Source organism: Scatophagus argus, chromosome 3 (genome assembly GCF_020382885.2).
Source record: "Scatophagus argus isolate fScaArg1 chromosome 3, fScaArg1.pri, whole genome shotgun sequence".
Classification (NCBI taxonomy): domain Eukaryota; kingdom Metazoa; phylum Chordata; class Actinopteri; family Scatophagidae; genus Scatophagus; species Scatophagus argus.
The window spans coordinates 7421414-7493502 of NC_058495.1; the positions used below are offsets into that span (position 1 = coordinate 7421414).

At 40.1% G+C, this 72089-nt stretch overlaps 3 protein-coding genes across 8 annotated transcripts; 2 read left to right on the forward strand and 1 right to left on the reverse strand.

Annotated features, from left to right (window-relative positions):
- Nucleotides 1-4660: 4660 nt before the first annotated feature.
- Nucleotides 4661-20403, forward strand: rtf2 (replication termination factor 2). Its single transcript, XM_046383172.1, has 9 exons — nucleotides 4661-4839; nucleotides 5278-5372; nucleotides 5570-5663; nucleotides 5758-5894; nucleotides 6874-6952; nucleotides 16059-16169; nucleotides 16389-16443; nucleotides 17587-17655; nucleotides 18258-20403. Exons 1-9 carry the CDS (start codon nucleotides 4771-4773, stop codon nucleotides 18449-18451), a joined length of 903 nt encoding a protein of 300 aa, XP_046239128.1. The 5' UTR covers nucleotides 4661-4770; the 3' UTR covers nucleotides 18452-20403.
- Nucleotides 7508-14662, reverse strand: gcnt7 (glucosaminyl (N-acetyl) transferase family member 7). Of its 3 annotated transcripts, none has more exons than XM_046383169.1 (5): nucleotides 13781-14662; nucleotides 12515-12764; nucleotides 11548-12289; nucleotides 9632-9724; nucleotides 7508-9075 (listed from the first exon to the last, which is right to left on the reverse strand). In XM_046383169.1, the coding sequence occupies exons 2-5, from the start codon at nucleotides 12713-12715 to the stop codon at nucleotides 8834-8836; spliced, it is 1278 nt and encodes a 425-aa protein (XP_046239125.1). In that variant the 5' UTR covers nucleotides 12716-12764; nucleotides 13781-14662; the 3' UTR covers nucleotides 7508-8833. The 3 variants fall into 3 exon arrangements, with proteins under 3 accessions (XP_046239125.1, XP_046239127.1, XP_046239124.1); XM_046383171.1 differs by having other exon boundaries at nucleotides 9632-9727; nucleotides 12602-12764; nucleotides 13781-14661; XM_046383168.1 differs by having other exon boundaries at nucleotides 9632-9727; nucleotides 13781-14658.
- A 2520-nt stretch (nucleotides 20404-22923) lies between the features above and the next one.
- tfap2c (transcription factor AP-2 gamma (activating enhancer binding protein 2 gamma)) lies at nucleotides 22924-34274 on the forward strand. 4 transcript variants are annotated; one of them, XM_046383174.1, is made up of 8 exons: nucleotides 22924-23058; nucleotides 26696-27157; nucleotides 27614-27665; nucleotides 28931-29002; nucleotides 29555-29777; nucleotides 31123-31241; nucleotides 32464-32605; nucleotides 32743-34274. In XM_046383174.1, exons 1-8 carry the CDS (start codon nucleotides 23029-23031, stop codon nucleotides 33035-33037), a joined length of 1395 nt encoding a protein of 464 aa, XP_046239130.1. In that variant the 5' UTR covers nucleotides 22924-23028; the 3' UTR covers nucleotides 33038-34274. The 4 variants fall into 4 exon arrangements, with proteins under 4 accessions (XP_046239130.1, XP_046239132.1, XP_046239129.1 ...); XM_046383173.1 differs by lacking the exon at nucleotides 22924-23058 and adding an exon at nucleotides 25529-26006; XM_046383176.1 differs by lacking the exon at nucleotides 28931-29002 and having other exon boundaries at nucleotides 22936-23058.
- Nucleotides 34275-72089: the final 37815 nt, after the last annotated feature.

Sequence of the window (72089 nt, forward strand, 5' to 3'; positions counted from 1 at the left end):
ATTTTCACACCATGAGTTTTGCACAGATTAAACAAGCCATGAAGGGTCATTTAGTGTGCTTTACACAGGTATGTGATTGTTATCTTCTTGCAAGCTATTTCCCCATTGCCGGTCTTTATGCTAAGTCAGCTGGTTGTATACCGACTGGCCAGACAAGAGTGGCATCAATCTCAAACTGCTGAACTGTTCATTTACTGGCTAAGAAGTCAGGTTAATAAACTCAAAATAACAGCCCCTCTCCAAATGGATTTTTGGTTAACACTCAAAGTTAGCACTGAGCTCATCGTGGCGCAGCGTTACACAGAATCACCCACAGTTTCCCCTCACGTCTGTTTAATGCGAGTGTGTGTGTGGGCAGGAGAGAGTGAGAGAGGGCACGAGACGAGGTGAAAGTGAGAGTAAGAAAAAAAAGCAAAAAAAATGTGAGAGTGAGTTTTATTATTGCTGAAGACATGTCGGCTATGGTGAGGTGGCGGCTGGCGTGGACACCCAGAACCTTAGCTACCGTCGCTGCCAGGCCTCAGCTGTTACGTGTGCTTAGCCTTCACCACGTGCCCACAGAGTACACAAGGCAGCCACAGGTATGTTCCCATCACCCAGCGCCGCACCAATCATAGCCAGAAGCCTGTCAGAACCTTTTGGGCATCCCATCAAGCAAATGAGATGTGACTGAGTCTGTGCTGCCAGCTCACAAGCAATTGTTCCATTCTTATAGCCTCCAGTGATGTATGGAGACTTTCCTTCTCTAGTCACAGCTGTCAGGACGCACACAGGATCATATGTGTGTGAGCGTATGTCATATGGTTGTCTGCCTATACAGACTGTGAATGCGTGTGCGCCTGCATCCATCCATTTGTCTGTTAAGGGTTTGTGTCTGCGGGTGTTCAGAACTGGTTTGCCACAGTGGAAAAGATAATCATAAATGGGCTGATGTTAAAAATGTGTCCAGGTGGACTGCGTGTGTGTGTGTGCGCGTGTGTGTGTCCTGGTGCACGAGCCTGCGTCTTGGCTTGGCTGGTATCATTAAAGGTCCCACTGCCTCATGAAGTTTGTGGTAAATAAAATGTTGAGCTGTACACTTAAGTGCAGCTGATGGATTTAAACTGTCACACAGCAGACTGGTGCAACAAGGGAAAATGATCTGCAGTCATCCGCTGGAGGAATCATGGCAACATTGGACGTGTTTTTCTTTAACAGTCTCACCTTGGAAGCTGAGCTACAGACCTGGTTACCTAGCTGTTGACTTATGTTTAGTATTTCCAAATCTAATTTGAATCATCTAAAATAATCCCGAATCCTTAAGACATGGAATTTTACTCTGATCATGCAGTAAAAGTAAAACTCCAGTTCTGATACCCTGTCTATGACTTAGTACCAGCATGTGTGGCATATTTTACTGCACAAGCTATCAAAAATCTATATCAAAATGTGGTAAAAGCTCTAGTGGGTTAATAACACTTATACTGCTCAGACCAAGCGGATAGAAAAATTAGTTATGGGCAACGTTTCCAACTGACATAATTTAAGCTATGTGAGTTTCAACATAAACAGAAAAAGGAATGAGAAAATAATTGTGGTCGACTGGTGTGTGTGGTAACTCATTGCAATCCCCATGTTGGATGTACTGTGCTTTTTCCAGGGTTTTGGATTTCTCATTATATGTTAGGTACATGAACTTGCACATGGCTTGATACATGGTGTTAGAGCAAACTGAGCACATCATTGTTCCCTATTCAACTTAAAAGCACAAACAGAATATTCTTTCATAGCAGGCTTTTTATTGAGGGGAAATGTTGTGGTAACAGTAGAATTATTTAAATTAAATTCTTGACATGAGGCTGCTTGCACATGGTGTCACTCCATCCACTGTAGTTGTCATAACAACAGCTTTTATATTCTATTATCTCTTTTTCAGTTCAAAGATTTTTTTTAATTATAGTGCTTGACAATTCATGCAGTGTATTACTTAAATTCATTTATGATTCTAAATTATAAATATATATACTGGTAAATTACAAAGGATGCATTTGCAGGGTGTTTTTTCAGCTTCTAAAATGTGTGTATTTTCTTTTCTCTTAGATTAGATTAGATTAGATTTCTCTTAGAATTAGAAATTAAATATCTTTGGGTTCTGGACTGCCAGACTTAATAAAAAAACCCTGACAGATTAATTTACAATGAAAATATTTATTGCCTGCAAACCTGTTCGAGATAATAATGTGTCTGTCCTACAGACTAGATGTTCTCCTTTGTGGTTTTTATTGTGTCATTTTACAGGGAAAAAAAGGCCTTTGGGAGAAAAAAGTCATTCTATGCCCTCACAGCATCACTCTAGTTAACACTAAGCAAATTAGTACCCTACAGATTTAAGGTTAAATCTGACAGAAAAATAGATTCACCTTCTCAGCCTCCTCTTGATAAATCTGAGTAAATATTCCTTTACTCTGTTCCAAAAGATTTCCTGCCAGCTCTGTTGAGAGAGATTTCAGGGACTTGCCAGTTTGGTTTTTCTCATTCAGAAGGCTTTAACTCTGTTGGCTGGAGGGCTAAGGGTCCAACTCTATCAACTAACGCCAATATAAACACAGCAATTCCTTTCCAATTAGAAATGCTAAATGCATTGGACTCGGTGCACTACCAGGGTTGGTCCATGCAATTAATGCAGCCTTGGTCTCCACTGGCTGCTTCGGATGGCTGGGATGGTTAAGATGTATACGGTTTCAGTTCAAGGCCAGTCAGTGGAAGCCTGATTGGGCAGGCTGGACTCATCATGGAAGTATAAACATGAGGTTGGATTGGCTCTTGGTGGTTGGGGTTTTCTTTGGGTCAGCCGTCCTGGGTAGTACCATAGCCGGCCAGGAAGATATGTGTGGTATAGGGAGGTCAATTGGAGGGGGAGATTTGGGGAAGAGGAAGCTGTATTTCAGCTGTGCAAACTCTTCAGATTCAACTAACTGAAGAAGATACATACACACATACATAAATCTAATACATGTCAAAATAGTGTACATACTGTAATTAATTAAGTGTACTGGAAGCTTGATTATATAGCTTATAGCTTGATTAAAAAGAAATAATCTGCTCTCTTTTGTTTGTTCCACTTTTCACAAATAGAAATGTTATTTCTCACTTGCTAAAGCAAATGCCCTGCATTTTAAGGTAGCAATTTTAAGTTAGTACATGAAGCTGGTTACAGTTCCTAGATGTAGCTAATAAGTTCAGCTTCGTGTTATCAATCAAAAATGTGATGAGCTTTTGTTAGTCTGGCATATCTGGTTCTGGGAACTTCGCCTTTACTTGTTCACAGACAGAATGTACTTCCCCTTTGACATTTGTGCCCTCCTTTTATTGTAAATTCTGACGAAGTGCTGTGCTGTGTTTCTCGAGCTTTGTGGTGGTAGTTGTATTTTTAAGTAATAGGTTTAAATTGGAAACTGCCTTAAATTGGTGTTTGTAACCTGAAAGACTTAAGTCACTTTTCACTAAAGAGATCTCTGTAGGAGTGTATGGTTTTATGATTAGGCGCATCAGGTACAAGCTATCATGAATACACAAATCTATGATGGCATGTGGAAAACAGCTATCTGGTTCTGCAGTTTTGAAAACAGCAAAACATATGAGACCCGGATAGACAAGCATTGTTCTCTCCCCTTTGTCCAGTGGCCATTGTGCATTGTGTGTTCCTGAGGTGTTGGTTTGCACTATCAGCCTGGGGTGCTGCACGCTCTCAAAGATAGTTTGCTAACAGAGCTTTCACTCCATTGCCTCTAATGAAAATCCATACTAAACATTTAGCTCTGTGTGAGAAAGGGGGGAAATTCAATAAGACACATAACACAATTTATAAATTACAGGAAGAACCAATCGAACCAACAGCCAAAATGGAGATTTTTTTTAATTTTTTTGTTTATATTTGTTAATTTCCCACAATTTGGGAAACACAGTAGCAGCTGTCGACGTGCGGTAAGTGTAAAGAGGTTGAAATCTATTTTCTCGGCCAAAATGAAGTCCAGTGCTGTGTTTTTATTCAGTCTTCTTTTCTGCACAGATTATCTTTCATGCCGCCAGAGATCTCTCCACTGAGGTATTCCCCAAACTAATGGTCGCTCTTGGACAGCACCATCGATAGTAAACTAATCTGCAGCCTGTAAGGCACAGGAAACAGATCTCATTAGCAGTCACTGAACTATCTTCCAAGAAAACTTTCATCTTTAGACCACTCTGACAACGAGCCTGAAAGCCAGACTAATGTCACTTACTAGTTCTGGGTTTAATGGCTGCCTGAAAGATGTCTAATAGATGGATGGGCAGTAAAGTCATCAGTACAGTCATCTGTTTAATGTTTTTCATGTTTACATGCATAGCTACAGTAGTATAAACTGCTTTAGAAAACTAATATAGCTCTATAAAGCTCTGGTTAAAAAAAACAAAATATAAAGTAATTAATTACAGTTATCCTTAATAATTAGTTGGCTATGCCCATATTATGCTCATATTTTAAGGGTAAATACTGAATTTTCACTAGCTTCATATGCTGAATAGAAACTACTAAGCTGATATTTGTAGTGATGCTGCCACATTGTGGATAAAGCTACTAAATACACCGGAAAAGTTTGCAGCCACTAGAGGGCGGCATCAAATTGCTCACACATCCCGCGAGCTTTGCCAATATCTCGTTGTTTGTTTACAACCTTGGAACTTCCTGCCTGCTAGCCGCGTTGTATATTGTAAGCTACTTAGGTAATTAAACTTAAAAAATTAGCTTTCAAGATGGGATGTGATGGAGGAACGATTCCCAAAAGACATGAGTTGGTGAAAGGCCCCAAAAAAGTCGAAAAGGTGTGCTTATTTTGTCTTACTTTTCAAATGAATTACAACAGCGATGTTGCTGAAAGCTTGCTAACTGTTAGCCAGCTAACAGACTGACAAAGTATTATTATTGACGTTATGATAGATAGATAGAGAGATAGATAGATACTTTATTGATCCCGAGGGAAATGGCTGTTTGTCCTGGAAATTATTGACGACTCATTCAGTTATTTCAATATAGAAGAAATGGTCACTTGCGGTGTCGTCATTCGTTATGTACATACAGCATACACCTTGTCTAACTCAACAACTAAAGAGCCATTTATTCAACAACTCACTGGCTAACCTTTCTAGATTAGTCGTCACAGACTAAAGACGAAAATAATTACTGTTATACTGCTATTGTTACTACTGTTATATGTGTGTTTGCTGTGCTTTCATTTGACTCATATCTGCTCATGAATTTAGGTTGATAAAAATGCAGAGTTGGTTGCCAAATGGAAATACTGTGCCCTAAGCCAGGAGAAACTCAGACGCCCTATTGTCGCCTGTGAAATGGGAAGGTGAGAATTGACTTTTGTACGTCGTCAGTCAGCCAAAATTAGCTGCCCAAGTGTGTAATGGAGGCTTTGACGATGTGACATACTGACTGACCATATTGCATTCGTGTCACGGAACCATATCATATTACTCATATTTATAAATGTTTGCTTATTACAGCACAGTACATTCTTAAAGTCTGCTCTATGTTATGTTTCAGGCTCTATAACAAGGATGCTATCATTGAATACCTTTTGGATAAGTCTGCTGAGAGACCTAATGCTGAGGCTGTAGCTCACATCCGTGGGATCAAGGCATGTCAACACTGAAACTGTATACACTTGTGTGCATTTGTTTTTGATTTCATATATAATTGTTTGCATGTTTATCCATCTGTATCCTTTGCAGGATGTAAAGGAATTGAACTTGACTGATAACCCTGAGTGGGAGGGAGAGCAAAGAAATACTAAAGGAGACCGATATGAGGGTCACTGTGGCATGTTTATTTGCCCCGTTGTTGGCCTGGAGATGAATGGCAAGCACAGGTAACAATAATAAATGGTCCACAGGATGAATAATGAGGCTGGAGCTTCACTATGTCAAGTATAATGTGTTAATTATAATTAAAAAAACTCATCTATTTGGTTGAAAGATCTAGTTTACTGTAGTTTAATATCTGCTCATTAGATCAGACTCATTACAATTTTGGCAGATTCAGTATTGATCACATTGTGTTTGCTATTCCCAAACAGGGATTTAGGAAAAACAGAAGTAATTTTCACTTTCAGATCAGTCAAATTCCATTTTCAACCTATAAGTAACACAACTAGCCCAGTTGTACTGGGGAAGATACACTCAACTATACCCTCTAGTGTTCAGAAAAATAATAAACTGCCAAAAGTAGCTAGAAGAAGGTTAGTTGGGTCAAAACATAACATAATGGTTAGCTCTTTCACTGTGTAGAAGAGGGGTGCTCATTCTGGGTGATGCCCAAAATGGATTAATGTTAAAAATAATTAATCTGCCGTCCACAGAGATATCAGCTGTTACCACCAGTAGAAGGCCTGCTATTGTGGATACTTTTCCTGGTGGCAGCGACTGGGTTTCTTACACGACAAACCTGTTTGTGTGATGTTTTTTCTCATTTGAATGAACCTACTCTCACATTACAGGGGCTTTCTACTGTGTGGAAATTCGGTAAAGACTCAGACTATTTCAGATTCAAAGCAATGGAAATTTGAATGCAGCCTCTCGAGCACACATTCAACAGTGGTGGCTGTTTTACAGTTTCAAATGGATTGTGGAGGATGATGTGTTATTGAATTAAATGAATGTTGCAAAAACATTTCATTAGAAGGTTCTCATCACTGATGTTAAATCTCATCTAAATGTTTAGAATAAACAAGGTTAGAAAAATGCACCTCATATGTGTTACCAGTATTGATACTGTTCACTTGGCACAGGAAGTTTGGCAAAGGTTCAAGAAACAAATTATATTATATACTCCAATGTTTCCATTTTTAGATTCTGTTACCTGCAGACCTGTGGCTGCGTATTTTCTGACAGGGCGATGAAGGAGGTCAAGACAGAAATCTGCCACAAGGTGAGCAATATTTCATATTTTTCCCCAGTCCCTCTATTCCAGCTTTCTTTGGTGGACCAGTAGTTTGATAGCTATGAAGATATTTTGATTTTCCTCACAGATGTTTAATCTTTCCTTTCAACTATTCTCCTTTTCACACCACTCAGTGTTTGGCAGTGACTCGTTGTTTTGTTCACATGTTTGTTTAATAGGCAGACTTGTTATCGATGTAGATAACACACTGTGGCATTCTGGCAATGACATGGCTCCAGATGTACAGTCAATTAATCAGATGGAAGTAATGTGTGTAATGGTATAATCTCCCAAAACTGTTGAAAAAAGAAACAGATCGATTTTTAAGCGTTCATATCTGAGGAGACATTCTCACCACTATGGCAGACAATTAGCCTAACAGTCTTCTTTTAGGGGGTGTTTAATTGTTTTCAAAATTTCAGACTTAATAATACAACGCACAATACAATGTGGTTGAATGAATAGTAAACAGTTTTGTGTTGCTAGTTTTCATAGGTAATGCAAAACGACAGCTGCAAAGCAAATGAAAAAACTGAGGCAACATGTCTTTGGAAATATTATATTTATTTTATACATTATTACTTTTTATCTTGCATTACCCAAACTTATTCTTCGTAACTTATAGAACTTAGACAACAACAGTAGCAATGGCAATAACAAACATAGTACTAGTAACCAGAAATGTGCTTGGAATTATAATATAATTTTCCAGTGTCCAATTTTTGTATGTCATGGCATTCTTTTTGTCATCAGTGTTCGAAGTGGAAACTGTGGCCACAAAACCACCTAAGCCAAAGACATTACATATTCTTGACAATATTTCTTCAAATGTGTATAGCCTCCTGTGGATTTCACTGTTGCTCTCTCCCAAATGGAGTCGCATGGGAATCTGACAAAAACAGAAGCAGACCACTTTGGGTCCTGACCTGTTAGTTTTTTGTAACTTTAAAGCTATGGCTGTAATTTCTCATGCACAGGCTATTTTAAGGTAGAGACAGCAGATGATATCCAGTTGTTGCTGTTGTTTTTGTGGTTAAAAAATGTCTTGGCACAGATCAGTTGTTTGACTTTGCCAGAAATATGGCCTGAAATGGTAAAAAAAAGTTACAGTGCGTCTTAGAGTAAACTGACTGTCTGCAATATGGATGTGATGGATATGATTAGGTAGTGATGAGATCTTCACCCAAGATAATAAAAACAATACAGAATAGGAGCTTAGAAATGCTTCTTAGAATATCCACACTATTTCTTGGACAGTGTTTAACCATATAGATTATGTGCTCAATTTTGACTGTTGTTTGTTTTTTTACTTTCAGAGTATTTGCCTGGTCTAAGGAAATAAGTCATTAGGAGTATCTCTAGACTGCAGATAGATATGCTCAGATAGGCTTATTAGGCAAGACACAGTTTCCTAACTTGCTGACTCCTTATTGATTTCACGTACAACTGGCATGGTGTAGACAGTTGGTAAATATGATGAACATGTCATGTTTAAGTGGATTTATGTTGCATGTGTACGCCCCCTAATAATAATTAATAATAATAAATAATATAATAAAAGCAACGATATTAAACATTTAATTAAATTATATAGTTACTGCATATTAGGTACATTGTCTAATACTTTTTGTAGTGTAATATCTCAAAAAGTATCTGTTATTTACTTGGATAAAAGTGGATACATTGTACTTTAACTGCATCAGCTTACCGTAAAGATATTATATCAGTCATCTGATTATTAAAAAGAACGTCCATCTTACAGTTTCCTACATAAATAAATACACAGTAGCTGTGCTCCTGCGCAGCTTACTGTGTAAATAATCTGAGCTGTGTGCAGTACAAGTTTTGTTGAGGGCACCAACAGCCATTTCATGCTCCAGTACTGCTGTTGAAGTTTCTGCTCCTTGAGTTGATCTGTGTGGCCAACAGCCATGATGGCTCGATGGGAACAGCTGCTTGGTTCAGCACCTTGTTCCTGTGCCACTGCTCCAGACAGTCCAGTGCCTCTGGGAAAGTATTACTCTCAAACTTATTGGCAAACATGCTGTTCTTTTTGATGATCCATGGCAAGTCTTCCACTCCATAGATACAGATATCTCGTACGTAATACCCTGAAAAATGACAGGAAGAGGTTTGGTTTGTGCTTGCATATTAGATATTAGTTATTATTAGATATTATTAATGAGTCTGATTAGTCATAGAATTGTGAATGTCCGGGCTTTTATGATGCTGTGTGTGTTTTTAGCTAGATTTTTTGTTACTGCAGTGATTTTGGATTGTTATGTTTTGGTTACATAACAAAAAACACTACTGTTTAGCAACCTTTTAACCCATGAAAGGTCATTTAATTTCAAAGCTCTGTGTGTACCATTCATCTGATCTACTCTTGGAATGTATATTGCTCAGGATTTAAGGATGTGTGGTAATCGGTCTGTCCCTACCCAATGGAATAAGAGTTCAGTGGGCATTGCACTCATATAAAACAAAGACTAAACCTATTAGAGAGTATGTCATCTCAAATTAGTCTGCAGTGACATTTATATAGTATATATTTAGGTAGTATGTTGAACAAGACTAGTTTATGTTACACCAAAGATAAGCTTTGTCGTACAGTGATTAATCAATAAAATCGTATTTCATTATTATACATCCACTCCACTGCTATACCTTTGCAGCCATTGTGTGTCATTCCTTCTTGGTCCCTCCACTTGATTGCCCGGATGTCTCCTTCCCAGCCTCCATCTATGTGGCTGCCTGGAGCTTCTTCAAACACATAACAAGACAAAATTAATCATGATTATGTCTCCTAACTGAATTACAAGGATATAATCAGTTTGGTTTGCGACTGTCATATCCATTGTGTGGGGGACTGTTTTGGATGCTTCCCATAGAAGAGCTTATTAAAGTGACTGTGTCCTGGTCTTTATTACGTGAGGAAGTCAATCAGATGTGCCAAACCAGCCAGCCCTTATCTTTAAAGCCTGTTCTCCTGTAAAACTGAAACCTATTATATGTAAATCTCATCATGCAGCATGTCCAGTTAAGTTTCTTGTTTTTGTTTTTGTTTTTTTTTATTTTGTTTTTAGCGCAGCATCACCTCGTTCATACGTCTAGTTAACATTCAGACCTTCAATTAAGAGCAGTATACAGCCACTTCCTTAAGTTTTTCTATGGGAAGCATCCAACCTAGGGCTCATATTTACTTAACTTTAAACAGGTGTAATTTTCCATATATAAATTCGGCCCTATGAAGATCAAAACAAGCCAAAACAAAACAGTTGATAAGTCCTTAAGCATATGTATCTTTGCTTTATTTTGACAGGTGAAATCTTAAATAATGGCAAAATCTTAGTATTTAAAAGGTTTTAATACTAAAAAATATTAAAAATAATATTAAAAATATTTCTTATTGCCACCATGGAGCAGTTGTTGTCTAAGGGACAGTTTGTTAAACTTAATTAATGGGACTAATTTCAACTTCTTTGGTCAGTTCCCTGGACCAGAAAAACAGCAGTATTTCTTTATAGCTAACATGCCAGTCTTTTGGTGTAGAATGTGCGAAGCTGTCATTTCAGTATACGGTACTTCAGATTTGACCTTGGGACTTGCTGATACAGTATTGTTCCTTATTACTATAGCTATGAATCATCATTATTATGAAAACTATTTGTGATCCATAAGCTCATACGATGAACTATTTATCATTTTCCAATGCCTTTAAATGCTGTCATATGGCATTTTCCTTCGGTACCAGTGCTACAGTAGCTCTTAATACACATAGATTATGCAATACTGCCGCGGCGTTGCTCTGTCATTTCACCTGCCCCTCCCCCCCCCTTACACACACACACACACACACACACACAGAACCAAACAAAGGTAGGCCTTGTGTGTGAGTTTAGACAGCATGACTGTGTCCCGGAATGACTGTGTCCCGGAATGACTGTGTCCCGGAAGCAAAACAGGTACGATGTGTATTGCGCTGGCATCTAGTGTAATGTTTAACGTACTCGTTGGACATTGCTTTCTAATGAATAACATCATTTAACATCTCTGCCTCCAGGCCAAGGGACTGCCGACCCTCGTTGTCTCCTTCACAGACATTTTCAATTGCGGTTCTTGTAGTGGCTTTTTAAATCCCCCAGCGGTGGATTGCATGCATGTCACATTATTAACATTGACATTGATTAGGTGCTGTTACTACCTCTACTGCTTGCTTGGAGATGGAACTACAGTGCTCCCACATTCAGCCTTTTTTACCTTCAACAGACTGTATAAAAAGGGACACGTGTAATCGTTTCAGTAGTGCTGTGGTTCACTTTAAGACCAATCTAAGACTTTACATCCAACACAGTTTTAACGTTGGTAACATTGCTGCTGTTGCAACTTTTTCCACCTCTGACTCCAGTTGCAACAAAAATCAAAGAGTTTGTGTAAACTTGTAATCCTGACCTGTGCTGTTTGACCTTGGTGCATTGATTGTGCTTCTGTATCTCCTGTCTCCTTTTGATAAAACATCATAATCACACTTAAAACATATTGCGCAATCAACAGTAGAGGTCATTGCATGTCAGACGGTTTACCTTTGATGTGATTGAGTGTCACCCAATAGTGCTCATCTGGACTGAATGTGTCTTTGGACCATTCCAGCAGGTCGTGAGCTGTTTGGCTATTCAGGACAAAGTCTACAAAATCCCTTGTGAGAGCATAGTAGGCTGTTCCAAAATAAATTTGCAGGTTGTGTGGAGGAGGACCTTTCTTCAGTCCTGGCACTTTCACAGCTACATGTGACCCCATGACCTCCCTGTGCTGGAGCTGTGTCCTGTGCCTCATAGACACTGGCTGCTTGACCCCAGGCGTCATGTTTCTGTCCCTCCACTCTTTGCTCTGCATGTACTGCACCAGCTCCAGGTTGCTCTTGATAGGGAAATCCTGTCCACACAGATTCAGCACCTTCCTCCAGCCTATGTTAGAATTTGCTAGATCCTTCATGCAGTTCAAGTCTGCTTGCAGACGAGAAAACCCGCCGTAGGTCACTGTCTCGCTTTGGCTGGCAAGGAAGGCGTTTTTAAAGCAGCCGACTAGCTTCTGTACAGCCATGTGGTACTCCCGTGGGGCTTTGGCATCTACGTGAATGCAGTACACATTTTGTGGCATGTAAATGGCTCGAAAGAGGCGCACAAAGAGCTCCAGCTCTTTGTGAACAGTCAAAATGAATGCTAAAGGGTAGTCCTCTTCTTCACGGCTCAGAGGTCTTGTGATGAAGTGCAGGTTTCTGGTCAAGTTGGAACACTGCAGGTGATTATGCATGATATAGCTTTCCACCTGGAGACGGAAAATTTTGTTTGTTAGTTTTTACATTCGTTTTAGTATATTGCTAAACTGCAGAATCTTGTTTATGTGATTCCCATTCCTCAAACATAATGAAAAAATATGTGACTGAAGATTTTATCTAGAATTTTTTGGTGCATTTCATTACTCAAGAGTTTAACCTAGATTTCAGAAATGAAACAAGAAAGTACATATATATTTAGAGAATAAACAACATACCTGGCAGTCACGTTCGTACCACTCCATTCTCTCCTCCATGCTTGAAAGAAAAGCTTTACATTCAGTGGAAAAGGGCCTGCAGCTTACTGGCTCTTGGGGCTTTGGCTCTGTTGGTGTCCTCAAGTAAATAACTCCACAGATAACAATAGTGATCCCCAGGCAAAACAGGAAACTGCATTTCGCCCCTTCAAGCTGGCACATAATAGCTCTGCCTCACCGTATCCAGACAGCACCACCACAGATACAACTCCTGCAATAAAGACATCCAGATTGGTTATTTGCAGTAAGTCCCTGGGCCCCTGAGAGACATTAAATAGGGTTAAAAATGAGGTTGGCTTTGAAGTTTTCAGTTCAAGAATGTAGATTAGTGTACCAAATATAGTCTATTAATGACTGTTATCGGAAATGCGTTGCATAAATGGCAATATCACTGGCTCATCTTTTTGAAAGAAGCATTTCTGAAGTTTATAGGATTTTAATCGATCTCAGTTTAGTCTGATATTTATTGTGCCCCAGCCAAAATGCAAAATAAAACTGAAATTGTTCAGTTAAATATAGAGGCAGGCAGAAAGAGTAGAGAGAAATAATGGAGATTTTTGTGATGAATATTTTCATTCAGCATGGTGATCTGATACTAATGCTGAAATGATGAATTAGTTGGTTAGTAGAAAATGTATTAATTACAATTTTGATAATCAGTTGTCATTTAAAACAACTGTACAATTGCTTGTTAAGAGCTTGGTAAATAGATGAAAGTGATGCCGGGCAGCATATCTGCTTATCATTTAAATTATGTTTATATTTTAAACACATTGACCTAATATTCTTAAGGACCCTCTGAAGCTTCCAAGCTGCTTCTAGTATCGGCCATAAAGGCATTTTTGTATTGAAGAGCCTATCTCTTTGAAGGGAAGAATTTATTATAATAATTATTATTAATATTATCATCATTATTAACAAATATCCCACATCAGTAAGGCCCATAATCTTCAGTTGTGATTTCCTAAAACATGTACCATGTAAATAAGGAATAGCTTGCTGCTTGAATGCTCTTTTGTGTGTTTATTTAGGAGTATTTGTTTTGCTCGGACAAAGGTCTGTTGCTTTAGGCAGTAATAATTCTGCATTTCAAGCATTCATTTTGGGATTATATCTATCTTTTGTATTTACTGTCTAGATCACATATCTAAAACTTATGTCAATGCAACACATATAAACAGACATGTGGATACTGTATGCAAAGACAGTGCCAGGTGAGTGGGTTACCTTCAAGGCAGTTCAGTCTGTAGTCCTTATGATGAAGAAGTAAAACATCTGACATCAGAGCCTGTTCTGATCAAGGTAACTTAAGCGGCTTCTCCGTGCTTGTTAGTACACTCCATCCAGAGTCCAACAGAGAACACAAGTCATTTCCGTTGGCGCCATCATGAGCAGCAGCAGGGACACCAGCAGCAGGAGCAGTTTCTGTTATATATTTGAACTAATTTTGGTTATCAGTATTGTTTTGTTGTTGTTTCTGGAAGCAAGTGGCATGGGAGGCTGTGAGGCTGAGACCCTGTCAGTGAGACAGAATGCTTTTTTCTCTAGTTATATGCTTCGCTGATGAAGCCGCTCCCCCCACACCCCATGAGACAAGGTCCATCTCTGCCTGGTTACCAGCAGTAACACCCACGCACACACCTGACACACAGGAACACACTCTCTCTCCCTAAGGTTTTTTCCACTCCCCTCCTCCCCTCCACATACAATCTCCTACTCACTGGTGCGTTTGAATTTTTCTTTTTTTGTTTCTTGTTTTCTGCTTTTTCTCCTCTAAACCCCTTTACCTCAAGTTTCTTTCTTTTCTCTCTTAAATGGGTTTGTAATCCAGTTCATCTGTCCAGTTAAAGGCACATATATTGGATTATCCACAGAGCCTCCCCCATGGTCACTGTCCGTTTGTTCACATTCGTGTTGACTCGTGAAGTAGATGTTGTAATGCTGAAACAAGATTCCAGTTGACTTATTCACTGACCTGTTGATAAGGTGCCCAGCTCACCGGTGGCCAGTGTCATTTTGGGTAAAAACAGCAGCAGCAGAGTGGCCGACTTCCGAGCAGCAGCCGCAGAGTTTGTTTGCCGCTTGGTCAGCTCCTGAGATTATCTCTCTTGTGTTGAACAGAGCACATGGCCAGAGTTCACACCCACTGAGCCTGCATTACAGCAACACAATAGGTCCCCTGCTGGTTACTCAGGGGTTTTATATTTGTGTTTGTATATGGGTTGTGTTGCCCGCCTCCCATCGTGCTTTTTCTATATACAAAAGTATTATTTAGAGCTTTTTCGCCATCAGATGTTTAGTTTTTGGTTTTTCAGCAAGCTTGTTTCACTGTGGATATTACACAGAGGTATTTTGACCTTTTTTCATTATTTGTGTAAATAATTTCTGTTATGGATAAATCAAATAATAGCATTTCAGTGCACAAGCTGCATGCAAAGGAAAGACTCATCTGAATCATACACCATTGTTAAGTTAGCTCTGCAATAAACAGATTATTGTTTCATTCAGTGAAACAAAGCATACTGTAGCTGCCAATGTTTGTTTACATTACTGATTTCTGTTTATAATTCTGGGTGGACAAGTTTAAAAGACATTAAAACATGTGTGTGGATTAGTTCAGTCAGATATTCCGTTAGTAAGAAGTAAATTTAACAATACACAATTTTCTGTTTGGCAATTCAAAATAGTTACTGCATGTCTGTTTGCCTGACTGAATGAATGACTGAATTTGCCTGTTTCAGTCTTCTTCACTTTGTTTTCCTCACAGAGTAAACCAAGTGTGGCTTGCATGCAAATTCACAGCAAAGTGATGTGGCAAGGAGAGAATGAGATTTAAAAGTGTTCAGTGCTTCTTAAGTATTTGTGAAAAAACAAAGGGAAAAAAGAACAAACAAATGTATGCGGTTGGGTATGGAAATAGCTTGACTTATTTTACTATTTGCCATTACAGGAATCCAGTCCCTGCCATAAGTAACTCACAAGCAATTTTCAAGCTGTATGTACAAAGCATTGCTTTGCAAGTCAAAGTGCATGGCTTCACCTGTTGTGCACCTGAAATATATTAAAGCATAATCTCGTGCACTCTTAAAGAGGCTTACACATTTGAATGGTTTGTAGATGTGTCTGGATGATGCTTCTTTTAGGAACTGGCTTCAGTCAAATTGAGGCTCATTACAGTCACAGCGTGGATCAAATATGACATCCTCCAATTCAGCACAGGATTAGTATGCAAAGAGGGAACTGCACTGAATTACCCCCCACAATTCAGTTAGGTCTGCAACCAACAGTTTTGATGTTCATTGCAATCATTGTGTTCCATAGTTGTGCGTTACTTGAGACAACAACAACACAGACTTCTAAATTAATTTGCCGCAGGAAGAATTGCCTTGCTTTTCTTACCCGTCAAGTTATGTAGATATTTATGATGAGTCCGTACATTTTTGGCCAAGTTTTTCTGCTCTATCTGTCAGTATCTCTTACCTGTGCTGCTATGTTTGTGCTTTAGTGTGGTGACCCGTTTAAAGATGAGGATGTCATTGTGCTCAATGGCACTAAAGAGGAGGTGGAGAAGCTGAAGGAGAAGATGGAAGAGAGACGAACCAAAGCCAAAATTAAGGTGAGCTTAAATTTACACAGAACAGTTACGAAATAATAGATTCTTTCAAAGTATTTCCTTGAGTTCTTGAGAGTGATTTGCTTGCTTATCAATAATATTTTCCTCCAAAATGTGTACATTTTGGAAAATAGTGCATCCTGTCAGATACTTGCCTTGGAATAATTTTGATTTTAATGTTTTTCAAATTCTGTAATCAATACATTTCCCCTTCTGTGTTAGAAATCAAAGAAGAGCAAAGCAGCCGAAGCTGTGTCTACACCATCAGAATCAAAAGGTTTGTGTAAGCCTGGTTGAAGCATCATGTGCCTAACACAAATCTATTTAGCATTTACATAAACAAAACCAAACAGCGAACAAAAACATCTACTTTTTCATTTGGGTAGTGTTTTGAATGTGCTATAGAGGAGTTAGCTGGGTTATTCCATCATTCGACTCACGTGAAATCTCACGCAACACCGATGCATCAAATATTAAGGCAGAAAAATGCTATGCTGTGGTAAAATAACAGTGAAAAATGTGAAAAGCTAAATGACTTGTATCTATTTATATTGCAGCTATACTGACACTTTACTGTGAGCAGTTGATGATGTACAGTAGGTAAATGGTGGTGAGCCGCCTGGATCCTGACACATCTCATCTCATGGTCATTAGATGTGACCAACGTCTTCATAGCTTCATTTTAATGTGGTTCTGCAGTGATATGCCAGCACTGGTGTGTCATATTTTCTTGGCTCATTGTGTCACACTTGTTGTAGTAAACTGACATATTCAGCAAACATTTTAAGAAAACAATACATTGGATTATTCATATGTGCTCTCCATTTAATAATGGATGTTCTCAAATTAGTAATTCTTGCAGGGACTACTTGAGTTATACTCTAGAGTTAATTTTGTTTTTGGTGAGAGATGGCAGCTTAAAAGCTCTAGTTCTTGTTCTCTTGCTGCCCAAACAAAGCCATGTTGTTACGCAACATGGGATGTGCAAAGTATGGACTTACCGGCTAACTGATACGATGTGCTCATTACATTCAGGAAAGGTGTAAGCTGTGCGTATCAGTTGTGCAGAGTGCCAGATCCCTTTAGATCCTATTGGTAATAAACTGATTACTCTATGACTTGGTAGTAAAGACACATTATAGACCCCATGAAAGTTGTGTGTACCTCTGCCAACTAAAACCACACAAATTGTGGCTTTTGTCTCAGAGTTGGAGTGAAGTGGAAAGCCAATAGATGTTCCTTTGTGCATATACAGGTACAGTGTGTTTCTCATTAGGAGTGGCATTGTGAATTTGTTTGGATGGTGAGAGAGAATGAGGCGTAGATCAGAATTTTCCTTTGCGCTGTGACACCTCTGTCCTTAGTTTGAACATTGAATGAAGTTCTCTGCCTTAATCACACTGTTTGTTTCTTCTCTCAGATGACAGACAGCCTGCACAAGAATCCGAAAGGAGTTCACTACAAAATGGTGGTGAAAGCAGCCAGTCAGGTAGCTATTCACACGGCGCTCTGATACATACAAACAAAGAAAGAGCAAATCTGGACTCAGCCTCTCTAAATTTGAAAATTGCGTGTTGAGTGTGGTGTGTTTGCTAGAATCACTGTAAGGAAACCTCCCCACCTTCAAACAACATGGCAGTCAGTCTGATAGAGAACAGTTTTAAAAGCAGGTTTTGTGTGAAATGTCGCCAGTTAATTTAAAAAAGGATAATCCAATACTTCATATAATTAACGGGTATAAAGTCATGTCTGCGATGATGACGTTTAGGAGGAGTGTTTTAAAAAGCTTTGGCTGGACGTGAGATCAAATGTAAAATTTTGGCAAACTATGATTTCTCTTCCAACGTGAGTTTGAATACTGAATTGACTCAAGTACCTGCAGTTGGCCTCTCTTGTCTCACATGAATTTTCCAGTAATGTATTCAGTGACCATATACCACTCATTTCATTGTGTGATCATTTGTTTGTTGTTAAACAAAAGGAACAAATAATTATTAAACTATCAGAACAAAAGCAGTCAACAAAACCTCTTCACTTTTTAAAGATTTTCTCATTCTTTTTCTTGTTTTTCTCTGCCATTTTTCCACCTAGCTGTGGCCGGACCTTCGGGATCCTCCAGTTCCTCTAAAGGCACCAAGTCTTCGACCACCACTACCAAGAGGTCCATCCAGAACATGGAGGAGAAGTCAGAGGCCTTCAAATCCCTGTTCACTAGCCACAGCTCTGCCAAGCGCACCAAAGAGCAGACATCCAACTGGGTCACCCACACCCCGTATCACTTCTAGTAACTACCGCTCAGAGCAGAGATCGACATTTTTAGATTGCTCTAGAAACTGTGACCCATTAAAGACTGATAAACCTAGCTCTACATGGCCTTCCCCATACACACACACACACATACATATTACCCACATGACCCCTAATAATGTCACCAATTTGTGGATCCCCAACTTATCCCTTCAGTCCCCAGTAGCTTAGTGTTTACATGCCGTTTAATAGCTCCCCAAGCTGTTCACACAGTTTGTTTTGTAACCTAATTCCTCCCTCATGTATTCAACAACATCTTTGTGATCTCACTGGTGCTTTGAGAATTGATGCTAAGGTGACATTATTATGTCTGTCACTCTGCTGTCTCCTAGTGGACAACATTTAAAGTAATCTCTAACGGTGGTTTCGGATCACATATAGGCTTGTTTTCACTCTCTTCAGTTAAGGTAAAAAAAAAACAAACAAAAAAAAAACCCGAAAAAGTGCAAAAGCTTTACATCTCTAAAGCAGATCCTGCTGTGTCATTTCTGTCATAAGTATTGAACATATGTAGATCATTAATTCCTCCCCCCTCCCTTGTAAGCTCTGTCAGTATGTGCTCGACACACGTCTTCTTTGTAGAAAATATTTCGGCTGTTTTATCAGAGGACTTTATTAAGTAATTTGTGTTTGTTGCAAAAATGGGATAACAACATAAAAACAGTTTAAAGCAACATTATGTCAGAACTGATCATTTTTGCAGTTTAGTGCCCTTTAAGATTGCATTAAGATTGCAATTCACTTACGTACCACTGTCTTAAATGCATGTGTATTTGCTATAATCTCCTTATAATAAAAACTAAGCAAGTCAAGAGCTTTGTTAGCCAAAATAGATAGCCAAACATCAAGCAAGCACAGTAAAACTCCAGCTAGTATTTCTTCCCAGCCGTAAGAAGACCAGCCCCAAAGCTCTCGTCAGCTAAAAGCCAGTCCAGGATTTACTGTTCTGTGGCCTCATGCTCATTCACTCTGTTTTTTTCTCTTCTTACTTCCTTCATCAGTGTCCTCTTTGGTCTCTTTGTCTCTGTCATGATAGATGTCTGGGGTAGGTAGATGTCTGGGGTACTTACGGTAGTGCCGGTTTTTGCCCGTTTTGGCACCTCTGTAACCTGCTCTGGGCCTGAAAACCTCCTCTGCCGGCAGTCCAAAGCTCCTGTGCTAGGAGCGTCAGCTAGCTGCATGGCTGAATTAGCTGACTAACCAATAGCAGCAACAGTTAGCAGTTACTTTAGCAACAAGTAAGGCTATCTCTCCTTCCGAAAACTCTGAGAGTTGATGCAGGACAGCCAGGGGACATCAGGGGGAAAGCCAGAACACATTTTCTCCATAAAATATGATCTAGTTTGACCAACTTAGTCGGGGTGTGTGTGTGTGTGTGGGGAGTTACAAAGTTACATTGTGCAGGAACAGGATTTCAGGACACAATGACAGAGCTACCATTTTCCTTGTTACAAGTCAGTGTATCATCAGAATGATTATGAAGCTGTTTATTATAGGTAAGGTAGTTACATAATGCTTGCATTGCATTGCAAACAAGGTGTCTCTAACTGTCTATTTTTCCCTTTTTGGAACATCTTTGGGCTGAGATTAAGTCCAAATTTTGTGAAATTATATCATCATGTTTGCTACGCATTCTTCTCCAGACAGTCTTTAAAGGAGATCAAAATTGAGTTTTTCCTTGTCGCAATGGGACAGTCATTTTCTTTTCTTTATTACTTTTTTGCGTGTATCAAGCAAATGTCAAATAACTTTCTATTCAATGCTATTAAACTGATATTTTAAATCCCCTCCTTGTTTCTGCATTGTGCAGCACCTTGTGAAAATACTTCAACTTATTGTAGTTGCAAGTTTCCCTCACAAATACGAGTTCATTGGGTTTTTCTAAGTGAATTTCCCCTCTGCGGGATCAATAAAATTCATCTTATCTTCATCTTATCTTATCTTATTGTAAGTAACACTCACACTTTAATGTGTGTTTCTCCTGTAATGTAAGTCTTGTTTACACAATGCTTTTTCTGCAAGGAAGAGCAATAATTACCGGTGATGACAGCAGTAACAACAACTCCCTGTTGTGCCCTTCAAGGGAAAATTCACATCAAAACAAACTATAAAAAGCTCTTATTATACACAGCAGTTTACATGTGTTTACAGGTAAGGTGTGAAAAATGTGTGTGCTATGAGGTTTAGTGCTCAGAGTGTTGACAGAGACACCCGGCTGGCTGAATGTAACTCTAAATATGATTCAGAGGATGTCATCCTGTTGCTGGGTTGCTGCTGCACGTATGGTCTTGCTCAGATGTCCTCTAATGATAAAGGTGGGGCAGTAAGTTGCTTATTCGGATCTTACACTTACTTCAAAGTAGCAACATAAGATTTAATATTTAACAGAACAGTAGAAATGTTACTTTGGGTGTCCTTTTATTCTTTTTTTAAAACAAAAATATATGTATATGGTAACTTCACTTGCATGTTTGAGCTTCACAGACACTTGAAGGCTGTTTTCACATTCATCTGCTGATAATGGAAAGTTTCTCTGTTCTCACTTTAAATCTCAATTTAATATCCATACATATAAGCAGCACTTACCACACCTAGTTTAGAAGCCAAATCTGGTCCACAATGCAACTTAAATGAGTGTGATGTTGAAACTTAAAGTCAAACAGGATGGCCTTTTCAGAAGTAGGAGGTGTATGTATGTAGTATGTTGCTCAGTGTATTTGAAAAAAATGCACTAAAATTTAACACTGGACATATATGGAAATATTTTATTATTTATGTAACACATCCTGTCCAAATATCGATCTTTAGGTAATACTGTAGTGATGTGAGATTTTAGCCACAAGGTGGCAGCAGAGGCTTTCCTATCACCCTCTGATTTTATGGACTCAAACCGCGGCCGCAGGGGAATAAACGGACTGAGGAAGTAGACTCTGGCTGCTTCTCATTAAATGTAAGTTACACCATAAATAATCCAATCATTGTGGCTAAAAATTTAAATAAACACTGCGTCCTCTTGTCTTCATCCAGCTGCAGTCTATGACATGTTTTTATGTTGTTGATTTTTATCTTTCTGCGCACGTTAGATCACTGGATAGAAGGTTTACAAAGAAATAATGCAGCAATAATCAAAACCGCAGAAGCTTATGAAAGTTATTTTAAATCGTCCTCTTGTTGGTCACCATAGAGAGTCCGTCTTTGTGCGGAACCGATGCATGAAGCCTTTTCTTTTACTTGTATTTTTCAGTGGTAGCTATACTTTTCAAAGAATGGTGTTGGTTTCATGTGGCGCACTAAAATAAATTTTCTGGTCTGAGTGGATGTTCCTAGAGACAAACCTTCACTATATATTTGTAATGAATATATGATTTTTTAAAAGTAATCAATTGGGCCCATGCAGCATAAATACGTGGAAATAAGATTAAATTAAAATGAGATTTCCTTTATTGTCCCACAATGGGGAAATTCTCAAATAGTTGGAAATCATAGGCCTATACATGTCTGTTCGATTTTTCCCCCTCTAGAAACACAAAATATGTGTTGTCTTTTTCTTTTTTTTGAAGCAAACAGCCATACATTACGAAAACAAACATCACAGTACACCGTGAAGTGAGCTTTAAGTCTCTTATCAGCAGAAAAAGAAGATGCTTCTATACTCTTCACATTAAAAACACTTGAAACAGAAACATTAAACAGTTCATGCAGTTGGTGTTTTGCAACGAAAGTCGATTAATCGTCAACTGATAAATAGACACTGAAGATGGGAATTAAATTATTCTTTTCAGCAATATCAGCATTTTACTGTAAGACACAGTTGTTTTCATTATTTCTCCTAATTATTTGAAGTCATATCATTTGATGAAGCTATATTTTATGGCAGGTGTCATGGATGCAGATCAGAGGGGTATAAAGTTATTTTGGCAGAGCGAGATTTAAGCTACATTCTCAACCACATAGCGAGGTCACTTTGATCTGTTCATTAGTTTAAGCTTACGTCTTTGCGAGATCAGATAACAAGAGTCATTTCAAGGCTTTAAAAAGCCTCAGTGGCTTTTGAAAGCAGATTCTTTTGGTCAGCCTGGGGCGATGTGGCTTTGGGGGTGGAATTACCTCATCTTGAAATTTCCTCACATCGTTTTTTTTTTTTTTTCGTCTTTTCTTAAACCATAGCCTGTACAACATTGTTGCTTTTTTACTCAATAGCAGATGATTATGAGATTAACTATAATTATATATTGGTAATCCTGTAAATCGTATATTGATCCTCTACTAGTAAAAAATAAAAGACTATTTTTAATATCTGTGCGCTCCTTTTCTAACTTTAATCCATTTTCTTATTGGCCAACGCACGTTTCTTTAAATAAAACATAATAACTGCAAGTTTTCATAGAGAAATTCTGGTTTGATTGCTTTGATTTACTCCATTCAGGTGTATTAGCCCACACTGCAGGGCGCATGCGTACTGCACGACAGTCAGGTGAAGTCGGCAAAGTCGACCTCTGATGGTTTCACTCGCTCGAAACGTCTCAGTGGGATTGCTGTGAGTGGAGCTCTGCAGATGTCTGTGCTGGAGAGGATAGACTGGAGGGTGAGTTCATTCGTGTGTTTTCCTTTTCCAGCCGAGTTAATTTAGCCCAACCTGCATCGTGTTTATCGCTTTTGCTGCTGAGCCGAAATTTGTTTTATTACTTTCCACCATAATCACCTGTTCTTCGCGCAGCGCCGCATGCGCGTTTGAATAAACCCGACGGTAATGTCAGTAAGGCCAGGGTTTACCCCCTCAAAACCTTCAAGTCTTTCGCTTTTAGGCTGCTGGATTTCAAACCACTGGTACTTGTTATGCTTACGGTAACATAATAGTTAGGTATACATCTTTTTATAATCTCTACAAAATAATCACAACAATAATTTATTTTATTAAATGGTAAAAGAGTCCCGCAGGAACTCAGAAATATCAAAAAGTAAAGTAAATGCAGCTAAACTAATCTCACCAGTGAGTGCAAACATATTCCAATATTAACATAACGGGCTATAGATCATTTACAGTATATGAATATCAAATGAATATCACAGTGACCTTATAGCTCTGTGGTATTTGTTGGTATTCAGCAGTCTACAAATAAAAAAAAAAGAACTTTGGATTTTATTGAGTTTTATTGTGAAAAGCCACATCATAAAGGAGCCTTAAAATATCTCTTATAACAATAAATATGCACATTGCATTTAAAGCAACCAACTGAAAAAAAAAAAAAACTAGAATGAACTTTTTCAACGATTTGTGTTTGGTCACGGATCCATTTAACCTTTGCACCTGACATCAGCTGAGCAGGTTGTCAGTGTAGTAAAGTGCAGTTAAGTTAAAGTGACAAGCTGAGCGTCAGGACTGTTCGAAACTCACTGTCAGGCCACGCGTGACTAACCTCCTTTATGTCTGTTCCCTGTCTCTTCCAACGTAAAATAACATTTAATCAGCGCGCATTTTGCTCTGTTTCGCATCACAACAAACCAAGGACCAACACGCAAAAAAAAGAGATAATCCTCAGTCGCCCACGTCCTGTTGTTCCCATGGACAGCAGATCATCACAGCGTGGGTGGACGGACGCCACGGGCTGTTATCCTAAAAGACAAAGGTCTGTCGAGTAATCTCACAAATTATAATCTGACATTCAGTAGGCCTACTCGACAAACCATTCAAAACAATTAGAGAAATGCCTAATGGACATACAGCAGAGCGTTACTTTCTGTCGAGGAAGGAGAAAGGCCTGCTTTAGAAAGCTGAATTTAAGAGGTTTAAAACTTAACAACATAATGAATAGTTAGGTCGCCATAATTAAAAAAGAAGGGCAAAGAAACACCTCTTGTCATCACTTCGGGATATGATGAATCTCAAAGCTTCAAAGCAGCCTTGTTTTGGACATTGCAGCGCTCCACCAAAATGGAAATTAAGTTAAGAAAGACTTATTTGTTGAGATCCTTTGAGCTTTGGAGGTTTTTGAGAGAATAATGCCGCTAAACCCTCGGGCTTATTTGCGGTTTGAAACAAGCACTTAACCACCACCACTGTGAAACATCGACTTTATAATGTCAGGGATTCATTTGAATGCCCATTATTCTATTTCGGTATTAAAACCGTAGAGCTGCAACATCTCGCGGATTTTCACGTCAAAAACGTGGCTAACCAAAATCATTTGGATGCATAAAGAATGTAGGCAACAGGAGGCTATTTTTCTCCTGAACTTCTCATAACGGCAACATCAATGCTAATAATTATTATTAGAATTCAAAAAATAGAATTCAGATCAAAATCATTCAAATCTGATCCTACTTCAGTGTTAGGGTATAATTAAAAATACTTTGCAACACTTGCTAATTGCAAAATGTAATTTATATTGGTATATCCTGACTTTAACATCAGTTATAAAATTAAGTTTTTCTTAACCTACTTTAAAAAAAAAAGCAACAACAACAACTCGTCACCACCGCTCTGTCAAAACAAATGTAGCTTATCTTCTGAGGAGCCTGATTATGAAGAACACCATCAAAATTGTAGAACACTTCGAACCGAACAATGTGATTGGCCGAGAGGCAATCCACCAAACGTCACAACCACATCATGAGGTACGACCGCTGAGCAACCCGGCAACCCGTCACTGCAACATTGCTTAGTCCTAATTCAAGAAAAGAAAAAAAGCACGAGGACTTAACAAGAGATGACGTTAGTTGGACGCTTAATAATAGGGGCCAGCATTTAAAGAACGAAATCTTTGAAGTACTCAGTTAACCAAGTGTTTCGAATGAAAACGAAACCTAAAACAGAGCTTACACCTTTACATTTCAAAGCCGCGCTTTCAAATCACCGGATGGGGTCTCAGGATAAACAAATGCACTAAAACAAACTGGTCCTGAGAGACTTTACTCACTGCAAAGCCGCGAAAAATGGGTTACAGTAAAGTCATTGGCTTTAAATATCTGACAGTGTACTTACGGACAGAATTCTGATTGGACCGCTGTCCCGCCAATCAGCAATATTTTCATTTCCCATCTTCACTGACATCACCGGGCAGGGTGACGCCCAGTCGCTGCTGCTGTGCAGATAAAGTACAGCGCTCATGAATGCGCCAATAAGACTGAACATTGCAGTTTTGTCCATAAGAGGGAGTCAAGTTTATTATATGCACTGTTTTCGCCCACCTCCACAACAGAGCTACAGAGCACATTGACCAGAAAGGGGGAAATACTGCTTGGCAACTATCATTTTCTCTCATAGTGGCTGTGGAAACTTCTCTCTGTGGTTGGATAGTCGATCGGTCAGTTCGCCCCTAAAGCCTTCACCCACAACTTCGCCTCTTCGTCGCAGCTGAACAACACGGGGGTCATTACCACAGGAGGCTCTTCATTTTTTTCGTACCTGGATTAACTCGTAGACGTCAATATTTTATTTTTATTGTTCTTCTGATTTCGTGACGGAGAGCCCTTTTCTCTCTCAGAATGTTGTGGAAATTAGCCGACAACGTAAAATATGAGGATGACTGTGAGGTGAGTTTCGAGAAGATGTACAAAAACAGGGGGGGTGGGAAAGCGCCTTTATTGACATCGGACAAAAGTTTGATGTTCAACGACAACGGTGATTTCCATCATATGCTAATGGTAAACATGTATAAACCAGCATAAGAAGAGGAGAGATGAAAACTGAAAATCCTAAACAGCCCGCACTACATAACTGGCCACAACTGGAGGGCAAAAGCCCAAAAGTCATCCAAGTTTTGAAAAACAGTTGAGGCGCAGAGCGGAAAAAACAAGGCGTAATTTTTCAAAAGAAAAAAAAAAAGAGAAGCACAGAATTATTTCTTAAACAACATGATAATAATAATTACCATATCATATTAAAATAATAATAAAATCCAAAAGTAGCAAAAGGTAATTTTTACGCAAGTTAGCCATTATTATTTTGTGTCATTATAGACATTTTATTATGACTTAAACAACCAATTTAATTTAAACAAAAATGCACCTTTCTGTCCCATACCAAATAAGAATAATAAAACATAGCCTACGTTAATATTAAATTGATAGTCTAACCACATTACGCTCTTCATTTATCCTTTCATTCAGTGGACCTAGTGTCCGTGGGTAACAGACACGTATTCCCTCGGGGGACAAATGTCACCACTACATGCCATCTTGTTGTCATTTCTCACAGCTTCTCTGTCTCTTCCGTCTCTCAGGAAAGGCACGACGGCAACAGCAATGGGAACCCCCGGCTGCCTCACCTGCCCGCGGTCAGTCAGCACCTCTACAGCCCGTCGCCCTCCCTCTCGCACTCGGCCAGTTCGGACTTCCAGCCCCCGTACTTCCCGCCTCCCTACCAGCCCATCTCCTACCCGCAGTCCAGTGACCCCTACTCCCACCTCGGAGACCCTTTCAACATCAACTCCATACACCAGTCGCCCTCTTCGAACCAGCAGCAGCCGTGGCCTGGTCGACAAGGACAGGATGGGCTCGGTGCGCACGGGAGAAGCGGCCTGGCGACTCAGATCCTGGGCCTGGAGGGAGGCTCATCCGTGATGAGGAAGGAAGGGTTCCGCCGGCCGGAGCTGCTGCCCCCACACGCGCACAGCATTGAGTCGTCGGTTATTGGTGATAACATGGGGATGCACGACATGGGGCACGGACTGGAGGATGTTCAAGTGAGTGGGTTTGATTGAGATGATTCTTTGAAATTACACTTTAGTGGCTGAGGTGTGTGGAAGTCATGTTCACTTTACTAACAAAGGCAACCAATTACCGTAATACAGTTTTTAGATCCAGTTAAGGCAGAAAATGAGGCTCAAGATAACTCCTTTACAGCATCTTAAATAGGCACAATATTTTGATACCTTAAGAAAAAACAAACAAACAAGAAAACAGTCACCTCTATCAACTGGTTAAGCATGTCATCCCCATATTACAGCTAGATTGTTATTATTATTATTATTGTTCTTTGCATAAAAGAAGATGGAGAGAGAAAATAATCTGGATAGATGTTGATCATTTTGTCAGAAACTAATTTCAGCTTGCTATGGCTTTAACATTGTATTTTTTTTTTTAACAGTACACTATGTGATGGCTTATCGGTGCTTCTTTTCTTTTCTTGTCTTTATCAGCATGTAGATGACCACAGTATTATTATGGCAGATCAGACAGTCATCAAAAAAGGTGAGTGTACTCTATGTATGGCTAATCTAATCCACGATTGCAACCAACCACAGTTCTGTTTACTTCACAAGAAAAAAAAGTTTTGAAACATGCTGCCTGGGGTACATGTGCCTATGTACAACCAAATAAAGATGCAGTAATTACTGGCAAGGGCTGGAAATTTACCGTAAGGGCTGTATTTTTTTCACTCTTTCACCCATACTTGGAATTGTCATAACAATTACTTCTATAGTGGCATGTCAGGGCACTCAGTGTGAGAGTACAGCAAAGGAGGAGTCTTGTATTTGTGCTTGCACTGCATACACTGATAATCCTCCTAGCCATGAGCTGCACTTATCTAAGCTTGATATGATCCATAGCCTATTCTGTTGGTGAAGGTGCTTGAATGGATGCCCAGTGGGAAAGAACTGATCCCTTTCAAAAAAAAAAAAAAAAAATGACAGGCTATTGACAAGACATGAAAACTGAGCAATCTCGCAACCTCTGTGTTGACTGTGAGAGAAGAGGAAAGCTTTGGATCACCTTTAGGCTGGTTAAGCTTGCAATTGCACCTCTTTTCTGTTAAGTTTAACAGGAAATCATGAGTTGATCTTGAAGCAGTGTTTGGCTCAGCAGAACCAGCTTTTGACAGGGTGTGGCATTAGGCTTGCATGTGAAGGACAGTTTAGTAATTTGTTGGGACATGAAATGTTTTGAGGGAGATCTTAGTCCTGCTGTTTTGTCATCAGGGCTCCATTTAACAGACTTTGAGTCAGAGGAAGATTAGCCAAAGCAACGTATTGCATTCTCCATTTATTCAAACCATATGCAGATAGATAGATAGATAGATAGATAAATATTTATAAAGCTATGATATATTTTATCATAAAAAGTCAGGTTTTACCTTTCATTTTAAAATATAAACCTCACTCTTTACTTTCTCCCTATCATGTCCAGTGCCACAGTGGTGTGGTTAATTTAATCACATTAATGTGTGCTATTTTACAATAAATACAGTGTTATTTTATTTTGTTAAGCAAAACAGCAAAAAAGTGTTACAGTATTTCTATGCATAATTACAAGCAGAAAGCAATTTGCACAGCACAGTAAACCAACCAGTGTTCAGTTGTTTCGGAAATCAGTGATGGCTCATTATATTGTTCTCATGCTTTAGGACACGCTATGGGCAATCTAGGTTTTCCACTTGTAAACAATGGCATGTCATTCCCAGCCATGTGCCCCAGAGGAGCCTTGAAGTACTCATATGACTGTGATTTCTGTCTCAGTATTAGGACTGCGAGGTGGCAGGAACCTTGATCGCTTACAGAGGACTTATTATCAGGGGGGCATTCTTGCGGGTGAGGATGAAGATAGCTCTGTTTTGTAGTGTGCTGTACTGTTTTGTTTGTCCGATTCTTGTCAGTGCTTTTGTGGGGGGGGAGGTTTAAAAATTTCATCAAACAAACCAGCATAAAACACACACAATTTCTAGAATACCTAGAACTTGTGAGATCAAATAATAAACAGTACAGAGGTGTATCTGTGGCTTAGATGAAGGACAGTCTGTATGTGTGTACCTGTTTGTGGATGGTGTTTGGCATGAGGGCATTTTAGCTGTTTAACCATCAGGCATCCACTGTTTGGAAAACCACACGATATTTCGAAAGTCTTTCCGACAGCAGAGTGTTCTCAGTCAGGCCGGGCTGCATACACACTCTTCCTTGTGATTACGTACAAGAAAACACAGATTCCCTGCTGCACAGAGGGGATTATGATGATTAGAGCTTATGTACATACACAGAAAAGTGTATACATAAACAAATTCTTTCACAAAACCTGATCTTTTGCCTTTTCTTTTGTACTTCTTCACTCTTCAACTTACCCACATTTTCTTTGTCTTCACCCTCCAGGTCCTGTCACTTTACCCAAAGGCAATGCGCTGGGTCTTCCTTTCCAGAAAGAGTCCCTGCTGGGCATGGTATCAAACCCAACAGAGGTATTCTGCTCCGTACCGGGCCGTCTTTCTTTGCTGAGCTCCACATCCAAGTACAAGGTTACCGTGGCCGAGGTTCAGAGACGTCTGTCACCCCCTGAGTGCCTCAATGCATCGCTCCTGGGAGGGGTTTTACGCAGGTCAGCGCTCAAACATGTCAGCAGGCTGGATTAAATGCTATTTCCCTGTTGTTGTTTTTAAGGTCCTCACCATAACACATGAGTATAGTAGTAACTGATCTGATGAAAGCTCGGGCAACTAACCCAAAGATAATTTCCTTTTTAAATTTTGAAATTCCATTTTTATTAATAACCCTGTCATCTGCAAGCTGTTGATAAGGTTATCCGATTGTCTCAGATATAAATAGTTGTCAAACTGAGGAGTTCCAGCTCTAGTGATCTGTAGACTAAAGCTCAGCAGCCCATGGGAAAGGCTTTTCTGAAAGCACAGCTTGGCTCATTTGGTCTGGCTCATCAGTTTTTTGTGTAAGGTTTGTGACATTCTTTGTGCGGTTTGCAATTTTGGTTCTCTGCTTCCTCTGGGGATAGGTTACATCAACATAGTTAGTACCAATCTAAAAACTCTGTGGGTGTGTTTTTGTGTTTGTCAGGAGTTGCAGCATGGGTAGCTTCATCTGTGGCAGGGCAGTTAACCTTATGGCACATATGTTAGTGCGGCAGTCTGTCTGTTGAGGGACTGCGAGGTTACAGTATGTACTCGACAACCCTGACCAGAGCATTTTGTGCTTGGAGTGCATGTTTGCCACTTCCCATGTGCGCGTGTTAATGCTGACATGCGCACACACAAAATCACAGACATTATAAGTAGGTCATATAGCAATAGGAGGGGGATCGTTAGCAGAGGGACAGCACGGGAAAGGCGATGAAGGGGTGGGGGCACTCACACACCCTCGCCTCCCTAAAGATGCACCCGCCATGGAGAGGGAGAGGTTGCCCAGCCAGCCATGCAGAAAACTGAAGAGTTAAAGCGCTTCTGCGGCTGTGTGTACGAGTGATTTCTCTGCTATGTTTCGGAGTGGAAGCATCAGTTGTGTCAGGACAGCTTGTTGGCGTGATTTATTTGTTATCAGAATCAGAAGCCTTTATTGTCATTGTACAAGGAATACAACAAAATAGTAACAAGAGTTTATCAAGTGTCAAGAGTGCACAACGAGATCTTATAGAAGAGTAAGTGCAAGGTCTCCCCTGACAGGTCATGTCTGCAATACCTTCTGCCGCTGCAGTCACAACAGTAATGCAAACTGATATTGTTTGTTCCTCCCAGTTTATGAGTAAAATGTCCTTGAAGGAAAGATAATGTGTGAAGAGACTTTCAAATGCTGTATTAATTTCTTAATCCTCCATTAACAATTTTCTATAAACTTCGAGACATTGCGTGAAAAAAAAGATTACAATCTTGCATCACGCATCAGAATTTCTTCACAACTGTAGGCTTGATATGTATTTGGTTGTTCTCCTTCTGCAGGGCCAAGTCGAAAAATGGAGGGCGCTCTCTGAGAGAAAAGCTGGATAAAATTGGGCTCAACCTGCCTGCAGGAAGAAGGAAAGCAGCCAATGTCACTCTGCTTACTTCACTAGTAGAAGGTATGACATGTTACTCAGCAGTGCACAGCATCCTCTAAGGTGTAATTGCCGTTTGGAACGACTGGAATGTCACTCTAACAGTGTGAGAATGTCAGTCTCATTCGCACAGTGTTTGTGTTTTACGTACTGTACAGAATCTTAAGCCATTCTCCACACGCCATTCATTGTTGAAACACTCCGCTGTATAAAGACAACGTGAATAGTATAAAGTTTTCTTTTACTCAAGAAGCTTTCTTGGTGATTCTGTCATTTTGTGACTGAGCTGATCTTGTGTTCTTGAGCCATCAAAAAAGACCTGATATAATTCAGCTCAGTTGGCTCAATTCTATCACACTTATGACTGCTTACCCAGCACTGTAAGCTACACATTGTCTGAAATAGTCTTTCTTTTAATGTCTGCACGATGTAACCTGGACAAAAATGATTTCATGTCAGGGAGGTGTGTAATTCCAATGACAACACCACATGACACCTTCACGTTCCCTTGTCAATGATATTAAAAAAACATCATCAGTCATACCTTAGCCAGACAGTGACACTTCACCATGGACACATTATCACATTAATCATCTGCCGGGGGCTAAGGTAAAATATTTTTCCTGTCGTGCTGCGTACGCACCTATTTTTTTTATGAACAGGCTGATGATTCTGTGCAGGCGAATGACTTGAGGCTTGTGTTATTTAGAGACCTTCAAAGCTGAATTGTTATCTTGTGTTCAACTTGCCAGGAGGGCTTGCTGACCTTAAAGCTTGTGCTTCTGAATAGCTGTCCGTGTCCTCAAGTGGAGTGCGTATTTATCAATAAGTGGTGCTGTTAGTGCCGTGGGCGCTATCTGCTAGCATTTAACCACATAAGTCCATTATGACCATGCAAGTTAAACCACCTTCAAGACAGAAATATATTCATCTCGCTAGCTCTTGTTCCCTCAAGCTAGAAGACTGAGGACAACTGATTATTCTGTAGTTCAGCTGCTTCACTTCATGTGCCTTGATGCTTGTGCGTATCAGGGCCAAAACGGTGCTGCTAATATAATGCTCTAAATCGGCAATTTGCTGAGGCCGGCCAGCTTTCCATATGATTTTTACCCAGTGAGTAAGAGAATATGCAATGATATTTGTGGAAATAATATTAATCTTCATATTTTCATAAACTGTCTGACCTGGGTTGAGAGGTGACTTTCTTTTCTCTTACAAGGTTCCTTTATTCTTCTTCTCCTTTTAGGTGAAGCTGTTCATTTAGCAAGAGACTTTGGCTACGTCTGCGAGACAGAATTCCCCGCAAAGGCAATTGCTGAATACCTGGGCAGGTCGCACGTGGAACGCAACGAGGTTAACTCTCGCAAGAACATGCTCCTAGCTGCCAAGTAGGTGTTTTATATGGATGATTGCAATTTGCATTGCAAGTTCCTTTGAACTTGTTCTCAGATCACAATGAATCAGTAAACGTAGTTAATATAAGCATTTTCCCTTTCGCTAAACCATTCTGATTTTCTACTCTCAGGCAAATCTGCAAGGAGTTCACCGACTTGCTCACTCAGGACCGTTCACCACTGGGAAACTCTCGACCGGCCCCCATCATGGAGCCTGGAATCCAAGGCTGCCTGACCCACTTCAGCCTCATCACCCACGGCTTTGGCTCCCCAGCCATCTGTGCCGCCATGACCTCACTTCAGAACTACCTGAACGAGGCGCTCAAACAATTGGACAAGATGTACCTGAGCTCCGGTAGCGACACCCAGGGATCCTCAGACAGTGGGAGTAAATCTACCGACAAAATGGACAAGCACAGGAAATGAGAGCTCAAAGGAGAATCCTTATGAACTTGAGACCCCGAGTCCCTTCATCTTGCTGCCCCCTCTACCCCTTTTGGACTTTAAAAAAAATCAATATTGATTGATAAGTATTGTCATTTTGAGAGGTGACTTTTTGTATGACTGTGCGTGTGCATGTGTGTGTACTCGCACTGTTGAACTTATATTTTTTTGAGAAGTTGATGATTCCTAAGAACTTGTCACTGCTGGATCAACACCTGTGGTGAATGCCCGTGCACTGGTCCTATGGCATAATATACACCTTATCATATCACTATGCAGTTCCATACAGTTGCCAATGTGCTGATGCTACAACCGTGAGACCTGCACTCTGTTGACAAGAGCAGGAAAAGAATAAAGTGCGTACTGTTTTATGCTCCCTAGAGGACATCATTTCAAGATGAGCTGCTGTGGCTGTGAATTCCTCTCAGACCCCCCCAACCCGTACCCCCACCTCCCCACCCCCTGCTTTATCTGGAGGCAAATCCACTGATTTCCTGTGTCTCAATGGACTTGCAAAGGACAATTTTTTTCATATGAGAAAGAGAGGGGAGAAAATCGACTTCTTTTTTCTGTGCTTCATTTGTACAACCACTTCAAAATGACTGCAGTGTTATTGTGCTTTGTTCCTGAGAGATGATTTGAATCTTATGTAGGCCTGAATGAGAAAAGACAGTTTTTGGTTTGTCAGTCTGTGTTCGACCCAAATCCAGGGACTTTAAAGCCTCTTCAGTGTTCATGTGGATTATGGGCGTAACAATGCTTCCCATGTTATTCTGTCTTTTAAACTTGGCAGCAAGAACACGTTATTTTTGTGACCACGTGATCATTCTTAGTATTTAAAAACTCCAACTTACCGTCAGCCTATCACCAGTTCAGTCCTGCCAGAGTGTACGTATGTTGTGAGAATGTGTGTAAATGTATATATTTCTTTCTTTAAAAATGTTTTTAACTAGACATTAAATTCCAAACATAGAATTTTATCCAGTGTCTTGTCCTGGATGTAAATATTTTCTAATTTATGTTGTAATTTAATGGGCTTGTGTAAATAATGGTATCACTCTGGTGTATGGTTTCACTTTTTATGATGATGTGTTAAACTTTTATAAATGGGTTAGTTTTTTTTATCAAGTAGAGGTTAGGAAGTGGGCATGATATACTTTTTTGAAAAATATCTTTAAAAAACTGTTTCAGGAAAAATAAAAATAAAATGAAAGACTGATTCAGTGAGTCAGTGATGTTGCCCGGACCACACGAACACACACACACACACATTTTTTGTGCACTATTGTTCTTTAGCCTCCTTTTAAGCAGTATTTTACAGATGATGGTTAAGTCATGTGTTGGAAATATTTCTATTAATAAGCAGCAAAGAAAAGTCCCCAAACTAATGGCAACAATAGCCATCATTATCTGCTCTCACTTAGTTTCACAAATAGGCTGTGCGGCTCAGAGAAGGCAAAGACCTCAAAAGTACATCATGTGATGAATGATGAAAGATGCACAACTGAGAGCCGACAAATGGCTTGTTTATGTTTAAACTTAGCAAACTATTGACACATACTGAATACTGTATATTGTTCCAAGAGCCCATCCCTTAACACCCTCTCTTCCTGCGCTTGTTGTAGTGCTCGCTGATATTTCCTCTTTCTTTTATAATTCCTGCATTTCTATTTCCTTTTCGATTTTCTATTTCCACACGAATTCAATCTGCTTTCAGTTTTGATGTATAGTTATTCTGTGGGAATGTTGTGCCACAAGTGTCGCACTGCAGATGATTATTTTCTTTGATGTCTGTGAGAAAATGTGTAAAACTGCAGATGGGGTTTACATGTGGCGCAAGGTTGCTTAATCATAACTTGCCGAGCCAGTCTCTGCTGATTCGTGTGGTCTGTATGGTGGCCCTGAAGTGACAAACGGAGCAGCAAATCCAAAAGCACAACGGCATTGGTGAGACCCAACTTCACCAGAATAGGTAGGAAATGTGTTGCGCAATGACTCCTTTTACACAGTTTCCTTAAGGCAGGGATAGGGCACCGTTATTCTGCCTCGCCACTTTGCATAAAAAATATAAACATGGAACAAGGAGTATTGTTGTTCTGCAGTGGAGCTGGCAGCAGAGGTGGTAACAAAGTGAATCAGCATCTGTGTTAAATGGAGAAGCTAACAGGGATTGGACAGGGGTGTGATGTTTTGATGATGTGTTATGTGGGTGACCCAAAACTGGGGAATTTCTAAAGTACGGTAACTATAAGCAGTTAGGAAGAAGAGGAAGAAGAAGAGGAAATTAGCAGCTAACCTACAGCAACCAAAAATGCTGTAAAAAATCAAAATCAAGTTCTACATGTAACACCTCTTTTTCATCTGGGATGGTAGCATGCTATTGGCACTTTAGAACCCCATAGATCTGCCTGCTTTATGTGTTTCAGGAGCTTACAGCTACAGTAAACTTCTTAGTAATAGGTTTGGTGTTACTATGGCTAACACCAACACTGGATTTCTAACTTTATTTCTAATTCAGTACAAAACAGTACACTGGACAAACATTTCTTCTCATATGTGCTGCATTAGCAATATATCCCACTTTGGAGGTCAGTAGGTGAAACCAATGTTTCACAAAAGTTTCATGTTTCTGTAAGAGAGGCAGCAGCAGCAGCAGCAGTAGCAGCAGCAGTTTGCCATACCTAGCAGTTAAACAAGTATCAGCCTCTCCCCTCAGAACCTGCCTAACCAGACCTGTCAACCTGGTGGCTCACTGCAGCGGTTGACTTTAACTGCTTTCAGTTACTCATGTTAGCCTGTACTCTTGGCCCTGAGAGAATAAATAATGGGAGGAGGAGGTGGTAGAAAACGGAAAGGGAGGTACTGGTGAATGCTGGAGGAGAAAGAATGAGGTGGTGGATTTTGAGCGTCTTTGATGACCGGTTCAACATGGTTGAGACAGCACCTGCCTGTGTCTGAGGCTTTGATTGGAGGTTATTGACCCTGTCCCTTCTCTCTTTCTTTTGACTCTCTTTCATGTTGTCACCCTGTCAAAGTGTCACATCACAGGGATTTTTCTTAGGCAGTCGTGAGCTATTAAACATGCACATGTCCATGTGCACTTTCTTCACCTTTACTGTCAGTGGCAGAGATTCTTATGGTGTCACATTTATATCATATGTCGTGAACACACACACAAAAGACATGCTCACTGACAAATTATATTATTTCACACGCTGCCGCTTGCAGAGGTCCTTGCAGACAAATTCAGCAACTGAGGGTTGTACAGGCAGCTGCATTCCCATTGGCAGCCTATGGAGGGCTAGGATTATCAAATATTAGATTTTCACTACAAGATTATCATGGCCAGTTGAATTCACAATAGCAATATCAGTAAAAATTTTTAAAAAAGTAAATGCTATCAGTGAAATTTATATTTGTTTTGTCTCTCTTTTGCCAAATGAATTACACACAAAATATGAATGTAGGGAGATAGATAGATAGATAGATAGATAGATAGATAGATAGATAGATAGATAGATAGATAGATAGATAGATACTTTATTGATCCCAAGGTAAATTCAAGAGGGAGGTGCAAAGAGTCTGTAACCATAACTGTTCAAAAGTGTTCAGAAAGAACAATTAATGAACAGTGAAAAAGCAGCCAGATGAACTGACAAACAATAGATTCAGAAGGCCCGACATGGACGCGGGATTATTTACATAGTATTATGATATGTGTATTATTAACACAATATCAATATTACATTTTTTTATATCACTGTTACTGCTAATACTGGTATATCACAATGGAGAACATACACGCTCTAACAGGTAACTCGGCTTTTGAAGCTGCTTATGCGAATCAACCTGACTTTTCACAATGCAGGGCAGCAACCAAGGGAGGCACTGGCCCTTTTTTGATTGTTTTCTTCCAATGGGATCGCACCCTCCTTTGAAATTCATAAAATTCAACCTCTCATGTCGCCATTTCCCTAGTTACATCTGAAGTAGTTTGGGTAAAATGATAGAAGCAGCTGTCTGAAAGTGTCTGGCCAAACCGTCTGCCTGTTTTTCAGTTAACAGAACCTGTTAGTCAACATACAAGGGGGGCTTGATCACATCGAAAGTGACCAATCACAAAAGGGCCAGTGGCTCCTTTGGTTGCGGACCCAGACTGTCAAAAGTGTGGTCGAGTTGCATGGGCATAACTTTGAAAGCAGAGTCACCCGTGAGAGTGTGAATGCCTACCAGTGCTCACTAAGAAAACTCTCTCACATGTGATGACTGCTTTGTACACTTGCTGCTTAGTGCCATTCTTTACGTCCTCTCCCTATGTTTTGTTATGTTCCTTGTATGCAGCAGCCTGTACAACTAGTTGAATTTGTGCATGATTTTGCGTCACAGTGTTTTTGCACTTGTGACTTACAGCATAACTCTGATGCCATAGATCCCCTCTGAGTTTTGCACTGAGTTAGAGCTTGTCAGATGAGTATCTAAAGTGTCCAATCTAGAGTTTGAATGTAATTTTACGAGTATTTTCACATTTGGTTATCGGTTTAATCAGACCACATTGCACCTGTTTGATATGCGTCATTCCTTATGCTGTGTTTTTCAAAACACAAGCAAGTTAGTAACTGGTCAAACATTTTGCTCTCAACTGTGGGACTGTATGAGTAATTCACCTTTGACACACCTAATAAAGCTGGGAAAGGAGGCAAGTGTAGACTTGTTCAGCTTACCTGTTGCTTTCTTCTTCTTTAATGAAAAAAAAGAAACTCATACACTTCTCTTATTTTCACAGATCATATCTGACATGCTAATACAATCTTTTCATCTCATTAGGATGCCCTGGGCTACTTGTCAACTCCAGATTCACTGAACTGTGGTCGTATTTCATGCCAGCTCTGACTGAATGACCTTTCTATGTGGGTCACAGCAAGTCACATGACAAAGCTGTCAGAAAAGAGGAATGTTTTATTTTTTTTTTTAACTCCATTTAAATCTGCCTGAATTTTATATAATTTCTTCCTGCTTAATTACTTTTAGCAAGTCAGTGACAATATATGAGCTTATCAAAAGAGAAAAATCAAGGGGGAGGGAAGACAGAAATATCTTTTTCAAGACAGAAAAAGATATTCATCTGTTTGTCAGAGCATTCTGAAATTGACTAAATTTAACCTATAAATGCTACAAACTTCACACCATTTGCCCAACATGTTTCCAGATACTTAGCACTTTCCACTTAGTCCAACCACTTCCCTTCAACCACAACCTTTGAAATCTGTTGTACATTAAGGCTCATTTGCAGTCAGACTAATCGCTTGGTTGCAGTTCCCAGCCACCGAAACCACTTTATGAGTTAAACCATAGTCTTAACATCCCATGTCACAAGCGACAAGTCATACAGACGACAGTAGGTTCTCATGTGTAAATCAGGAGTCGAGGTCAAACCATTCTCAGCTCAGTAAACACAGGAAGCAGATGATCACTTGGGTTCAAAATCTCTCTTATTCGAACAAATAAAGAGATGAAAAATGATCTCCAGCTAATTAAATTTTCAGTTCTGGCACCTCTCAGAGAGTAGAACAAGTGACGAAACAATAGATGATGAAGAATGAATGAAAAGACTAAAAGATGATTGCAGATTTATTGGTGTAAACTAATGAAAGTTTCAGCCTGGACCACATCTTCATCAGAGGATGAAAAATACTAGAATATCATATACGGTACAGTAAAACTACTTTTACTTTTTACTTACTTAAACATTACTGTATATGGAAGTAAAATTACATTAACCCCTCTGAAGAGTAATTTTAGATGTTGCTCCTTCTTTACAGGAAAGAAAATATGCATGGTGACTGTGTGTTTTGGATCTATTTAACAAATAAGAAAACTCTATTTGTATATTAATTATAATTTAACCAAAAAATGAAAGATCTCTGTGCCAATATTTGGGTACATTGCTGTTATAGAAGCAGTCAGTGGTACAATAAAATGCTAAACATAGGCCTTAGGCCTAAATGTGCTTTGGGCAAGACTGAAAATGAAGTCCATGTCTTGTTCATTATGTGATGATTTTCTGTTGAATGTTTGTGTTTGTCTGTTATTTGTCAAATACAGAAAAATACTAAACAACTAACAAAAAGCATTTCACTTTCTTTTCTGATGAGTTCTTCTGGTAGATGATGATGAACAAACCTTTTTTTTAACTGATGACAAAGTTCTTTGTTGCAATGCAATATAATATGTAAGAACTTAGATTCTTGTTTCACCTCTCCAACAGTATTAAGTGTCTTACTGTATAAGGCCTCATGGGCTGGGCTCATGTACTGTACATACTGTACATAACACAATAAATAACATGCAATAACTAAACTTATGATGTAGCACTTTGAAAAGCAGAAGTTACAGAAGTGCTTTCCATGGAAAATAGAATGGGAGAACTTATTGTACAACTCACCACATAAAAACAAAGTCAAAGAAAACAAAGATGTTTTAAGAAAGTTTTCAAAGATATGCACAAATTTGTATGCGACATTCTCTTGTTCTTGTTCTTTCTTTCTCTATAATTGGGAAAATGCAATAAAGACAATAAAATGTAAGAAGAAAATGGCAATGTGGATCATTTTCTACATGTCTTTGCTTTGCTTTCCTTTACTTGGTTCTTGTTTACTTGTTGTTTTAAGGAACATTTAAATCAAGTCTATTCCCAGCATGACTTGCTCCTGTGTGCCAATAAACCAACACACCTGGAATCACAGTGATTGATCTGTGCTGCTATTTGCCTGCTCTGCTTTATTTTATCGCAGTCAGAGAATATAGCAAATTAGATTTTGAGTGAAGGATACTGCCAGCTTTACAAATGATCACCATGAGATGGTTGCTGTATCATTCTGACCAACATTTCAGTGTCCCTGTCCATTTCAGTGATGCTCTCCAGTGTGTTGCTCTCCGCCTTTAGTTTGTTAGAAAACCTTATGGAGATTAGGATTTTACAAAAATGAGATAAAAAAAATCCCTTCTGATTGCTCCCTAATGGCCCACTGGGACCGATAATGGCTGCCATCCAAAACGTAGTTCTGCACAATACTTAATAATGCATCTAATGACATGTACATGTACATAATAAGAGTAGAATAACCCTGACTTGGTTCTGATGACGATATTGAACTACTGAAGTTAAATGGGTAATGACTGTGGAATCATTAATGGCATTACAAGATCAACACTCATCAGAGCTGAAAGTACTACATTTCTGAGTGTGTTTGGATGTGTGGAGGCTGGGGGTGGGGTGGGGTAGCTGTGAGGGGAATGTAGTTCAATAATGAGGGCATTAAGCAACTATAGTAGGGGGTGAGCTGAGTGTGTGTGAGTCTGTGTATGTGTGGAGGGGGGGTGGGTGGGTCGAAGCCTAATCCCTGAAGAAAATGTGGAAGAAATTAATCTAAATTACAAGGATGAGGCTAGTCTGGAGTCTGGGTCTGGAATGGCTACAGAGGGAAGGGAAAGAAAGGAGGGGGAACAGCCATTACCCCGGTCCTTTTCTGTATATTGGTCGTTTTTTTCTCCTTTTTTCCCTTTTCTTTTTTCCTCATCCTGTGGGAATGAGGTGGCCTGTCCTCCTTCCTCTTTGGCTTGCCACCCAGACACCCCTCCTTCACTTGATCACGCACAGGCCTCTTACCAATTAGTCAGCAGTATAGCCCCTGCCGGCGTGGACAGGACTGTAGGGACCACTCAATCCCCGCTCTCCTTCCTGAGCTCGCTTCTCACAGACAACAGATGTCTTGGTTTCTCAGGGAACATGTGTCTCTTTCCTGGCCTCTTTCAGTCTCTGATACAAACTAAAAAATCTTTTCTTGTGTCTCACAGCCTGCCACATCCCAGAACTCTTAGCTAACTAGAAAGAGATTAGCTGTTGAGGAGGCCAAAACACTCTCAGATGCACACAAATGAACTCATTCGCACACAAACACAGTCCTAGATCAGTAAGAGCCCCTTCTTCTTTCTTATTTACCCTGACACAAAAACAGATAAATTACACAGGATGGTTGCCGCCGCTGATCTATCTAATGAAAAGCATCTGGCGTCTCTCCCTGCTAACCAACATACAAGCAAGTCTTGTTCACCTAGGCCTGAGCACAGTAATGGGAACAAGCTGTTTGGTCAACAAACAGGCCTGTAAACACAAAATGTATTGTGTTTTACTCACAGTACTTTTTACTGGTTTACCAGAGACAGAACTCATGAGGATGGAGGTACAACAACAAAAGATTACATACACAGTTCTTCAGTCACTCAGGTTCAGCATATACAAAAGTTATTTAAGTCAAAAGTGAATCAGTAGAAAACAAATAGGTCTTGAAAAGTAACATTTGTTGTCTATTGTTGTTACTCTTAATGGGATTATGGATTAGCAGGGATTATTGATCTGCTTCACTGTTTGTCAGTTCTTCGTCTCATCATCGACTCACACATGGTTGATTCCCAAGCCCAGTGAATGGTGCCTGTGACTGCATGAGTAAAGCAGGAGTTAATGCCCCAGTAATGACCACGTCACCTTGGTGAAGCATTGCACACAGTTTCTCAGAAACCACCTGCTGCCATGATACTGCTGTTCCCACAGCACACGATCAAATGGGGTCTGAATGTTAATTCATATCAAGGAGACACAGGAAGGATGGGAGTGTTGAAAACATATGCTTGCATGTGAGTTTTTGGTTTGATTGGCAATCACTATTCTGTAGAGGACATGTTACAATACAACACATGGATTCCTTAAGGAAATTGTTTAGCAGATTCGGTACGCAAGAAAATATGCACTTACTGGAACAAAAAAGAAATAAATGTGTTTTTCTCTCTTTTTTGTCCTTTTTAAAATCTGATTGTCATGCATACTGTATACACGTTACATGCAGTTACTTGGAAAGTACAATAACAATCACAAGACCTGACTGTGACAACATCAAAATCAGCATGCATGTTGAACCTCTTCATGTTCTGCTCGCTGAGGTCGCTTTATGCCTTTCCCCCATTAACATTTCATCCTACAAACAGTTTCTGGTGGACCATCTCCCACTGTATGTCACAATCCTGGACAGCCTTACGTAGCGGTCCAGGCTTGAGCGTAGAGTGTACACTTTGAAATCGCACACTCTGACCTCTGTCAAGAATCATCGACAGAGATCACTCAACAATTAAAACCCCTCAACAATGACCCAGGTCTCGTTTTTTCAGCAGTACATCATCAGGGGAAACATGTAAACCTGAAGAAATGGAGCCATTACCATGAAGGAGATAGGGCGCTGAGCACACACGTGCATGTGTTTGTGTGTTGTCCTCACTTCAGAGCTGGAATGCCCATAGGCAGCCACCAGCCTTTATGGTTCAGCTAAAGGTAAAGCTCATTACTCTGGCCGACAGTCACTAACCAGCTGTACTGCATGGTTCAAGCTCAAGCCTCAGGCACTTTGACTTTCCACTAATAAAGATAGCAAGGCAGGAAAGAAGCATGCAGACATGTGGGATTCTGTAGAAGATGGAGAGGATGAAACAAAAGGAAAAAACAAATAAACAAAAGTTAAAAATAATAATAAGACAATATGAAATACAGGTAGCTGGAGAGCGGATGAGATACTTGAGTGTTTTCATTTTATGTTTTCAGGACAAAGTATTCAAAACAGTACTTGGAAAAATCTCTAAAACTCAGACACAACTCTCCAAAGTAGAAAGCAAAAATGGAAAACATTGTAAGGTGTGTTTTAAAGGTAGGAAATGGCAAAATGAAAAGATACATATCTGCCAAAGCAAGAGAAAATAGTAAACATGTGAAGCCAAAGCTGCTTTGAATGGATTTCTTTGAAAGTAAATGCTTCCAGTATGGAGTGAATCATTGTAAAACCACATTCATTTCCTGCCAGTGTTTATCCAAAGAGGGATGAGATACAAAGCTGTCCAGACTTGTTTGCAGTGTGCAGATACAGAGAGGGAGATGCACTCATCTCAGACAGGGAAAGGCCATATTTAAGCAACTTGTAGTAACACTTAGTATAGTAGTTTGACAGCCTCATGGCTACTGGTGAGAAATGAATGAAAATCAGCTTTCAATCAAGGCTTTATCTTGTAAAAATAGCAATTTCATTTACAAACACAATTAAGGAGTATAAACAAAAGAGTGTCAGGAACTTAATGTAAATTTGAATGAATCTTTCGTGACTACTTGTGAAGACACAGCCATTTCAGCCAAGTCACCAGAATAAAATGTTGGCTTTTTGCAAACCACAGATACATTGAACTTTCATGCTTCATATGTTTCATATTAGACATTTCTTACTGAGACAATTTGCAACTCAGTTTGTGGTGACAGGTAAGCCAAAACAAACTCTTTGCTTTCCCCTAACAAAGTGTTTTTTGTTCCTGAATCAGACCTTAAGCACAGCACCACAACAAGTCGAACATAAAGAAACATAAAGTCTCCAGAAATGTACGTCACTGACATTTATTCTGTTGATTGGGCTGGCTGTTTTCTACTTTCCTCTCCTTGCTTATTCTTTCCCTCGCAACAATTTATCCAGCCCATGTTTGGCATATGGCAGCCACAGACTTGCATGCCTCAATTATGTTGGACGCTATTGTGTTGGAGGGAGGGAGGGAGGGGGGGAAAGGGAGTGATGTTTACAGTACGTATCTGTGGCATCCAGCCACCACTCTGTTATTGCATAAAGAGGGAAGGTGGTGATGAAAGGTGTCAGTGTCCACTGTCACATTGGCCTATCTCCTCTTTAAACAACAGGAAGAAAGAAGACAGAAGGAAAAAGTGAAACAGGGAAACTATTTTCTGCTGAGAGAATCTAACGTTCTGATATTAGTCCACACATAACAAGTGAAAGAATACCTGCTATACATATTAAACCAGTACACTAGTGATGTTGGTAGTTGTTTTTTTTTTTTATTTGATGTGGTGAAGTAGTGGTTGAACAAACAAATTACAGTGAAAACTGTTGCAAGTCAAGCCTTTTGGTTTGAGAAGAAGAGGGATATGGTCATGTTTGGATGTGGAACTGGCATGAAAGAAACAGCTGTGTAATGTAGCCATGTATGTTACATCAGGCAAACACACATTTAAATAAAATCTCAAATGTTTGACCTGTCTGAGATGTTGCTTGTTTTAGATGTTTGAACAGTGTTAAAACTTGGTAAATTCATTCACTCCAAACATCGTACTCAAAGAGCATTCACTGTCTATTCTGCTTAGCTATGTGGTTTGTGCTCCAGTGTGTGTGTGTGTGTGTGTGAGGGGGGGAGTGAGTGAGAGCATTACAAATGTGTGTTTGTGTGTACTGTAACGTGCACCTGCCTAAATGGGACAAAAAAAAAAAAAAAAAAAAAAAAAGAAAAGAGGAAGAAGAAGCTAAATTAGCGTGACTGCCAGGGACAACGTTTCTGCTGATGCAACCACTGCTGGATAAACTGGCATGTCAAAGGAACAAAATAAAGGAACATAAAGAGCACAAGGGAGAAGGACAGAGGGAGAGAACCCAGATGTCAGTGATATGAGGGTGATAAAGCTCATATCTCAGCATGTTTACACTCTGAGAACTGCTGCTGTATACTATCTGATTGTGTGGTGAGAAACAGAGTTGTCACACTTATCAAGACATTCTTTTAACACACTTCAAACCAGTGATATCATCCATATTTTTTTCAAAATACTGATGGAATTGGTTTGTACAGGTTGTAACTTTCATACAACTACACTTTCTCATACCAAGTATATGAAACATGGGAGGATGAGCGAGCCTCAGTCATGAAACATCGTGAAACAGCTCTGCCAAAGCAGGGAAAGAAAAACAGGATGTGTCAGTGACATATATCATCGTTCATATTCAACCAAGGAACGTTTCACAGTGTTGAGAAATCGGATACTAAGAGATCGTAAAGCTTTGCCGTCTGCACATCCTTCTTTGAGAGCACCTGTTTTGGCTGTGTGTGTCTGCCCTTTTTTGCAGTATATCAAAACAATCCGACAACTACCTCACATCTCAGATAATAGCATTTTTACAGTATTCTGGGTTACGATTTCACTTTTTTTTTTTTTACTGAGGAGTTATGATATCTAAACTCATATTTGCTTTATCCCTTCTCTAAAAACCTAACAATGTGCAGATTAATTTTCTGTAAAAATTTCATGTAATGTAATACTGGCATACAAATGTGAACACTCTTATAACAAAACTAGACCTGTAGTGTGTGATGTGTATTTGTCTTCATCTGAGCATGCATGAGTGAATATGAATAAGAGCCTCTATGATTACACGTGCAAGAGTATGAGTCTCAATGTATGCACTCATTTTGTGTGTGTGTGTGTGTGTGTGGTTGTGCAAACAGGGAGACAGAAGTCTCAAGCAGGGAGAAAAATGCGCAGCTTGAAAATATCAGTCTTGTTCTGACATGTCTCATCATTTTCTGCTCTACACCAACCGCCTCACTTCAAGCACAGCTGTCTCCTGAACTGCCTGACAGTAGCAGCAAATTCACCAGCTGATCACAAAAAAGACATTTTGAATGATCTAAAAGTTTCTTAAATGTCGTATAATCTTGCTGTCTTTAATTTACAATCTCAGAATAGTCTTACATGGATAGTACTGGAGCTTTTTTTTTCAGACAAAAAACAGGGGAAGTCTTAAAAATGTGACACCAAATGTTTCTGCATGTCTGAAAGTAATAGCAGGCACTGTAGCTCAGACATCCATCCGGCTACAGGCAGTAAGTAAAAGAAAGAGGTTCTGTTTGATAGTTTTTGTTTATCTGTTTTAAAGGTGAGAATTAAAGACAAACTAAAGTCAGTAGATGAAGGAAAAACTAGGACAATTGGTCTCTGTTTGCTGACTTATTGCAGTTGAAGGTAGGGAAATGGGTAAATTAGCTCACCAGAGAAACTGAGCTTACAACATAAGTCAATTTCCTCTGTTCACAGGTCATCAGTGCTGTGAGCTATACAGCTCAGGCCTCCCTACCCCATGGTGATGTCCTTTTCTCCTTTACCTCCTTTACCTCGAAGGGGAACATTTTCTTAAATGTCTGTTCTCCATCTGATTCCAATTTCCTCCAAGTGTCCCCTTGAAAGCAGTTCTCTTAAAGGATTTCATCTGTACCCCTCGACAAAGTCATGTGCATGTAATTTATCTGTTTATTCTGATACCTCATTTGAAAATGTGATTGGTCTTATCTGTGGCCATATTATGGTGTTCTACCAATGACTATAATAACGTGAGACTGCTCACAATGGTCACTTCAGAGGTCAGGTTGAGCTAATGAACAGCATCCCTGCAGCCAGTAGGAATTCAGTGTCTTAGCAAAGACTCTAGGTCTTTCCCTTACTGTTAACTATTAAGTACACCTATCTTACATAAAAAGAGCAGAGCATTAAAGTCTGCCGCCTTTGGAGCCACACACGTGTCCCTGCTGACCTGTGATCAGATTCTACCATTACTTTCAAACGTCAGTGGTTAAGAACTTCCTGGCTTCTCCCAGTGGCTCAGAATTGAGTCCTGCCAGTCCTTTCTCTGCTGTGTAATTATCGTTCTGGGAAGATGCCATGATAAAGACGCTGGTTCAGCCTGGGCGAGGCTCAGGGCAGCCTGGTTTATGTGGCTGGATTCTCTTACAGGGGATCCCCTACAGATGTGAAAAAGATACTGAAACAAGAATTATGTTGGTGAATTATTGTGGTGGTGACACAAAAGAGATAGACAGAAATTGAGTAACTCTTAAGTACAGAACTTAATCCAGTTAATGTTGTAGCACAACTGTAACCGTAGACTGCTGTGAAATATGCTATCAGGCACTACTGTACATTTCATTGTAAATCCAAAGTGTTTACAATCTCTAATACAGTTTAAAAAAAGTATCTTTACAGTGAGAAGAAAATTTTCATTGCATATGCCTTTCACAAAATTCAAATTTGTCTTGTGTTACTAAAAATGAGAAAATTAGCCTTTCTGCATTTTGCATTTGCTGTCTTTGTGTACTATGGAGAACACAAAGCAACCCAATGAGATCAGAGTTCTTGTGGTCTCATATTGTCCCTGTTGCCCCAAAATACATTTTTGAAAAGATGCACATCAGCAATGGCGGTTAGGATTCAAAGTACAAAAACAAAGTCATTTTGCGTGTTGTTTTGCCTATATATTGTTATGTTTCTGTAAAAATGTGATTCTGTTTTGTAATTTGTGTTTTGTGCATGGAACTTCTTTTGACCGCATTGCAAAAAAGTTAAACAATTGGACATGTGTAAAAATGTCATACTGGTCAATTGACTTAAAATAGTGTATCATATATTTTCCCATTGTGTTTAGATCTGAGAAGCCATTTGAAGCATGTGGCAAGCATGTTCTGGCTAGCTAGACAAAAACATGCAACAAACAGCTGGCTGAGCCACTGTTGTGCTGCTATTACGTTAGTTAGTTACGAAGTTAGAAGCTCAGATAAGAGCAGGGCTTTCAAGGTATACTGTATTGTCAGTGCTGTTGTTATGCAGAACATAACACAACTACATAAATGCTGACATCCAAAACATGGTAATTAAGTTAAAAAAGTCTATGTGCACAAAACATACACAAACACACACATACACTATATAGACAGCACTGCAGCTATAACAGCTTCCACTCTTCTGGGAAGGCTTTCCACAAGATTTTGGAGTGTTTCTGTGGGAATTTTTACCCATTCATGCAGCAGAGCATTCGTGAGGTCAGACACTGATGTTGGACCAAAAGGCCTGGCTCACAGTCTCCATTCCAGTCCACCTCAAACGTGTTCAAAGGGGTTGAGGTCAGGGCTCTGTGTGGGCCAGTCAAGTTCTCCCACACCAAACTCATCCAACCATGTCTTTATGGACCTTTGCTTTGTGCACTGGGGCACAGTCAAGCTGAAATAGAAAAGAGCCTTCACCAAACTGTTGTCAACACAAATGGAAGCATAGCATTGTCCAAAATGTCTTGGTATGCTGGATCATTAAGATTTCCCTTCACTGGAAGTAAGGAGCCTAATCCAATCCCTGAACAGGTGTGGTATGGGGATGTTCCCCATACCACACCTGAATTCAATAATAAAGAGTTATGTCCCAATACTTTTGTACATATAGTGTAATGCATGCATTTGCAGTATTGGGTCCATACTGCTGCAAATGTATGTTATATTACATGAATTAAAAAAAAGATTACATGCACTTTAATGCAAGAATATGTACCATTTGAAAGAAAAGATACTAGTAACACAGTCTTCCTTCTGCAACAAAAACATTTAAGTCATGAATAAGAGAGCGCACCATTGCTGAACTGAAAACACTCAGTCTAACTTGGCCTGGTATGACTAGTAGCATATGGTGGCTGATGTTAAGCAAGCTTTAGGTTTATATCACTGTGTGACAGATTACTGAGTCAGTTTGCTGCTTATATGCTGCTTACTCTGTGCATGTGCTACTGTTATTATAGCATATTATAGGTGCTCATAGCATTATTGCATTTCTTACTGGTTTATTTTTTAATTATTGTTTTTTCTTTTGGATAGCTGACAGTAGACAGATGGCAGGCAACAAACATCCCCAGCTGGATTCTAATGAGGGACATTAAGGCTCATAGACTGCACCTTAAACTCAGGGTCATCAGGGTATCCCAACTGCAATGGTTTTAGAAGTATGACAAGAACTGTACACATTTTACATCAGCAAGAGAGACACTTGTTGTTTTCTGCTTATGGTCCCCTTCTGCTATATTAAGAGAGCTGGACATGGCGTTGTCACTTGTGGTATAAATGATTTATACATCATCATCACATTCAGATATTAACTGTCACTCACACAATATAGATCCTCATGCAGAAATTCAAGAGTTGGAGAGGCAGCTGAAAATGAAACACAAAACATAGGGAGAGTCACAGGATGGCACCTCCACGTACAGAACCAAGCAGCTAGCGCACAAAGCAGCTAACACATGTGACTTTCTGCTTGGTGTGTGTTGGAGGGCCCTCAGCCTGACTTCTGACAATGTGTGTTAGTGTTTGCAGGCCTTGTGGCCTTAGACCAGCAATAGGTGCAGGCCAGGATTCAGTTGCTTGAAAGAAAAAGCCTCTGGCCAAACTGTCTGCCTGTTGTTCAGTTAACAGAGTCTGTCAATCAAGTGTCAATGAATTTGTCATGGCATTCAAATTGATCAATAATAAGAGGGCTCCGTTGATTTCCATCCTCAAAAGTCAGGTCAGTTCTCAAAGATGAGTTCTGCTCAGTGTTCAGAGCAGGTCCTATTGACAGCATGTATGCCCTGCAGCACTCACCAAGCAGAAACTCTTTGTGGTGGCTGCTTGCTGCTTAGTTCTATACAGACAGGTGCTCTTCTTCACCTCCTCTCCCTGTGTTTTGTTTCTTGCTCGCAGCAGCCTGTACAGCTCTCAGAATTTGTAAACGAGGACTTAGGTTGTGCAAGTGGCTGATATGACTGTGTGTGAAATCATATAGTTTGCTTCTGAGAATGCTTTATGGTTCTTGTGAGCCATCAAATTTGTGATCCACTGGTACCCATTGGTACCTATTTGTTATGATAAATCCATGCATTCCATTCGCTCTCAGTCAGGTTGCCTGATGATGATGTCCTTGAAGCAACATCAAAAGATTCTTAGGACATGAGGGACAATTCAATGTGCCACTGTTCATCAGTGACACCTTCTAACCACAGAGTCCGCTAAAAGTTGGATAGTCGACCCGAAAAGCTGAGAAAAATCTTTGGAAATGAGTGCAATCACATTAGGTCCTTAAATTGATATTAATTCTACATCTGAACAAAATAGAAAGAGAACAACGTGATTTTTCAAGACCTTTTTTCTTACCCGCACTTAAGAAAAAAATATTGATATGATCGCTAATCTCTTATGTTGCTGATTGCAACATTAATGATGTAGTGTACATTTACTGAAAAAGAACACACAATGTTTTCAAAGTTGCCTAATCAATCTCTAAATGTGAATGTTTCTGCAAACACAGACACATGCAGTCTCATCGCCATCATCTTCCTCCGACAGCCTGTGACAGCGACATCACACAGCAGCTGTTGCCGTTTATCACCTGGCTCAGTGAGGCAACAGGTAACAGTTAGTTAAACCAGATAACTGGCAGACGAATGTTGGTGATCTCCCTCTGCACAATCGACTGTGTCACACTGAGAGTAGAGGAAATGCAGCAGAGTGTGTGTGTTTAAACTCGCGCATGTGCTGACATATGTGTGTCAGTGTGTGTTCGGGAGGGGGGGTTAGAGCAGCATGTACACACATAAACATCCTCCAGGCAATGGGAGTCATCCTGGGAATATTTATCTTTGCTGGTAACGCAAAGAGGCAGCCAACCTCTAATCTGGCCCTCAGCTATTTTCTCTGAAATCTCCAAAAGTGGGGGGGGGGGAGGCGAGAAGAAAGAGGAAGGAAGGAGGGAGACAGCGAAGTCAGTGGGGAAGGAAAAATCTCTGATAAGGTGCAGGATGGAGAGAGAATAAATGGGAGAGACAGAGCTTGTCTGGTGTGTGTGGATGTGTATTAAATGTATGTGTTTCTTGACATCCCTGTGTTCCGGTGTGTGTAGGTCTATAGAGATTAGGTGTCTGTATTTATGTGCGTTTCTTTTGTGCATGTGTGTGTCCAGGCAGGTCAAGAGGGGTGGCCAGGGGCTGGGTGATGAGGCATGATAAGGATCTTGTGTTTGGTGTGTCTATGAGGCAGAATGAGGATGGTTTGATGGAGGTGTGTGTGTGTGTGTGTGTGTGTGTGTGTGTGTGTGTGGCAGTGGCCATGCCCCACAGGGTTAGCCAGATCTCGCAGCGTGTGGCTGATTCGAAGTGAATGGCAGCGTGCCGTGTGGCTCCATCGTGTCCAAATGACTTCTGACACTCCTTGCCTTGTTCTCTGACGTCTGAGGAGACAAGTCCACACACCCATGCACACACACACACACACACAATGCCATAACTGGAACACCAAAATTAATCTCAAAACAAACATACACACATGAGCAGATACATGCTTACAAACACACACACGTGTACCTAAATCGAGCGGTAGACAAGATGTTCCATGTTTTAGCTCAAGACACTTCTGATGGAAAAATTCAGGGGAAAGTTTGATTCTCCAGCGTTTCCCAAAGTGGAAACATGACAGTTGGTTGTTCTGTTTGCTTTCTCTTACTTGTATCTGTTTACATGTGTTTTACTTTAACATCCCTGACCTGAACTAGTCAGGGCCTGAGGGAGAAGGACTGTCAGGGGACAGAGTGCACACAGCAGGAACGAGACTTTCGCTGTACTGCTTCACTGCTCCACCTTTCTCTGTGTAGTCTCCATGTTTACATACGTGTGCATGTATGTGCATATGCATATCATTTACTACTTGATGACTGCCATCATCACATATGCACACACACAAATTATTTGTCTGTTCAGTCAATGTGTGTCGATTTGGGTTCATCTGAATCTTTGTCATGTCACATACAGTCTGCTCGGTGCCGCGCTTGTCTTTCCCTTAGGGTGGACTCGTCCAAGACAAGCACTTGATTTGACTTGGGCCATGTTTTCTGGTACACACCATGGCTCATCCTTTCTGAACTCCTTAGAGCAGCTATAACACACAAGGGTTCTTTCTATTTATTTAATACTACAGTAAAGCACTATGTAGAATATATGGCATACAAGTAGTTTATACAAGTTAAAATATAAAATATACGGTGAACCTGGTGATGAAAAAAGAAAGAAAGATGCAAAGACGGATTTGAATAAGAGTGAAATGGCAGCAAATGATGACTTACGTAAAATAGCACACTTATAAAAACTAGCTCAACTGTTTGCACAACTCACAAAACAGGATAATATCTTTTGTATTTAAAATAGAAAAAACCACAGTATGAGAAAAAAAAGTTACAGTTGCAAAAAAGGATAAACAGAAAGTATGAGTACAAACTCTTTACCAAAATGACAAAAAATCGTTCCAAAAAGATAATACCTAGCTGAAGAAATAAATATTAATATGTTCAATTAAACACATAATAATAATCTTCAAAAAACTACAATCATGATTATATCACTTGTTTTTTTGTTTTTTTTAAATAAATGAAGGAATGTTGCCTGAAGGTTTGCATGTAAACTATTATCCTGACTTTGAGTTGAGTAAATAAACAGCATGTAAAGACAAAGTAAGATTTTCCACGTAACTGAAGCCCCAAACAAAGACTTAATATCTGAATGTAAAATTAAAACCAGTATCATAGTAGGTGGTTAAGTGATGGTTGATTTATGGTGCCACTGCACTGATGAGCGTGCCAAGGCCTGCAGGCTGCTTATTGTGTCACACTGCATTCACAACCTGGATGGGAGAGGAAGCTCTGGGTGATGACTTAAAATATGAATATTGCCATTTTCTTTGGGCAATTTAGTGGTTTCCTACTGAGCCCCACCTCGAGTCTGAGCAAACACACACACACACACACACACACAAGCATGAAAGTTGTTGACTTTAAAGTTAAAAATAGTTGAGCTGTAGATGACGCAATCATTTGTTTGGTGATTACATTGCATAATCAAACTATAATGAAATTCTTATTTTCTTCTTTTCAACTTTGTCATCCTCTTATATAAATAAGATTTTTTTTGTTTTTGGTTAAAAACCGGCCTACTGACCACAATTTAGTCTCATACCATTTTTCCCATTTAAGAAAAATAAAGAAAATCTAACTTGAACTGTGTGCTAAGCGCTCCACATTTGCACTCAAAATGGATCACAGTAATTTTACCTCCACCGGAGGAGGACATTGTGGTACTTTTTGATTATATTCTGTCCCCACTAATGTACAGTACAGCCATCACTTTGTCTGTGCTCATTACATGTTTGTGTTACTCGCAGTGTGAATGGGATTAGAGTGTGTGTGTATGTGTGTGTGTGTGTGTGTGTGTGTGCAGGCTCCCTCAGTCATCAGACCCTTTTAACTGAACCTGTTCACATAGTTGCATAGATGCTACATTCCTCAGTGTGCACACATGTTTTCTGTGTGTACATGTGCATATCTCAAAAAAGATTGTGTGTGGGTTGAGTTTTCTGACTCTGCACTGCACTTGTTTCCCTCAGTGCATGTACTTGTATGCCTGAGCCTGTGTTTGTGTGTGCAGGTGTGCATTTGCAGACTCCATTCCCTCTCTGTGAACGTGAAAGAAATTTATACAGTTTGAACAGCAAACACAAACATCAACTGTATGTTGTTTTAAAGAAAATAGCACTAGGTGGTACAGCACAATGACTGACAAAACATCATTAATCACATAAAAAAAAAAATCCTGTGAAAGAGGCCTGGCAGAAAGACAATGTCAATACTCAAAATTTGCTGCATTGCCAAAGCCAAACTTTTCCCTTGTAATGAAATAAGCTTTCCACTCATAATGACTGTGGGCTTAATAACATAACCCTATATATATATTATGTGGACATTAAAAAAAAAAACATAAATGAAGGCTTCTATTAAACTAAATAAATTCAAAAACCATAAACTAAAAAAATGATTACAGAAGTGTTCCCTGTTGTAAAAGCGTGACTACTGACAAAAACTCTGAGTAAACACATTTTTGCACAAAAATACTCAATATAACAACGACATAAAATACTTTTGTACTATTTGTATCACTCCTATTTGAGTGGCGCTATGACACATATACTTCACAATCCTCATTTTACCCCACGTAACCAGCATATTACGCAAGAGTGGATTTCGTTTTGTGTGCATCTAAGGGCAAATTACATACTTGTCTCTTTCAGTGAGTATCATCCAGACAAGCTCTATACATGGCTGCCCTTCCCTCCAGCCCAGTGTAACCCTTCTCTGAAAAACAGAAGAGGAGGAGAAACAGAGAAACAGACACAGAGTGTAAAGAGAGACGGAGAGAAAGAAGTGAGAGGAGTTTAAGAGAAAAAAAGTTTTCACTACTGTGATCCAAACCTTAAAAAAATGTCAAAATGTGGAATCAAACAGACATCTTTTAAAAGAAACAGATTGTTTCAGACTTAGTGAGAAACATGTGGAGCTTTAAGGGATAATATCCGCTCTGTTGCTGCTGATGTCATTGTCAAACTTGTCCCCTTCCCGTCTCTCTCTCTCTCTCTCTCTCTCTCTCTCTCTCTCACACACACACACACATGCACACACACACACACACACACACACTCCCCCCACATCCCTCCAGCCGTCTGTCCTTACCTCTCTGCCTCCCTCTCTACGCTGAGTGCCCCTGGCCCCGTAGATGAGCTCTGTAAGGATTAATTAACCAATTAGGAGAGGAGCCCCTGGGAGGCGTTCGAGGGTCCCCTTGTTGTCATTACACACACACACACACACACAGTGAGAGACACAGGCCTTAATTAAGCTGCTTTGTGATAGGCCTGGAACTGTTCATCTCCCCCCTTGAGTGACCGAGTAGGTGAATAACCTTTTAATTGAATTATGATTATTATCCTGATGTCCACTGTTTCTGCCCCCACTAAGCCCTCTCTCTCTATTCCTCACTGTTTCCCCAGGGGTATTGACAAAATTAAGGAGGAACCCCCATAGGAAGAATATAGAGGTTCACCCTCCCTTCTCCTCCCCGATCTCTGTCCTTTACTCTCTGTGGAGATCAACGTTCATTCCACTGCTTCAAGCAACAGGCTTGAAAAGGTTGGGTCAGCAAATTTACCTGAGAGGAATGTCTGCCTCACACTCCGTCAGTACATTCTTACAGGCAGGGAGAGAGGGACAGTGATGGAGAGGTGACAGGATGCAGGAGAGGAACTGAGGACGTCAAATGTAAAGGAGCAGTAAAAGAAACACCTATACCATAGCATCTGTCCTATGATGTGGCTGATGTGGTGTCTTTCCTTCCCCTTCTGCACAGACTGACAGAAGCTGCTATTCTAGTGGACTGTGGGCCACGCAGGGCTGCAGCACAGTATGCTGTGTGTCAGCGCTGACTGGCCTGATTAGGACAACACCACAGACAGCCACAGACACAGCAGGGGAGGGGAGGGCTGATGCTGCTGGAGACAAGACAAGACAGCCGCCACCCCCCCCCCCCCCCCCCCCCCCCCCTCCCCCAACCCCTACCCCCCAACTTCTCGTCATCATCATCATCTCCTCATTTGTCTGCTCACTTGGCCAGCCATCACAGCCTATCTCCATGCCAGCATGTGACCTGGATAGGATGGCATGCAGATATATTTGTTAAATGATGGCCTGACCTCTTGGTCGAGACACTTAACCTCTGTGGGAGAGTTGTGCAAGAGCCTTAGATTGGTCTGTTAGTGTACTGACCCCCACAAAGTGTTTACGTGCAAAAACAGGAGCCCCCAGGCTGGTCCACAAGGCTCCATTACACTGGCTAATTTTTTCGTACATAATGTCCAGGCCTGCACGAAATACAGCGAACAGTGAAGGAGATCAGATTCAGTCATGCTAATGTTCTGAAAACTGGCCTATTTAGAAATATATACAATGTAGAATTATACATGTATTTATTTCCTGTGCTTTAAAGAATGGCTGCAATAAAAGAGAGACCCTTTAAAAAAAGACTTTTAAATCAACAAGTTTAAATTTAACAAAACTGTTGTGAACTCAGTAACACAGAATTACTCAGCCTTGAGGTTTAGTGAGTCCATGAGTCGCTGGACATGCAAACAATTTCACACAAGATTTTCAAATGTATGCTATGTATAAGCACCTACTAACTATACATACCATCCATTTGGAGCCTTATCATCTTTAAAATGGAATGAATAATATGTCCAAATTCACATGGCAAGATGACTTCTTTCTTTTCTCAAATCTCAAGAGAAATTTGGGACATAAAAATGATGGTCAAAAAAGTTTGGGGAAGCCTGCACTAACATAAAGTTTTTTGTCCCTGATGCTGTTTGAATCATTATGGACTGTCGCTGTTAACAAGCAATTGACATATTCATAGTTAACTGATGTTATATCACATGATATCTGGGTGTTAATGATTACATTTTTCTGATGGTTACCATCTGCTGCTATGCAGGGCTGCCAAGTTGCCTGTGTACTGTTTATGTTCACAGATTTAGTATTGTGTTATTGCGCTTTTATGCTAGCAATTTGATCATAATTGGAGCTGCATGAACACATGAGGAAAATAATCAGAGAAACCTTTTACCTTACAGGATGATGGCAAAATATTGGATTTCTCCCGATTTAACGCTCTGTTTGTGTTACATTTTATAACCTGTTTAACAAATGAGACTTGAAGCCATGACTGAAATGCACGTTTTCTATGATACATCAATGAAACGACAAGTCTCTTCCTTGTCGCTAAGATACCAGAACCTATCTCCTTTCCATCTGTTAGTGATCTCCAGGAGTTGTGAGGGAGCATAGGGGAGAAAAAAGGGAAAAGCGAGGAAAGGAAAGCAGAGGTTTTACTGCATCCTGGTACATCCTGCCTTAATGAGGCCCCCCTCTCTGTCTGCCCATCTGTCCCCAGCGGGACTGGCCGCACAGGGCCCCCATGTTAGTGAGGAGGTATGTTTGTGTGTGCATGCATCTGTGTGTGTTTGTGCAAGGGAGATGTGCTTGGGAGTAACCGATTCAGTCAGAGTAAGAGCAACTGCATCCTTCTCAAAAGGTAACAATGTGCTTGACATTGCGGAGAGCAGGTAATGTCCTTGGCGAATTTTGCCTTTTTTTTGGTCACTTCCTGTTTATTCCGTTCCTGACACATGGGGGTTACAACAACACATGTTTAGGATTCCCCTCCATCTCATTTAACTACTCAGTACGAAGAAGACTGAGTCATCCATCCTCAAGTCCCCCACCCCACCTCTGATGACCCCTCTCCGTGGTACAGTCTCATTAGCCTGAGCTACAGCGGCTTGTTAACCCCACTAATCGAAATGGGAATGAGCATAAAAGAGCCCAAGAATTTACTGCCAGGTTCGCACTTCAAAGGGACATTGGAGGGGGTATCATCTAGCAGACTGAGTTGTGTGTTTGGGTGTATGTGTGCACTCAAGGGTGTGTGTTGTTTCAGTTTGATGAGCTGGTTTTGGTAACATTTTAAGATTTGCTTCTCGGCTCACATTATGGAAAGCACATCTCATGGTTGTCACAGAGAAGCACGACAAACAAACTCAGCCTCCGATTTTGCTTTTTTTAAACAAAAAAACTGAAGCTCAAAGTATTTTCAACCTAACGAAGATCCAGCAGTAGGTTGGATCGCTTGTAAATTCCCACAGTTCTTTAAATAATGCATGTATAACAGAGACATGCTGCAGCGCGCCCCGCTCTCATCACCTCTAGTGGAGCTGTCAACTCTGACACACTCCCATATAAATAATATCTTCACTTTAGTAACACAATGAGATCAATTTGCATTGCAGATTCTGCATTAACTACTTCAGCAGCATGAGGATTGATAGCAGTCCTTTTTTATGTAGCCTTTCATCTAACCCAATCACAAGAAAGGCCTTACTATTTATTCTCTCTTGCAGGAGAAATCTTGGTCAAATAAAACAAACACCAAGAGCTAGCATGCCAAAAACAGTTGTTGTAAATGTTCCAGCTGACTGCAGAGTCACATTTTGTGTAGACTTAATAAAATGAATCTGATGACCACTATAAAGTTGAAAACAGTGACTCTGCCTGTGAAACTGAAGGATCAGTCAGCACACCCCCTCTCCTCCAAATCTATTCACTCAACCGGGCGTGGCAGTCAACACTTGGCAAACTCCAAAATCCCAGAGGTGCAGAAAGCTACTTTGTCAAGGGGAACATGTAATCCATTTATTCAGTCATATGTGTTTATCTTTTGGATCCTTTGTGTCACTTACACTGTGCTTGTTTGTTTTGTGCCATTTTCAGTGTAAGTACAAACTTCTCTTTTTATATTATTCAAACAAAGTGAGACACTGTGGTTTGGTCAGGTAAGACTGGATATGGATTTAGCTCATCCCGAGTCATGGTCCACCACAATAGCTGGTATGAAATCTGTTAATACCAGCCCACTCTATGCTATATGAGCCCTCGGGTGCTTTTAGATACAAGGCTTGGTGGGAGCAGATAAGAAATTCTCGAAGGATGATTAAAAGTTTGTATACAGGAGCTGAGTGATAGAAATGCATCCGCAAATGATCCACTGCTGAAGTCATCTCAGATCCAAAGTGCATGACTGTATCAATGACATTTAACTGTCTAAATGTACTGCACTTACATATTTATCTTACACTTTTAGGCATATTCCTAATGTGTCGCTTGTCTCTTCAGGTCTTGTGTATTACTGCGCTCCTACTCCAAAACATTTGAAAGCCAAACTCTCAGTCTCAGCAGGTTGGTGGCAAATCCTCAGAGTCCTTTGTCTGTTTGTTGTCTGGAACGCAGCAGAGTGGCTGATTAAAATCTATTTGTTTGATGTGTACTATGAAAAAAACAACAATCAGTTGCACTAGAATGTGTTTAGCAGAGGCGAGCTTTGAAGGCTTTTGTACAAATTTGGCTGGTTGGGAAATGAAGGACAGACAGAGACAGAGAGATGGTAGAAGAAACAGTAAGACACTTGTGTGGTTTGTCTGGCACTGGTTCTGAATGGTGCCTCTAATTTTCACCACATGCTATATATGAGCTGCACAATAGGAGTGTAGTTTTGCAGAAAGCTTTTGTATTATTATAAAATTATTCTCTTGTGTTTGTGTTACCAAAACACTGAAAATCCTTTCTTGTAGAACATGTTCTTGATTATCGATGAAACCAAAGCAAAATGTGTTGCTCGAGTTTCCTTCTTGACCTCATTAAACGAACATTTTATGCAGTTTCTGTGTTGTGACTTTGTGTGCAACTAGCTACTTATTACTCATCCAAACAACAGACAATCTATGTGAAAATCTCACACCACAAACAGCACACACACACACACACACACACACACACACACACAACAATACCACCACAGCTGTGAGAAAGAGAGGCTCTGCTCCCCACATATTACTGAAGTTGAGTAGAGGAGTTTTTACTTCCTGGCAGAGTGAGACATCTCTCTGAGATGTTCAAGATGGACCGAGCACCATCTGATCATTATCACTTATGCAAAACTATTCTTCATAAGATTTCAATAAGTAAAAAGATAAATAAGGAAATAACATTTCACCAAGTTTTTATTATTATAATTATTGTTATTTTGATATTAAATGGTAATGTTTTCAGCTGACAAAGCTATATTAAAAGTAATATACATCTCATTTCACCTAATGATTTTGATGACTGCATAGAAAATATGATGAGATCACTGCAACTGCTAAATACAACAGGATTCTGAGTCAAAATATGATCTTAACATTCAAGATTAAATTTGACATAAGAGACAGAAATTCAGATGTTATACTTACATGTAAATGGGTGTGTGAAAAGTATTTTGTTGTGTGAAATACATTTTTATGAATATTTTATTAGACTTTACAGACCATGATTAAAGGAAAAGGAATTTAATTTTCCAGGATCTGATTACTAGGGGCATTTACGCCCTAAGTGACACTGGTATGAGATCACTTGTTGACAAAGCAACATTATCCAAGACAAAACCAAAATGGCTGCGTTGCTTCAGCAAGAGGCCAGAACTGATATTTTTAGAAGTCTTTATGTCTCTGTTACAGGTCTTAAGAGGAAATCACTTAGTAGTAAACATTAAACCATGAAAGGAGTTTCACATTTTTCAGAGACAGTTTGTGGTGACAGTGTGGTTAGGAGGGCTCAACAAGTAACTTTTTTGTCTAACAGACAGACTGATATAGATTAAGACAGAGAAGGATGTTGATCATTTCTACCACCGTGGACTGATGGCTCTTGCTTCAAGAAAAAGGGTGCACTGGAGGACAATGAAATAAACCACCCCTAAATCAGATCCCACACATGTATTTCGGACAAACTGTATATTAAATTCCTTTTGTTGAGTCACTGTGTGCTCCCACTCCTTTGCTGTGCCCTGTTATCTGAAGGAAGCTGCTCAGATATGTGCGGGTAGTGTGTGAGTGTCAGCCAGTGGCCGTGGCTGTCAGGTAGGTGGTATTTGAATAATTTGATGAGACAAGGAAGCAATAACCATCAGACAAAGCAGCTAGAGTGGAAAGTGACAGCCAAAGAAAATATGAAGCAAGGAAAATGTTTCACACCCATGTTCAAGTCTTGTGATGAGTTCAGTGCACTCTGAAAAGAGGATGTCTTGTTTTCAGCACTTGTTGTTGGATGACAACAGTCACAACAAAAGCAACAACTGTCCCAGACAAGACGTGCTATTATTGTACAGAGTGTGAAATCAGAGACAGATTATAGCTGCATGTCCCAAATGAGTGGACTGAGTGAATTAAAGTAATGGACGATGTTAAACTCTCCATGGGCTATGTATTAATGAGAGCTGCAACCGGAAAACATAAAGTATAGAAAATTATACAATTAACCCACTGAAACCCTGAACATCTTTCATCATCATTTCTCTCTCTATTTTTTTCTCTGGTCGACTTAAAAGCAAAAAAAAAACAAACAAAAAAAAAAACTGACATTGCACTTGTCACTTTGTGGCATGTCAAGAACAGAGAATGTATTCAAGCCTTTGGCAAAGTGTGACCTTTTAGGGAAGCCCAGGCGCAGTTTCCCTAATTAACCCGTCCTCCTCATGCATACAGACATTCATATCCACACACCACGGTGCCTTCTTCATTAGACAGACACGGAGATCAACAGATTAATTTAATCTGCATAAATGCAAATGTCCTTTTGAGCTTCCTGAGCGTGCATGAAGATGGTAAGCGACAGCGCGCAGGCAAAATTATTCAGTGACACGTTCATGTAAAATCTCATACAGCATATCTGTAAAAAACTGCATGAATTTTCTCGTTAAGTCCTGTTTCAAGAGTAAATACCCCAGAAAAAAAAAATAAAACAATAATCCGACACATTTAGAATTGTATCAATATGTTACAAAAAACAAAATATTTTGAGGACTGTCATAGCAGGTGCAGTCATAAAGAAGAAAAAATCGCTTTAAAGTCACCAAAGACGCATAAGTACACTAGTCGCTCCTAACATATTAGATTAAATGTATTTACTTTACTGTTTCTTACCTTTCTGCACAAAGTCATACACCACGCATCTCAGCCAGACACGTCATTAATTATTTTGAGACAATGAACACACGAGGTACACATCAACAGCCCTCATTAAGCCATTAAAAATACCCTCGTTATTAGTGCAAATTAACCTAATTCGGGCGCTTCCTATAAGGCGCTTTAGCAGTGGCAGATCAAAGCAGTGACAAGTCTGAGACAGAGTCCAGGCGTGACAAACGGGACGGGGCTGCGTCTCTCTGCAATGCTGCACAAAATCAACCGTGAAAACCTTCCGTTATTAGACATGCAAAATAATTAAACACGTGTTTACTCTCATCGGCTGCATCAGCACAAAGAGGAGAATTATTAAGTGAAAGAAATCTAAGTGAATATCTTCACTGAATCTGTCAAACAGAATTAAACGTTTTAGACTTGTTTTATTTTGTTAGAAAAACACAAAGAAGAAAAGTCTTTGAAAAATGTTACATTTCTAGAGGTAAAAACAGGCTATTAGAATTTATTGGATGGATATTACATAAAACAGGGTTAGTAAATAGTTGCTTGGCATTTTGAAGAGGCATAAATTAATTGCATTCAGTGACTGGTGAAAATGTCACTGGCTGTATTAAATCACAGTCAGTTATTCTTGGAAATTGCAAGAAAATGTAACACAGACTGATATATAAAAGGCCATAAAATACTGGGTTCACTTCACTTCATAAGTCATCAGTGGCACTGAGAAAAAAGTGCATTTGAAAATAAATATGACCTTTTTAATATTTAACTAAAATGAGCAATGAGACAACCACCAAAATAAGCTGTTGGGTATCATACCTATTCCATATCAAATCTGAACAACAATAATATAAAAATAAACTAACTAAATAAATAAAAAGCAGAAAAGCAAAAAAGCACACAAATGTTTTTCACCTTCAAAACATATCTCAAAACAACACATTGATATGTTCACGTTCTCCTGGTAATAGCAATAATAATAATGATTTAGAAATTCATCCATTCATTTCATTAACTGCACATGCAGCTCAACCTTTGGACACACACACTCACACACACACACACATACACACAGACACACAGATCCATATTAAAGAGCTTCGGTGGCATTTAACGTGGCTTTATGAAGTGCCTGAGTGGCAGTAATACCTAAAAGGCCTTCAGCAGCAGCAGCAGCAGCAGCCCCAGCACTGCTGCTTCACTCCTTCATGTGTTTGGTGTGTGCAGCCATACTGGCCTGCATTTAACAAGCCCCCCCCCCCCACCTCGCTTTTTAAAGACATGTTTAAACAAACACAACTCTTTTCCACATCCCCCGCCAGCCTCCCTTTGAGCCCGGCACAGTGTGAAAAAGGTGGCACTGGGCTTTGACGGTTTGTACACCACAGCAGGGAGAGTGAGCACTGAGGAGTGGTGTGTATACTGACTGACTCTGGGCTTGGCCTTGAGTAAATGCAGGGGATTTTGACAGAAAGGCCGCTGGTTGAATGGGAGCCGCCCTCCTGGAGATCAGAGGTACCGAGTTTGTGCTCATTAGCCTCCTAGAACTGAGGCTGCAGGATTAAAGAAGGCAGGGCAGGCCCTGTTCCAGGTACAAAAGAGGGTCTTCATGAGTATGTGTATCCCTGCTGGGATCCCACTGAAATGGAAATGCAGTAATTGCCATGATCTGATGAATGGTCAGCTCCTCCTAAGCTGTATTGGTTTTCTTTGTCATGCTGTGATCACATCATTCAGGGCACAGGGGCCCTTTGGGAGAGAAAAAAATGCAGAGGCATCAACAGCTGATCTTGCATCAGTTTAAAGCAGAGAGAGGGAATACCTTGTCCACGGTGGAGCCAGTTGGACTGTGTGATCGTTTCCTCTGCCTTATAATCTTAAGCACAAATACTTTTCCAGTATTGTATGTCCAGGACCATCTCCTTATATAATTCATACAGAACCTTTTGGATTTTATGTGGAAATGAGCTGATTGTTGTTTCTGAATCTGGTCATCCTTCCTCCATTCTTCCCTCTAGCATCACATGCTATGTGTGAAAAAAAGGATGAATGTCCTGTGATCTCACATGACAACAACAACCTGACAAAACAAGCAATGTCTGGGTCTTAAAGTAGGGGCAACAACAAGTCAATGCTGTGTTTTTACAATTAATTTGGTTCACAGAACTGACTGTATGCCGTTCTGAGAAGTCAGCACCAGGTCATGTACATTTAGAAACACAAACTATGGTAATTGAAGTTGTTTGGTCGTCATTTATCATCAGACTAAGACTTTAAGGAGTGTGAACAACCTTTCTGCAACCGGCAAAGCTTTTTTGTACATCATGTTAAACAAGACAGACGTGCCTGTGAGTTTAGTCTCTCTGTTCCTCCGGCACATCTAATTTACCCACTGCATGGAGGAGCTCAAGGCTTTGTTTGCAGTGTCCATGCCCTGAGACAGAGCAGCTCTCCAGGACTACACTAAACTGGCTTGGCAGCCGGCGTGTGTGTAATGCCAAGCTTGAGGGAGTGTGTGTACGCGCGTGCATGCATATGCATATTTGTGTGGATTCGTGCATGCGTGGTCCCATATCTAAGCTTGCCGGTGCAGGGATGGAGGCAGACGCTTTGCATCATGGGCATGCATGTGCTTCCATCTGCGCATGCTGATGCTTGTGTCCCACACACACACACACACACACATACATGCACGCACACACACACACACACACCAGTGTTAAGGGAACACAAATCGGGCAAATGAATCCTCGTACCACCTCTTTTGGCACTCATCAGTTCGTGACTTGTGAAAAGCGCCAAAGTGAGGATTGTAAGTGAGCAGGACACTCGTCACAGGTCCGCCCATGAGACTCAGTGACACCTGTCATCACAACTTACTCTGAAGACCTGCTACACACCACCTCCAGCATCGCCTCGCCTCTGCCACCGACAAATGGGGGCGATGGAGAGGAGTGTGGTGGAGGGGGTGGATTTATAGATCCCCTCTTTTGCTGCTCTCCCTACTGGTAGCGAGGTTAGAGGGCACAGAGCAGGCGGAGAGCAGGGTGGAAAGGAGGGAGAAGGATGGAGGGCAATGAGGAAAGTCTGCCCGGTTAGCATTTGTCCTTCAGATGAGCGTGCTTCTCTGGCCCTGTGGCTATAGCTCGCCTTCCTGCCTGACTGCATACTCGGGACAAAGAGGCTGTGTGTGTGGGAGCTTGAGTGTAACATCAGATGCTCCAAGTACTTAACAGTTCAGTTTTCACTTTGGTAATGAGTCTATTTCCATGTTAATATCCCAGTTAAATGCATTCATGTAGGTAAAGAGAATTCTTAATGGGAAGTAGCACCATATTTGTTATTATTTTACCGTGGATATGTTTATTTCTTCTTCTCTGGATTTATTGCTTGGTAGTTCATTATAGTACGCAGAACAACACAGGGCTGATTGTAGGCCCCGTGTGAGTTGCTGTACGAAAAGTAGCTGAGAAAGAAAAGAGAGAGAGAAAGAGAAAAAAGAGGCTTGTTTGGTTCAGAAACCATTTAACAACTTCCCGTGGAAATTGAAAGAGGAAATAGTTTTGGGCTGGATTGCAGTAGGGGGGAATGAAGCCCATATGAGGACCAGATGAAGAGAGTAAGCAGCCAAGCAGGACTGACAGTGGGAGAGAGAGAGAGAGAGAGAGAGAGAGAGAGAGAGAGAGAGAGAAAGGGGGGGTGGTACAAGAAGTGAAGGAGGGAGAGTCTTTTGATGTCCTACATCTATATCTGACAACAAAACATAGGAAAAACAAACTCAAACTGTTGTAAAGCAGTGACAGAGGGAGAGAGAGAGAGAGAGAGAGAGAGAGAGAGAGAGAGAGAGAGAGAGAGAGAGAAAGAGAGAGAACAAGCGAGAGAGTGTGGACCGGGTGTTTATGAGGTCATTTACCAAACTCGTGTTTTCAACATTTCCTCCCCACTTTAATTTTTCAGCTTTGTTCTGCTCTTAATTACTTCCATCCACATGTGAGAGTGTGTGTATATGTTTGTTAATGTATGTGTGAGCCGTTGTGTGTGTGTGTGTGTGGCTGTGTGTGGATCCATGTGTTGTCACTAGAACAGTGCACATTGCAACACAGACAGAATGAAAACATGCAAGCTTAGCTAACTCTCTTTATTTATTTTACATTCGTCTTGAATATTCCCACAAGGTGCTCTCTCAAATTGCCAGCCCAGGGCATAAGAAGATTTAGCAACATTTCTTTGTAAAGGTGACAACATTCTGACATACGATGACCTAAATGGAGCAAAAGTCAAAAAATTCATTTTGTAGTGAGAAACTTTGACATTTGTCTTTTACAAAACAGAATTATTTATGTGTGAAATTTTCCGAAAATTAAGTACTGACAATAAGCAAAAGAGCTAAAAAACAAGGATGTCATGTAAAATATATAGAGGTCCCCAAAATCTTCAATTGTGTGTTTTGTAGATAACTTCTGAGTAATGAAGACATGTTGCTGTACATCAAATTTTATATTAATAAAACTTCAAGTACCAAAAATAACTGAGACTGTCCTCAGAAGAAAAACTACAGCCTTAGTTTGCTAAAAAGCCAAATACAACCAACAGTATGTTTACATCAGCTTGACGAAAGCACACTAGACACGCAGCCAGGATTTACTTTCAATGCAGTCGCTCTGTGCTCATACAGGAAGCCGCATGACCTTTATGTAGTGAAGTGGACAGTTAAGGGTGTGGATGGGTGTGCAACGCCTCTGACTCTTCATGCAGGTGACTGGAGTTTGTGCTCTGTGGCAGAGCTGTGAATGATTTTTGTTCCTAACTGTAACTGCAGACGTTCCAAATCAAACTCTCTGATCTTTTGCTTCTTTGCAATTTAATGAAAACGGCAGCATCCCCACTGAGGTCTCAGGTGACTCATTACAGTTTTTTTTAACAGAATGCATTTTAATGTTTCACAATATATCCAACAATTAATCAGTCAAGCACACTGATGGTTAGTTGTGTTAGTCACCGTATGCTTCATTACTGGCAGGAATCTCAAACAGAGAGCTATGGCAGGTGTGTCCCCAGACCACAGTGCTCAGACCTGTCAGTGTTACGCAATCTGGTGCTCTGTGGTTCTCCAGTCAATTATTGCTGATATTTTACATTTCGGGTTGGCAGTTGTTACCAAAAGGAACAGGAGCAGAGAGGCCTGTATTCAGGATGTTTGGAAATGGGAGTGAGAGGTCCAGGGGGGATACACTGATGATGATGGTGATGATGATGAATCTGTTTTGCCAGAGGCTGGGTGAAAGACTTGACCCTTTCTTCTAGAGGGGAAAAGTATGTTGGACCAGGTTTCTGTCTTTTCCTGGCTTGTGTGTTTTGTTTTTGTCTCTTACACTTTTGCTTTTCGCCAATCTATTTTTTTGGTTTCTTCATCAATGCATGTATGATGTCACAAAATTTTCAGTGCATGTCTGAATTGACATTTCCAAACGTGCATGACTCTGGCTGAAAGCGCTCATCTCTCACTAGTTCTTGGTAAAACTTGTGTTCTTCAGGCATCACTGTTGTAACGATAGCTGCCTGGTATCCTGGCTACTCTTAGATCAGAGCATGACTAAGGCATGTGTTATGACATTCGGTGATATTTGCATACTCATTTGTGACATTAAGAATTCCTCTCTGCCGCCTCAGGTGTTCCCAAGTTCCTAGTGGTCCCATGAATACAGCTGCTGTTAAGTGAACCTGACTGGGCAGCCCAGCTGATAGTATATCTTAACCCCTTTTAGACGTTTCTTGAAAGACAGAGGAGAGATTTTCCAGGCGGAGAGACAGGGTGTAGGCACACAGAGTAAGAATGGCTCTGACTCACACTGGCAGTGGCTTTAATCAGGGTGGAAAAGCTGCAGTGTTCTCATGCGATGCAGAGTCAAATAGAGATAGAGAAAGAGTGAGAGAGGGTGAGAGAGAGAGAGAGAGAGAGGAAAAGAATGAGGGTGAGAGAAAGAGTGAGATAGACAGAGAGAAAGAGAGAGAGGGAGAGAGAGAGGGAGAGAGAAAGAAAAATTCATGTCCCTTGATGACTAGACTGCCTAGAGGACATACATTCCACACTTTCCATAACAAATGGCATTAATTATATCAGAGCCATAACACAGTACCAGTGAAATGATATTCAGGTGTTAAGGCTGTTTTCTAAAACACCATAAAAAAAAACTGCAGAGGATTTGGGCTTGAATGATAACTTCATAATATTTTCTGTTTCAAGAAATCTTTGAATTCAAACTACAAACTTTGACCAGGCCATCACAGAACATACCTTAATTCCCAGGTGCTCTAAATCTGGCACTTGAAACAGCAAATTAAGCCATGCGCAGGGTTCGACACATCAGAATGAACTATGTAACACTGTATTGTTGATAAACAAAAGCAATGGGAAGCGATCTGAAAACTGGCCAGTGGACAGCAAAAGGTTGAACCGTGGGTGATTTTACAGCAGTGGAGAGTGATGAAGAGAGAGAACGAGGGAGACAGAACCTCAACTGGAGCTTGTGGGTTTTCTGTGTTCGAGGGGCCTGTTTGTGAGGGCTGCGTTCAGGGTTACAGGTCTGGCCCCGAGTGCCTGCGCTGTCACTGGGAATTACAAACAGGCAAAGTGTGTAACCTGCCTTAACGCTGTGGCAGAGGGCCTGAGGGGGCACAGAGCTCATGCTGACTGGCTGGCTGCATGCAGGAATGCCTGTGCTCCCTTTTATTCGCTGCACACAGCAACCATTAGTTGACGTTTTACAGCTTCTCTGTTGAACGGGTCTCTAGCTGTTGTCTGTGATTTAAAAAATTAATTTATAGCTACTGTATGATGTTAAATGAAGCAGAACAGGTGCTAAATTCCTGTAAAGAAATGTAAAACAGATTAATTTCAAGAAGTTGTAAATGACAAGTGCACACATGAACAAACCAAAACAAAGCCATGAGAGTTTCAGTATTATTTATCTTCCATCTATTATTGTAGTCTTTTACAAATCAAACCTGCAGCAGCACATTTGTGTGGCAGATTTTCTTTAACAAAATTTGCATGAATGTTTTGTGTAAATTCATCTCCAGCTGACGCTTGTATTGAAATAATTTGAGATGATGTACACCTTTGTGGATGTTTGTAAATTTGGCTATTTGTCTGTGCTTATAGAGACAGCTATCCCTGCCATCTTGAGAAAAACTTAATAATGATAATAATAGCAGAAATAATATGTATAAAATTAAATCCTATTTATATTAAGAAGGTAGCCAACAGAGTTTATTACAGTGACAACAAATCAAAGGTAAAGACACGAAACATCACGACACTGATGGCATTTATCAAAGATGGCTTCACTTTTATGTAACTGGCTCCAAATGGCTTCACAAATCTCATTATGCTTCAGGTTGTGACTGTGGTAATAGTTATTAAAAAGAGCCCGGGACAAAGAGCTGACCCATTCATTAGAAAAATTTATCAATTAACTCTACCCACAAGGCCTGAGCAACCAGAAAAGTTACAGTCAGTGTCCTCCCCTCCTACTGATTAATTCCCCACCCCGGTTTCTTTTAGTGCAACACATCATACACCACTTGGATGTCTTTATGTTAAGAAATGCAATTCACTTAACTGGTGCTTGTATCTGCAACACCTATGGCAAAAAATATGTGAAAATAAATTTTGAAAGGGCCTCTATCCTGCTTTACAATGCCACACACTCACACAAGCACACACATTATTTATACACTGAGGATGGTTAACCGGAGCTGCTCATCTGGAGCAGATGTAGAGCTCATTGTCTTGTTGGGAGGAGCATGAGCAAAACAACATAATATAATTATTTTTGATTATGCATTTTAAACTGTTATATTTTGATTCCTTCTGCTATAATCACTTTAAATTTACCTTCATTTAATTCAGTGCAAATTACTTTTCATTTAAATTTGTGTCTCATTCTGTAATTATTCAGATGTGTCGGCACCATGAGGCATTTGCCCCCATATAGTAATGTGGTGGTGGTGATGGCACATTAGTTATAAACTGGGAAGAAAGGGAGCCCTCTGGTGTTAGTATCTGCCACAGAGGTCTCAACCTCCTGAGCAATGCTAACACCAAAACAAAGCATTTCCTTAGTAAATTTCTAACCCGCAAACCAGTAGCTGTCTGTCAACAAACATCCGTCATAATTTTTGTGTAATTTAGCATCAGCTTTACAAGCTTATTAAAACAGGAGCACTTGTTAAAAATGCTGGCTGCTCATTTATAGTGAAACTAATTCTGTGAAAATATTATTTTTTTATATAAATATTATTTATTTTATATTATTTAAATATAAAAAAATATTGAGAGTTTTACTTTTACTTTAGTTTAACTACAAATAAATATGAATATTTCCCTTTGATTAAGAATGAGGCGTCTAACTTTTTTGTCTCTTACTTTCTTTCTTCTTTTCTTTCTCTCTTTCTTTCATACATACAGGCATACTCACACACACACACACACACACACACACACACACACACACACACACACACTGGCCCTGACTGCTGGCTTTGTGACCCTCTCTATTGTCATGTATACATGGTTGGGCAGGGCGGCTATATGCAGACAGCATGCCAGGCTAAGTGTCGGGTGTGGTGAGGTCACAGAGATCACCATCTCCTTTAATTACCCAGGACCTCTCCATCCACTGATATTTTGGCTTACCTATGTGTGTGTGTGTGTGTGTGTGTGTGTGTGATGGGGGTTGGGACAGAGGTTGTTAATACACTAGAAGTGTAGAGAGCACATTCATTCCTGCATTCCAAAAGCAACCTGCCACAGGTAAACTACTCTCATCTTCTTATAAACATGCACAACTGTTTTCCCTCTCTGAAGAAATACGTTAGGCCAAAGAGGACAGCTCAAACGGTTAGGGGACCCCTGCCTAAGGGACCTGCTTTCACCAGGTCTTATACCACACTTGGCAAATTAATGACTATTCTTACCTAATACTTTCTCTTCGTGCTCAGAGGCAAAGCATGGGCCTTTGGAACATGACAGCTTTACCCTAAAGCTATGTGCTAATTATCATGTCTGTAGTGCTTCAGGTGGGTATAAGAAAACGCAATGTGACAATTTAATTGTTGGTATATTAAGAATTTGAACTGAACTGTATATATCTGATGCTCTAAACTGAATTTTTGTTTTTTATAACTTAGTATTTCATGCAGCCGTTTTAGCTAATTCAGCCGAATGAAAATCTGTCAAAAGTCTTGCTTTTGATGCGTTTCTTGATTTTGACATGTAAAAAACAATACAGCTCAGATATGCTTCAGTGAACAAAGTTTATTTTATTGCACTTTATTGCAGTGTTTAGCTCTCTCTTACCCTCCTTCTCCTCCCCTCTTCCCTCAGGGCTTCACCTGCAGAACCTGCTCTGTCATTAGGCCATAGGAAGGGGATTTATGTGCAGTAGAAATGTAGTAAAAGCTACACCCTCGGAGTCACTCCCATCATCTGCATGGTCAGCAGCTGTGATGCCGTGAGTGGATATGAAATTAATTTTGTTCAGAACATGTGCATCCAGCTGTGTTCATAATACTTGAGACTTAAGACTTTACATCACATGCTGGAGAGACAAAAAAAAAGTGTCTTTCATGTGCAATATGACCTCCACCTCCATCCATGAGCAAACAAAACCAAACAAGAAATGACAGAACACAATTGAAATCAGCCACTTTCTTTGTCTTCATGCATGGCCTCTCAAGAGCGAATATTCATCTGGTGGGGATTGCTTTCAAATTTAAATGCATAATTTGAGAATGTAAAAAAAAAAAAAAGCAATACTCAAGAAAGACTACACTGTGCAAGAAAACAATAGCCTCCTATACAGAGTTTGGATTGTCACTGTTTTAGGTTTGCTGTTGTGGCAGTTTTCTGTCCAATAATGGAAATGAAGTGGGGGCAGGGAAGAGGATGTTTCACCCATTTTGTTTTAATCAGGGAGAGAGAAACCCAGCAGAATGTGAATAAAGACAGAAAATGACATGTTTCTTCTTCTCTCATGTTCTTTCGTCTTCTTTTTTTTATGTTGCATCTAATCAGCATTGTCAAACGAATGCAGTGTGGCTAGATAGAATCCCTTTCAGCTTTTGTTTACCATAAACAACATGATAGGCATCACAGAGGAAAAAACCCTGGGGCAGCAGAGTGTAGGGTTAACAAAGAGCAAACCACTCCAAACGTTGCTTAAATTACGACTAAATGACCTGATGAATACCTGTATGACTAACACCCAGAGTATGGATGTTGGGCTCGTTCTCTGCGGGTGCAGAAAGGCCCCTGTAGAGCATGTGATATTATATCATGACAAATATACTGAACATAAGTCAGATTTTAATACTTGAGCATGTTTCAGGTGTTGTAATAAAGCACCCTTGTACCATTATAAAAGTAAAAATAAATAAATAAATATTGTAATAAAATACTGAATGAACAAATAATTAGGGGCTGTGCTGTAGGTCATCGCGTGACTGACTAGGGTGCTACAGAGGGGCTGAGTGACAGGTTGACTGTGTGGATGCTCAGCAGATATTTACCATAAGTTGGATCTCTGTGAGAATCCCATCAGCCTGAGCCTCCTTATCTCTCGGAGTGATTGACAGAAAGACCCTGAGGCGACCCAGGAAGAACACTGCAGGTCTGCATCACTTACCAAACAGACAGTGCTGATTTACTAACCGAAGGGTTAGCAGTGACAATTCAAATTTATGAAGATGTTGAAGATATATGTTTTATGTAAATACATATGACGTTTATTGGTCAATGTGAGAGAATCTCTTTTCGAGGTGTTTTTATTCCGTTTGAAAGACTTTTAACTGATACTACTGTTCAAGTCTTTTATGCAGT

Coding starts and splice junctions, on each gene's coding strand:
- rtf2 (XM_046383172.1), top strand. CDS start 4,771: ATGGGATGTGATGGAGGAACGATTCCCAAAAGACATGAGTTGGTGAAA. Junction 5,373..5,569: donor GTCGCCTGTGAAATGGGAAG/GTGAGAATTGAC, acceptor GTTATGTTTCAG/GCTCTATAACAAGGATGCTA. Junction 16,444..17,586: donor TACACCATCAGAATCAAAAG/GTTTGTGTAAGC, acceptor TTCTTCTCTCAG/ATGACAGACAGCCTGCACAA.
- gcnt7 (XM_046383168.1), bottom strand. CDS start 12,715: ATGTGCCAGCTTGAAGGGGCGAAATGCAGTTTCCTGTTTTGCCTGGGG. Junction 12,290..12,514: donor GGTACGAACGTGACTGCCAG/GTATGTTGTTTA, acceptor TTCCGTCTCCAG/GTGGAAAGCTATATCATGCA. Junction 9,076..9,631: donor GACACACAATGGCTGCAAAG/GTATAGCAGTGG, acceptor GTCATTTTTCAG/GGTATTACGTACGAGATATC.
- tfap2c (XM_046383173.1), top strand. CDS start 25,959: ATGTTGTGGAAATTAGCCGACAACGTAAAATATGAGGATGACTGTGAG. Junction 26,007..26,695: donor AATATGAGGATGACTGTGAG/GTGAGTTTCGAG, acceptor TCCGTCTCTCAG/GAAAGGCACGACGGCAACAG. Junction 32,606..32,742: donor AACATGCTCCTAGCTGCCAA/GTAGGTGTTTTA, acceptor TTCTACTCTCAG/GCAAATCTGCAAGGAGTTCA.